We start from the raw sequence: 69,293 nt of genomic DNA, 5'->3' as shown, positions 1-69,293 counted from the left end.
AATTGATTTGAGATCTGGGTATCACCGGTTGAAAATTCAGGATTCAGATATTCTAAAGACGATATTCAGGACTCGCCATGGTCACTATGAATTTCTCATGATGTCTTTTGGGTTAACCAACGCCCCAGCAACATTTATGCACTTGATGAATAGCATATTCCAGCCGTATTTTGATTCATTTGTCATAGTATTTATTGATGATATCCTGGTGTACTCACGTAGCCAGGAGGAGTATTCACAACACTTGAGTATTGTATTACAGAAGCTAAGAGAGGAGAGACTTTATGCCAAATTCTCTAAGTGTGAGTTCTGGCTTAGTTTGGTGGAATTCTTAGGACACATAGTGTCCAGTGAAGGGATTAAGATAGATCTGAAGAAGATAGAGGTAGTTCAGAGTTGGCCCAGGCCATCTTCAGCGACTGAGATTCGGAGTTTTCTCGGCTTGGCAGGTTATTATCGCCGCTTTATGGAGGGCTTCTCGTCTATTGCGGCGCCTATGACTAAATTAACCCAGAAAGGTGCTCTATTCATGTGGTCAGATGAGTGTGAAGAGAACTTTCAGAAGCTCAAGACTGCGTTGACCATAGCTCCAGTTTTAGTTTTGCCTTCATCGTCGGGTTCTTATATTGTATAGTGTGATGCTTCTCGAATTGGTATTAGGTGTGTCTTGATGCAGGAGGGTAGAGTGATTGCTTATGCTTCGCGTCAGTTGAAGCCCCATGAAAAGAACTACCGTGTTCATGATTTAGAATTGGCAGCTATTGTTCATGCACTAAAGATTTGGAGGCATTATCTCTACGGTGTGTCTTGTGAGGTATTTACAGATCATCGGAGTCTCCAGTACTTGTTCAAACAGAAGGATCTAAATTTGAGGCAGCGGAGAAGGTTAGAGTTGCTAAAGGACTATGATATTACTATTCTGTATCATCCCGGAAAGGCCAATATGGCTGCCGATGCCTTGAGTTGAAAGGGAGTGAGTGTGGGTAGCCTTGCATTCATTCTTGTTGGTGAAAGGCCTCTTACAGTTGATGTTCAGGCCTTGGCCAACCTGTTCGTGAGATTAGATATTTCGGAGCCCAGTCGGGTTCTAGCTTGTGTGGTTTCTCGGTCTTCTTTATATGATCGCATCATAGAGCGCCAGTACGATGATCCTCATTTTCTTGTCCTGAAGGACACAATTCAGCACGGTGATGCCAAAAATGTTACGATTGGAGATGATGGGATGTTGAGGATGCAGGGTCAGATTTGTGTGCCTAAAGTTGATGGGCTGCATGAGTTGATTCTTGAGGAGGCCCACAGTTCGCTGTATTCCATTTATCCGGGTGCCGTGAAGATGTATTAGAACTTGATAAAACATTATTGGTGGAGGAGAATAAAGAAGGATATAGTGGGGTTTTTAGCTCGGTGCCTCAACTGTCAGCAGGTAAAGTATGAGTATCAGAGACCGAGTGGATTGATTCAGAGGTTAGAAATTCCGGAGTGGAAGTGGGAGCGTATCACCATGGACTTCGTAGTTGGACTCCCACGGACTTTGAGATAGTTTGATGTTGTTTGGGTGATTGTAGATCGGTTGACAAAGTCCGCGCATTTAATTCCAGTCGGTACTACTTATTCTTCGGAGCAGTTGGCTGAGATTTATGTTCGTGAGATTGTTTGCCTACACGGTGTGCCAGTGTCCATCATTTCAGATCCGGGCACGCAGTTTACAACCCAACTTTGGAGAGTAGTGTGGCGAGGTTTGGGCATGTAAGTTCAGTTGAGTACATCATTTCACCCTCAGACAGACGGACAATCCAAGCACACTATTCAGATATTACAAGATATGCTACGCGCTTGTGTTATAGATTTTGGAGGTTCTTGGGATCAGTTTCTGCCACTTGCAGAGTTTGCCTATAACAATAGTTACTAGTCGAGCATTCAGATGGCTCCGTGTGAGGCTTTATATGGTAGACGGTGTCGGTCTCCGGTGGGTTGGTTTGAGCCGGATGAGGCGAGGCTATTAGTATCAGAGCTATTGGGTACTGATTTGGTTTAGGATGCTTTGAATAAGGTTAAATTAATTCAGGATCAACTTCGCACAGCGCAGTCTAGACAAAAAAGCTATGCCGACCGAAAGGTTCGCGATGTTGCTTACATGGTAGGAGAGAGGGTACTATTCCGAGTTTTGCCTATGAAGGGTGTTATGAGGTTCGGTAAGAAGGGCAAGTTGATTCTGAGGTATATTGGGCCTTTTGAAATACTTAAGAAAATTGGAGAGGTGGCTTATGAACTTGCATTGCCGTCTAGTCTATCGGGTGTTCATCCAGTATTTTATGTATCTATGCTCCGGAAGTATGTCGGAGATTCGTCTCATGTTTTGGATTTCAGTACATTGCAGTTAGATAGTAATTTGACTTATGATGTGGAGCCGGTGGCCATTTTAGACCGGCAGGTTCGAAAGTTGAGATAAAAAAGCATAGCTTCAATGAAAGTACAGTGGAGAGGCCAACCAGTCGGAGAAGCTACTTGGGAGGCTGAGCGGGAGATGCGGAGCAAATATCCACACCTATTTGAGACTCCAGGTATAATTCTAAACCCATTCGAGGACGAATGTTTGTTTAAGAAGGGGAGAATATAATAACCCGGTCAGTCGTTTTGAATATTACAGCCCTATTCCCCCATTTACTGCTCAATTTATGCTTTATAGTTCTTATGTGACTTGCTGTGGTAATTGGTTCGGGTCCGGTGAGGTTTTGGAATGAATTGGAACACTCAGTTCCAAGGTTTAAAGCTTAAGTTGAAATAGTTTACTGGATGTTGCCTTATGTGTAAACAACCCCGGAATAGAGTTTTGATGGTTCCGATAGCTCCGTATGGTGATTTTAGACTTAGGAGCATGTCCGAAAAAATATTTGAAAGTTCGTAGTTAAATTAGGCTTGAAATGGCTAAAATAGAAATTTAAGTTGGAAATTTGACCGGGGAGTTGACTTTTTGATATCGGGGTCAGAATTCGATTCTGAAAATTTGAATAGGTCCGTTATGTAATTTATGACTCGTGTGCAAAATTTGAGGTCAATCGGACTTGATTTGATAGGTTTCGGTATCGAATATAGAAGTTGAAAATTCTTAGTTTTATTAAGCTTGAATTGGGGTATGATTCATGATTTTAGCGTTGTTTGATGTGATTTGAGGTTTCGACTAAACTCGTCTGATGTTTTAGGACTTGTTGGTACATTCGTACGGAATCCCGAGTGGCTCGGGTATGTTTCAAGATGAGTTTTGAGTGAGCCTGGGCATTTCGGCACTCTGATGTTATTCTGGAACGTTTGAAGTGCGGGGGGCACATTTTGGAGTGCTGAGGTAAAGCCTCAGGTGCTGACCGCACAGGAAAAGTGCGGACCGTATAGGAAATGTGCGGACCGCAGAAAGAAGATTTTGCAGATTCGTCGATCCGATTTTGGAAGCTTATATCTTTTAATCTACAAGGAATTTGAAGATGATCCGAAAATGAAAGTTGTAGTTCTTTGAATCTAGCTTTCGAAAAGTTAAACTATTCATCATTTCGACATTTGTACAAAAAGTTATGGTCAATTTACTGAAACATAGTATTGCAGCCACCATTGAAGTGCGACCGCATAATTTGAACTTGCGGCCGCGGGACCTGGGATGTGCGGCCGCACAAAATAAATGTGCGGTCAGCAAAATGAGGGATCAGATTTTTGTACTATATGAACGGGGGTTAGAGTATTATTTCATATTTGGACTTTGGGAGCTCGGTTTGTGGCAAGGTTTCAAGAAATTCATTAGGGTAAGTAATTCTAACTCGGATTTGGTTAATATACATAAATATATCATTGTTTTCATCATTTAATTAGTATTTTGAGATCAAAATTTGAGAAAAATTGTAGAAATTTTATAAAATAAATTTTTGGGATTTGAATATCGATTCAGAGTCGGATTTAAGTGAAACTAGTATGGTTGGACTAATAATTGAATGGGTTGTTGTATTTTGTGAGTTTCGTCGGATTCCGAGATGTGGCGATTTTTGAGTGCAATTTCAAATTTTGTTGGAAAATTAGTATTTTCATATGGGATTAATTACTATAATTTTTATTGACTAAATCGAATTAATTGTGACTAGATTCGAGGCGTTTAGAGGCTGATTTGCGAAGCAAAGGCATAGCAGACTAAAGAATTACACGGTTTGAGGTAAGTAACAGTTCTAAATTTGGTCCCGAGGGTATGAAACCCCGAATTCTGTGATATGTGATTGGTTTTGACGTGACGCACATGCTAGATGACGGGCGTGTGGGCGTGCACCATAGGAATTGTCACTTGATCAATTTCATGGATCTGTGTAGTTGAATAATTTGTTGTTATCAGTGCATTTTTCCACGCATTAGAGAATTCAAACTATAAATCATGTTTAAACCATGTGTTGACATTGTAGGGACCCACAGAGGTCGTGTACATGTTGAATTATCTGCCAAATTATTGTTTATACTCAGTCACAGTTTATTTGCATATCATATCTAAGTCTCTATTTTTCCTTGTTGATACATTGCATCATTTCTGTTTGGGCTGATTTTCATGATTACTAAGAGCCCGAGAGATTGATGACTGAGTGAGGCCGAGGGCCTTATTGTGAGATATTATACTAGCACGTGAGTCGTCCATGCAGCATGTGAGTTATCCGTGTGTATCTAGATATTTATACTATAGCACGTGAGTTGTCCATGCAGCACGTGAGTTGTCCGTGCGGATCCAGATATTATACTAGCATGTGAGTTGTTCGTGCAACATGTGAGTTGTCTATGCGGACTATAGCGCTTGGGCTGAAGGAGCCTCTCTGGAGTCTGTACACACCCCCAGTGAGCGCAGTTACCTACTGAGTGCGAGTGTCGAGCGTAGAGTGATTGTGAGGTTGGAGTGAATGGGAGGACTGAGTGACTGTTGCTATGAGATGATGCATTAATTTTATTATTGTGGTACTTCAGTTGTCATATATCACTGTCTAAGAGATATTATCTTCTGTCTCAATTGAACTTGATATGAAATTACTATTTTGGCCTTAATTGTAGAACTTGAAAGCATGCCTACTTTCTTATATTGGAAGTTACTGTAATTGGACTTAGTTGTGAAGCTCGTCACTACTTTTAGTTTTTTATTTAGTATTTTTACTTTCTGAGTTGGTTGTACTTATACTATACCCTGCACTTCGTGTGCAGATCCAGGTATTCTCGGACATAGTGTGTGTTGATTTCTTCGCAGTTGAATTTTTGGAGATTCCGAGGTAGCTGCCGGTGTTTCCCAGACCTTATCTCTCATTTCTTTCAGTTGATTATACTATTCTATATTTTCTAAACGATGTTTTATCAGTCAGACTATGTTGTCATTTAGATGCTCATGTACTTAGTGTCACGAGAATTTGGGAGTATATTTTATATCAGTATGTGTGGGGTTTTTCTATTAAATCTATACATTATGTTTTCAAACTTAAAGGAAATTATGGATTATTGAGATTGTCATCTTTCCTAATACCACGATAGGCACCATCACGACAAGTTAGGATTTTGGGTCATGACAATTGTCATCAATAAAAGTTATGAAATACTTCTTTGCACTGCGAGATGATATTGACTTCATGTCACAAATATCTGTATGAATTAAGTATAAAGGATTTGAATTCCTTTTAACTGACTTATAAGAATATTTAACATACTTAGATTCCACACATATTTGATATTTTGATTTGTGGCATACAAACTTAGGAAATAGTTCCAAATTAATTATTTTTCGCAAGGTTTTATAATTGACATGTCCCAAACGTACATGCCATAAATTATTTGACTCAAGTAAGTAAGAAGAAGCTGAAATTTTATTATTGTCAACAACCATTACATTCAGCTTGAAATGGCCCTTAGTAAGGTAACCTTTTCCTAAGTACATCTCGTTCTTACTTATACAACTTTGTCTGAAACAAAAATACACTTAAACTCGTTCTTGACGAGAAGTGAAATAGAAACTAAGTTCTTCTGTATTTCAGGAACATGACAAATGTTGTTCAAAGTTACCACTTTGCCCGAGGTCATCTTCAGGAATATCTTTCCATAACCTTTAATTTTAGTTGTTGCAGAATTTCCCATAAAAATGATCTCATCGGATTTAGCGGGCATATGAAGCAAATATTTCTCTAACAGCACAAACATGGTGGGTGGCACCAGAATCAATCCACCACTCCTTAGAATTTTTCACTAAGTTGCATTCAAACAACATAGCGCAGGAGTCATCAATATCATTATTTGTTTCAACCATATTTGCTTGACCCTTATTCTTCTCTTTCTTTGGAGCACGACATTCTGCAGTTTTTTGTCCAACTTTTTCATAGTTGTGGCAGTTTCCCTTGAATTTTTTCTTGTTGGGATAGTTGTTTGGTCCAGAAGACTTCTTCCGCTTCTTCGGATTAGTTGGAGCAGTTTCAACAATATTTGCTCCCATAATTGTTGAGTTCCCACGTGTCTTTTTTTTGCAGCTTTATTGTCCTCTTCGATCCTCAATCGAACCATGAGATCTTCGAGTTTCATCTCATTGCGCTTGTGTTTCAAGTAGTTCTTAAAGTCCGTCCATAAATGAGGCAACTTCTCAATCATTGCTGCAACTTGAAATACCTCATTGATGACCAAACCTTCAATGAAAAATTCGTAATTAATAATAAAATTAATACTTTCAACAAAAGCATTAATTAGGATCATACCTTCAGCAAGGAGATCATGAATTATAACTTGCAACTCTTGAACTTGGGTAATGACAGTCTTATTGTCTACCATCTTATAGTCCAAAAACTTGGTTGCAACAAACTTTTTCAAATCGGCATCCTCGGTTTTATACTTCTTTTCCAACGCATGTCATAGTTCTTTCGAAGTTTCCGCATTACTATAGACGTTGTAAAGATCATTCTCCAGTCCGCTAAGAATGTAATTCTCGTACAAGAAATCTGAGTGCTTCCATGCCTCAGTCACAATAAAACATTCATTATCACGAGTTAATTCCGGCAGAACTGGAATGTCCTCCTTGATGAACTTCTCTAGACTCAAAGTAGTCAAATAGAAGAACATCTTTTGTTGCCAAAGTTTGAAATCAATCTCGAAAAAAATTTCGGGCTTTTTCTCCGGAGTCGGTGGTGGCACAGAACGACTGAAAGTAACAACATTGCTCGTAGAGCCAACCACGGGGGTTCCTGTTTCTGTCATTTTTGTTAATCACAAAACAGAAACAAAATTAATTAACGGTAAAGAATTTAAAATATTCAAACCGAATAACTTTAATAGAATCGATCAAATACCATGGTGAAGATATTATTTCTTCAAACCGAATACAAAACGAGTAGAAAATCACAAAGATTTTAATCTCGTAATGTCAACCAAGGAGTAGAAAATTCAAAAAATTTAGTCTCCAAACTGAGAGTAGAAATCACTAGGATTTAATCTCCCCCAAATAAAATATAAGATGAATACAGAAAAATAAATTTAAGTTCCTTAAGCTTGTTAGTAATCTGTATTAGAAAATATATTCAAAAATTAAAAATAATGTAAAATCAGAAATGTTGAAGAACATAATTAATCTGAGCCCACTGGATTCACAGTGTTTCCTTAAGGAACTTAATCCCCTCCTAGTACCTGAGGTTTAGGATTATTTTCTCCTAGGATAGAACGGATAACCTCACTGGTGTAGCGGTACTTCAAACCCCATTAACCAACGAACTCAAAGAACAGTCTTACTGCTTTCTTTTCTGTTAAAACAATGTTGAAGGAAGAAGGAAAAATCAGAATTTTTGTAAGTAAAATCTGAGGGAGAGTTCATGTATTTATAGCCAAAACGTTGGGTAATACTGAAGAGTTGCAACTCTTCATGTAAGGCTGTAACTCAAAATAGTTTTTTTTATAAAACGGTCATTTACTCAAACCGCCAAATTCAAATTAAAATGGGAAAACAAAGCGGAGGAAAAAAAATTAAATTACCGTTACAAAATGGTCTAATTTGGATTAAATAATATTGAGTTAATAAATAAATTTGGTTCAAAAAATTAATCAATCAATCAAATAATTTGACCGAAGCTGAGCGAGCGACGACGATGACGCGAGGCTTGCCTTCTTCTCAACTCTTTAAGAGATAGAAGAAGTGCAATTGTATATATACCCATCAAAACTCTTTTCCTCCTCCAATATGGGACAATGTCCCTTTGCCAAAGAGGAAAATTTTTTAAAAAAAATTCTTTCATTTCTCATTCACTCTATTTTAAGCTCTAAGAAGCTTAAACCCAACAGTATATTACTAATTAATGTATACAAATTTTATGTTTGTGTATTACTATCAAATTACAAATAAACGTATAAATTTATCATTTATGCATGGAATGCATGTGGCTAAAGGTGATATTCCCTGAAACTTGACCATTTTTCTAATCTAATCCAGAATAAGTATATAAATATGTAAACTACCACAGCTTTTACATTTGTCTGTCTCTAAGCTGCTTTTTATTTTTTATTTTCCCCAATTCCTCATATAGCTTTGTCTTCTATCTTGTGCTTGGTTTGGTTGGAATAAATCAAATATAAATTTGGTCAGAAGTGGATATGATACATTAGTCCCTGATCAAAGATTTTCAGACAAACATTCCATTCTTCTGTTTTGTGGGTCCCTCCTATCTTAATCCAATCATTTATAAAAACATACAGTATATTCCATTTATAATAAACAACAATTGTAAATGGAACTTATCATATTTAGAGCCCGTTTGGATTGGCTTATTTTAAGTGCTTTTAAGCCAAAATAATTTTTAAGCCATTTTGTAGTGTTTGGATAGAGTAAGAAAGTGTTTTTAAGCACTTGTTTTTAAGCTAAAATGATAAAAACAAGCCAAAAGCCAAAAGTTAGAATTCCTAACTTATGGCTTAAAAACTATTTTGGCTTAAAAGTCACTTCAAATAAGCCCATCCAAACGGACTCTTATTTTTTTTGAGTATTGGCAGTTTATTTAGCAACCTGCTTCATTTACTCTAACAGAAATGTGGATTTGATTGAAATAAAACAACTAATTCTGAGGACTTAATTGACATAAGTAAAACTTCAACTTAAACTTGACAAGAACTAACTTTCTTCTTCACTTACCATTCATCCCACCATATTCCATTTTGCCCCATCCGTTGTCTGAAGAAATCATTATTACATTCTTTTAATTTTTTAAAAGTTATGCTTTGATATAGTAAACTAAATTTCCAATTTTTAGCTTTCTATTTTCTTCACTACCACTACAGCATTATCTATTCAAGAATTCAGAAACATAATGAAATATTATCATATAAAAAAGGACGCACAAAACTATTATTATGAATAAATGTTGATTGATGGAAAATAATTAATTGTACTTAATTAGTGCTTACATCAAATTTATCATCGCCAAATAATAAAATGAGAGAAGAATGTATTATAGTCAACCATCAAGGGTTATCGATGAATAGGAACATAAGATCCATCCACCTTAAATCCTTAATCAAAGGTCTTAATTTGAGCTTTGAGAATGAAACAAATTATGATAGAGATTTTTTTTTAAAAATAAATCTTAAGTGGTACGAATTCAAACTAATCGGGAAACAAAGTAAATATGAGACACTGAATAGAAAATCAAAAAATATATATATAATTGTCATCCTTTTTTTTTTTTTTTTTTGTGTGCGCGCGCGTATGGGTCTGAATTGATTACCCACGTATCGATATCAAGAAGGAGAAGAAGCGCACGCGTGCAACATTAGCTTCCACAAATTTCGCCAAAGTCAATTATGTCAAATAATGGTGCCTCATTATTTCCCATTGCATAATTATTGTTCCTCATTATTACTCTTTACAGTATATATTTAGGTATTTGGACCATCTAGTAATTTTATTTCTAGACTCAGTAGACGCATTTTCAATCCACTGAAATAAATACAATTCCAACAAAGTTTATCACTACATTCCAACAAAGTTATTTTAATCCAGTGAAATAAATACATTCCAGCAAATCTGTTATTTTAAGTACACTTATACGATTAAAGAGGGTGAATTGGGTCGTGTCAAATTTGACGTTCATTTATATTTGTTCACGAACGTGATTCTTTAACTTAATTAGTTTAAACACTTAAAACTATAAGTGTGAATAAAGAACACATAAATTTTACGTGAAAAAACACGCGGTTCAAAAGGGGTAAAAAAACTACTCTACAATCTATCCTTGTAGGATTTAACTCCAAACTCCACTAAATAAATTAGCTAAAAATTCAGATTACAACTCTTGTAATCTAAGGTTTAACTCTAAGCTAGCATTTGGATATAGATTTGATTGAAATTTGGAAAAAAAAAATTTGAAGATGAGATGGAAAATACTTTTTGAAAGTCGAAATTGTGTTTGAACATGTATTTTACTTGAAAAGAAATTGAAGTTGTATGAGTAGAAAATTCAAAAAACTTAAAAAACTAGTTTAAATTACTTTTTGAAATTTAAAAAGTTCATCTTCAAAAATTTCCCAAAAACTAATCACCTTTAATAACCAAACAATACCTTTAAAATATTTTTTTTAAAAAGCAAAAAAATAATTATGGCGAAACGGGAGCTAAGTCTTTACCCACAGTGCGTGTTACACACTTTCAAGTCACATTCTAACTTGAGAGATAAATGTTTTCACAAACAAAAGCAACCTAAAGAATCGAAACAATAATTACAAGGACCAATTACTTCAGCCTAATTCTTTACACACTCCAATATGAACAATATTCAAACTCTCAAGAATTAAATTGCTTGAATGCTCTTAAGTCTTAACTATATGCATAATCTCTCAATGTATATAAGTGAGTTTACCTGCAAAACTAAGTACCTACTTATTAGCACATGTACACCATTTCACATTTAAGTTTATTAATTAATTATCAAAACATATCTATAGGCAATAAAACTCTTTCTTATTAATGAAATGAAACTCCAATCTGAGGTTTATATAGTATAGGATAATTTTAGATTGTACTCAAAAGTGAAGGGATAAATTTAAATTTTCTTTATGTATGTTATCATGTGGGATCCATCCAATTCACTTTGGAGCATTTGGAGCTCCAGTAAGGTCAATGACAACTACAAAATAATTTGCTAATAACAAGAATATGGATAACTCTAAAGTACAAGTATACAACAAAGGATAAAATTAGTACTTAACATATTTTGTACCAATATATCATTTCGGGGTCTAATGAAATTCTTTTCATAGTGGGTAGGTAGTAGAGTATACTTCTTTTTCATACAAATGGTATTAGTATTATTCTTGTATTACTACATATTTTCTATTAGCCGAGTTTTCATACCAATAGTATTTTCTATTTCTTAGTTGTCTATTACAACACGCTGCTACTGTTGTTCCGGTTATCTTATTATCTTGTATTTTTTAATTCTTAGACTTCTTTAATCACTACATGTCTCTTTCGCTCCAATATCTCATTATCTTGTTGTTATTAATGTTTGTTGCTATTTGACTCTTTTTCATTTTTTCTTGAGTCAAGAGTCTATCAGGAATAACCTCTCTACTTTCACAAGATAGGGGTAAGGTCTGCGTACATACTATCTTCCTCAAACCATACTTGTGAAATTATAATGGATTTTTTTATTGTTGTTTGGAGTCCAATAGAATTCATGCTTTTGCACATATTCTTCAATCTATGAGAGTACCTTTTCACCTGCAATTTTGTTACTACCCAGCATTTTATAAGTTAGCATAACCGAATATATATATATATATATATATATATATATATATATACACACACACACATTATGTATATTATATATAAAAATTATACAAATTTTATACATTTTTTCGGTTACGAATTTAAATAGTTTACGACCCGGGCTAAAAGTGATAATAACCCCACCATAAATGGGGTGAAATGTACTGGAGGTAAGATTGTCCATTTCAATTGAGTATCCTTTTGTGGCAAGCATGTTCATTTTGTTCATTAAAATTATATGTAGAATCCAGTAAAAAGGAAAAAAATTCTTCATATTATTGTTTTGTCATTTTCTAATTGGCTTGGTATCTTAAATATGGGTAAATGAGATAAATTAAAAAGAGAAAAAGGCTGCACTCTTCATTTCAAAGAAAGACACAAAAATGACAGTACTATATAGAATCCTTTACACAGAGATAGAGAGAGCATAAATCAGTGGAAAAGAATCAAACACAAATAAGATATCATGTTGAATGATAGCCCACTAAATAACAAGAGCCTAAGCCTTCATTTTGGACCCTTAAATGTTTAACCCAAACCTCTTTCACATTAACTAAGTTTTTAAATGTTCAAAATAGCAGTAAACATATCAAGAACATGTGTATTCATCGACTTAACAATATTCAAACCTTTTCCAGATAAGTTCAAGTTATATGCACCGGCATTTACTATCAAATTAAGCTAACTTGGAAATAAAGTAAAAAAACTCTTATAAACAGTTAAATTTACTGATAAGTGTAAAAAGTTTATACAATTGATGTGTATAACTTAAACACTTTTTACATATAGTATCCAATACTAATCAAGAATGGTGTCCCTTAGCCTCTGCATATGCACATTTATACACTAATACATCACTTCCTCTGATCCACTTTATTTGATTTTTTTGCTTTTTTTTTTGTGGTTCATATTATTTGATTTTTTTCAAATATCAAAAAAGAATTAACTTCTTTTTTTCCAAAGTTACCCTTTGAGTAAAGAGCTAGGAGTATTTATTATATTTTCAATGAACAAATTAAAGTTAATATGATTAATTTTATTGTTAATTAATACTAAAAGATAAAGTTTTTAATATGTGTAAAACCAACAAAAAAAAAATTAATTAAAGTCACCGAAAAGACTATATATTTTACATGTAGCACAAAGAAGGTACACACACCTTTTAAGCGTGGTGATCTCAAATCATATGAGTAACTTTCTTGGGCTATGGGCAAAAATATGAAAATATTGTCATTGGGTCATCAACAAGCATCAATTTGTCTTTGATTCTCACAAGAGTTGCTTACACATAGTAAGACACTACTAATTTTTTATTAGGATAAGTAAGACCTATTAATAAATCTCAAAAATCAATAAAACATGATCCTAAATCTTGTAATTTCCAAGACTAAAGATTTCACATTCATGGTTAATGATGTTTGATATTAGCTAGGTTGTGGTTTAGTGGCTTAGTTTAATAACATGGTATTAGGCCTTATTATTACACTATTAGTAGGGATTCTAATCATAGCTTTATAGACTAAGTAATATGATGGCTTTATATATGTAGAGTGAATGAATCCCAAGAAAGAATTTAGAGTTTGGCATGTTACTAAAGCCAGACAAAGGTCACAAAAGAATTCAAAGAGGGTAATTTCTAGGCATACCTTCTTAGGGATTTACAATTATTCCAACAATAGATCTTTGGTTGATTACAAAAAATGATTTTTTTTGGATGCTTAAATTATTATTTACACTGACATACTTTGAAACTAACAAGAAAAAGGGCTTTTGCTACAGTTTCTTTAACATTTAAAATTGCATGAAAATCATCAGCAAGAGATGTTTTTCTTTTGAAACTGTGAAGGGATAGGGGAAAAGCAATGAGAGAAGTATGCTTTTTCTTTTCTTTTCTTATGCTAAAGTGGAGAGACCAATGAGTTATGGATCAAAAGGATGTGTATGAAGGAAAAAAAAGTGTGTTTTACAAAGGAAAGACTCAATTTTTGTTCTTTCCTTTTGGAAAAATTTTCCCTTTTCCAAAGATGAAAAAAATGGTTCTAATAAAGCAAAATGAATGTGTAAACTCACAACTCTATTCTGGTGTTAATTCTTTTTCATTTTCTCCCGTCACTCAAAAAGAGCAGTAATATCACTCAAAATTAAAGTGCTAGTAGTATTACTTTAATTAACGTTCGACATAGTGTTACTAATACAAGTAGGAGGCTCCACTTTCCCTATCGTACGATTCAATGGATATAGAGGATTCATATAAAAAATTCAAATTTAATTTAGGATGGAGGCAAAGTTTGATTTGTGAGTTTCAAAGATGGATGGATTCCATTACTATTGAATTCATTATCACAACTTTATTGGTAGTCATTTCCATATTCTGTTGGAAAAGAAGAAATGGACCCAATAAGTACTTTCCAGGCTGGGTTTTGAATGCACTTTACTTCAGAGTTGAGACAAAACCAAAGCCCACTTTTGATTTTAACTCATTTCAGTGCCCCATTTAAGAATAATTGGGCCAGCTACCTAACTATATTAGCCTCAAAGCTCCTTGCAGATCTTTTTGACCAAAAATATTATATAGAAAAGGAAAAATCAGCACGAATACCATTTTCAAGTTCCTTTAATTAATTTCCAGACTTGAAAATTCTTCCGTCATCAGCAAAAAGTTTTACTGCTGATTTTGCTTCAGTAACTTCTTTTCATAAGGATCAAATTTAAGATGATTTTTCATTTATTGTTTCTAACATGCTATGCTAATGAATAATTGGATCTAAAATTAATGATCTGAGTATCCAAGACATAATTTATTGAAAGTTGAGATCCGGTATTCAGAAATTCTATCTCAAAGCTGAACTCCTTTGGGGTGCGATCTTTCCTTTGAATCTGCATTACGCGAGATGCTTCGTGCACTAAGCTATCCTTTCTTTTTTGTTTTGTGTGAAACAATGTCAGACTAGAATATCTCACGAGCATTAGCTCTCCCAAAAAAAGAGGTGATTCAACGACGCCTTATAATTTGACAACCTTGTTACGACTTCACTCCACTTAGCGGCTCTAACTTTGGCTACCTCTTCTTGCGATTAAGTAACAACTCTTGGTATGGAGTCCACATTTTCCTTTGATTTTAATACTACTTTTAATTTCAAAGTATTTGGTATCTTAAAAAGAGTTGGGTGCCACAATGCACACTCTTAATGCTAGCTCAAGCTGTGCAGTAGGCTGCTTGGTGTATGTGTCAAAATTTTCATAGGTTTTAGGCATATTTGTCACAAGTATAAAAAGGCAGACTTTGTTCTGAAATGAAATGGGTAAACATAATTACTAAAATGCGAATTGAAGAATTAGTTATAATGAATCTTCATTCAACTATTCTTTGATTCCCCCCCTGAGAAGAACAGCTTGTAAAAAAATGAAAAGCAGTGCCTATAGAAATCTTATGATATATTCCTGTGTTTTTAGAACATCAGTTTCCCCCCCCTGAATTAGTTTCTTTTTTAGGTTCATTCTATACCTTTCAGGAAGATCCTTCCATAGTTTCACAGAATGGGCAGTTATTGACCACAACAGGAACATGCTAATTTCCAAGACTGAAGTTAAAAGGAACACAAATTTTCAATAATTATCCAACATATCCACTGTGCTTTCAGTTGTTTCCTGTGGACCTGTGGTACAAAATAAAATATTTCATAAGTAATGTTACTAGCACCTACATTCAAATTAAATTACATTTACAAGTTGAGAGAGGAGGGCTAGATTTCCTTCTTTTTTTTTTTGGCCAAAATATTGCTACCTCCATTTCATTTTATGTAAACTTGTTTAATTAGAAACAGAGTTTAAGAAGAAAAAAAAAAGACATTTTAAAAATTGTAGTCTTTTTTTAAACCAGTAAGAGGTATTTTTATTGATAACCAGCAACATGTATACGCTGGTGAGTATGTACATCATAGCAAGCATGGCGTGTAATGAGCTCAAAATTTCAATCATGGCTTCTACATCATTAAATGAGGCCATGTTGCACTTAAAAAAAAAGTAAGAGGAAATATATCTCAGCTTTACTATGTGAGAAGAAGATTCTTTTTTGCTCTGAAAAATTCGTGCGTTTCTTTCCTTCCAAATAGACCACCAAATGGCTTCGAATTGAATTCCAGGACTTGACAGCAGCTTTCCATAGACCTTTCCTCTGCCAGCAATGCGATAAATCAACTGTAGATTTCGGCGTAGCCAGGAAAGGCCCAAGATGTCAAAGAAGATTCCAAATCTCAGAAGTCAATGTGCAATGAATGAATAAGTGGCCAGTGTCTTCAATCTGATTTTCGCAGAGAGTGCACCTGCTACATATGCTAAAGCCTCAGTTTCACAGATTTTTATGCGTTAAGACAGCATTATCTGTGACGAGCCAAGTGAAACATTCGACTTTAGTAGGGGTTGTACTCCTCCAAATTTGTTTCCAAGGCCAGTCAGCATTTACAGCATTTTTCCTGGAGAGAATTGAGTAGCCTTACTTAATAGAGAACCTCCCATCAGTGTATCCTTCCATAGTAGCAAACTGGCTTGTTTTGTAGGAAGATCTGGATCTTGGGCAGTTGCTGTAGCAGGGAACATAAGTCCTGCAATTCCCAATCATGGATTGAAGCTTATGGTCTTAAACATGCTATGACATTTCTATAGCTATAAAATTATGTTATTAAGGGTAAAATGAAAAGTTTAAAGTTTGTCCAAATATAGAAAGGTGCTATTTTTTTTTTTGGAACAAACTAAACAGGAAAGAGTGCCACAAAAATGGAACAGAGGGAATAACTAGTTTGGGATTTCCAAATAGTAGTACTCTTAAGTTGAGGGAAAAGAAATTTGACCTTTGTCACTATTAGGGGAAAGAATCAAGTCATATTACCTGAGATAACAAGCTAGTGGCAATCCTTCAGCTTTACTAGTTGATGTGGATAGTATTCATCTAACAATCTCAGATTTCATTGGTTGAAAATTGAAATATCCATTTCGGCCTTCCCGTTGGAACCAATATTGGCAGATTTTGCCATTTTGGCAGCACTATGGATTTTCTTTGCTATTAGCACAAGCATTTCAGCTGCCTTGGCTAGTGACTGATTTTCATGCTCCCTTGAAGTCTCTATTCTGGGATGCTGATTTGCAAAATTAGAAAACAACTGCACTGCTCTCTCAGCTGCAACATCCAAATTATTTACTGCCTCTTCACACATACGGATTGTTTCACTGGTTGGTCTATGCATATTGGGACATTCATTTTTTCCAGTCTGCAAAGGCACAGAAAATATTTTAGTGACAACAAGATTAGTGCATGTAGTATTGCCTTAGTAAACTTCCCTAGGATCTTTTGACTGTTGGGACATACATGTTTCTCAGTTAGCTCTGTGGCACATTTTCTATTATGATATTTATTGGCACAAATGAAGAATAAAGGGAGAATAAGAATCTCTTGGAAAATGTTAAAATGAGTCAAACGTTCTATGTGAAGCACAAATTATCCTTTTATTGACTTAAGTAAAAAAGAAAATGTATGGAAAGAAGATGATCACATAAAGTATCTACACTAGAAAAAGTTACAACAATTAGCAGTTTTACTACTATATCCTGAGATACCTTGGAGGATGAGGATTTAGGGTCAGTCATCATGGAATGAGGATTAGTAACTTTGGCTTGTGCCCATTTCGGGAGTCTTGAAATGCTGAATTTAAGTGCCGTCCCTGGTGAACTCCCTTCTCGGCAGAGTACTCTCTGATTTACTTGGAAGAGTTTTGGGGTCATATATATGCCTTCAGGTTGGTGGTAATTAACCTCATGAAATTTGATTTGATCTGAAGTTGCTGGAGCACCAAATTTTTCTGGGGATAACGGACAAGCATTTTCCTTAATTTTCCACAGCATCACAGACGATAAAGAACCAGGGAGTTTCCAAACAAAGATACAACCATCACGACTTACCTGAATTCATCAGAAATCTATATTAAGATTGGGAAGAAGTCACTAAATAAACTAGTGTAAAACAGGAAATATAGAGCAAATCGTTGTAGACTGGGGAAGTTTGCAGCAGCTCTAGAAGGGCTTATTAATTAGAAGAAGTGACAAGAAAACATATGCTTTGCACCAATCACTTATGGAGTCACCCAGAGCAATCAACCATGAAGCAAAAGCTAACTTGGAAATAGAGTCATTAAAATTCGAAAAACCTTTTAAATATGACTTCACCTTAGCAGCAGAAACTAGGGAACAAGGTGATAGACATCTAAATTTTGTCCAAGTTTGGCAGTAAGTTACTTCTCACTATATTGTTTGCCCGGTGGATACCAATTAAAAAACTCCTAATTAGAGAGATCATAATTCAGGTAAGTCAAACATTGGATCGGGAAATATCCATAGGAGGTACTCACAGAAACTAGATGCTTGCAGTCAGGTAAAAAGATGACACCAGTTATAACATCACCATGCCCGACTGCTTGTGCGACCATATTCCCAGACATAATGTCATATAAGCAAAGAATCTTAAACGAGTCGGAGCAAACCAGATAACTGCAGCTAGGGTCCACACATACCTGTAAAAGGTGACGTAGGTCTAACATAATATCAACTAGATAATACCTATTGAATGGGTTTGTCAGTATTTACATACCTTGAGAGGATCCCCAAAACCTCCAATATGCTTAAATGACCTGATTAACTTCCCAGAAGGAATGCTGAATGTGTTAATCTTCTTATCCTAAGACAAAAAACACTCTTTAAGTCTATAATTTGACGTAGTCCGAGTTATTATATGTTATGACATGTTATAGCTAGAAGAAATAACAGCCTTCTTTAATACATTATCTATCTGAATTTACTAATTCAGAAAGAACAAAGGAAGCAAACACTGCGATCTACAATTTACCTGCCCTATTGTGACAGCAATCTCAGTGGAAGCATCGACTGTCATGTCATATACAACTCCCGGTAAGACTCGATGATAGCAAGATATCTTGTATGCTGAATCGATCATAGCAACATCACAGAAAACCAGAGACCTGTCAAGAGAAAGACAAGAATAAAGGGACATGAGATATCATGTAGAAGAAGCTGCATAGAATGATATTGGTCCTAAAAAATGAAGTCGTCCAATGTTCTAACACTAAGTCATTCCTCAAGCACATATTAGAAAATCATGTTAATATATGTTAAGATGCTTATGGGTGTAAGGGAGAAGGGTATGGGTGTCAAGTTGCTTATGCTTCAAAAATATCAATTTCATCCAAGTTTACTAGTTGCTTTCAAAGTCTAACCTATCTGCATTACAACTGAGAATCTTAGTGCCACTGCAAGTGCATTTCACGCAGGTCACAGGAGCAGAATGATCACGAAAACTCCCGATGAGGTCAAAGTTCCTGAAAAGGGAGTTAAACAAGTTAGCTATAAATGACATTTAACTAATTGAACAAACTCAAAAGACCTAGTCAAACCTTTCCGCATCATAGAGATGAATCATGCCATCCTTTCCCCCAGAGACAAGAAAATAATGACTGTGGAGAAACTTATCAGCAGGAGTGTCATTGCTTTGCAAGCTGAAACTCAATGACAGAATTTCGCCGTCATGAGCACCCTATAAGTGTACGGATACTTGGTATAATTTGGTTTACATGGCAATGGAGTATACACTTGGAAAAGGATTATAAACAGGAAACAATACCAAACAGGAAAACTTCACCGGTCATTAGAAGAAGCAAACAACTTTAGTTAACTGCGCAGCCTACAGAAATACAGGTTTACCTGGATGCACATATACTCAGCTGTGTGTAGGTTGAATATATGGAGATTTCCCAGGAAATCACCAGCTCCCAAATACCTTCCATCTGAACTGACAGCCATTGAACGATAACCTGTAGAGGCAAAGCCTGATGCCAGAGATTCACGTTCAAAAACACCAGCCCTCGCTGTTCATATACAAAACCAAGAGTATTAACCACACGAGTGTCATTATATATGAAGCACATTTTAGCAAAGATCAAGTATCAAAAGAGCAACTTTTTGGTATGGTGAGGAAGTATGGCACACCTGAAAGGGAAATCAAAGATTTGTCTTCTGTTGGAAGAGGCAAGCTGTTGTCTGATGAGATAGATTGTAATTCAAGATCCCACAACCTGATGCTGCCATCAGCTGAGCATGTTGCAAAAGAAACTCCACCAGAACAGCCTTTAGCAGCACATGCTTTGGAGGGATCATGCATGTTTTCACATGAGAAATTCTTGATGTCCCATATGCAGGCACTATGTGAAACTAGCACAGAGCACCTGGTGGCCTGGAAAGTATATCATCATGATTTTCAGTCTTACATATGCGACATGGTTCGCAAAGTTGAGTTCAAGCACAAAAATAGATAAGCCATCATGGCTTGCAGTACAAAATGAAAAGAACAAGTCAAAATTGGGAAAGAACTAAGAGCTTTAGAGAAACACCTTGTCAACATCCTGAACATCCCATATGTAAATGCTGCGATCATCATAGAAGACAACTGTAATGGAGAAGTTACCATCAAAATCGGTTAATTAGGAATTAATTCCTTCAACCAAAATAGCTAGTTACTTACCAAGTTTTTGCAATGTTGAAAACTGACAAGCAATTGCGTTAGGCAGACTCTCCAGCTTCTCATATCGATTTTTTCCAATCATTGCATGACAGTCTGCAGCACTTTCTTTACTGCATCTGGTTTCAGCATAGTATAAGCTTCCAGCATATAAAAAAGAGTTTGCAGCAAAGAGTTTAACTTGTCCATTATTGCATGCACAAGCAACCAACTTTCTGGATACTGATAGTCCAAAGGCTTTCTCAACCTGAGTGCAAGTACAAAACAATGATGAGAATACCATTATACTTGAAAAGGTAATACATACCGGTTTATAGCACTTAAATATCAGAAAATTTCAGGAAGTACAGAATTTCTTTTCAATGCTCTTCAATGTAATCAGTACTAATGTGGAAGAAACAACAACACATACCTGTAATTCCACAGAAGTTGCAATAGTCATCTCCGAGTTTAGAAGGCACAAAACCCCTATTAACAAAAGAAGAAAATAAGGAGCTCAAGAACATGCAAAAACATAAAGATAACATATGTATGTTAAACTTGTAACCTGCATCTGTCAGCGCATAAACATGTGAAGCTTCACCCGTGCGAATGTGATCTAGGGGACTACTCTCACCCCACGTGGAAGATGCAACAGCTATGAACGAGCATCCTTTATGATGACCAAGATTAGCTTGCTTTCCAATTGCTCCTGATGCTGTTCTAGCTTTCCTATGAGATCTGGTAGGTAATCCCAATTTCCAGAACTTCAGGTGCCTCTTTCCTGCAGTGATAAACAATCTTCCATCTGATGAGAAGCTAACAGATTCAACTGCAGAACTTGGCGTGAACCCCTTGCATTTTGTAATTAATGTCTGACTCTGGAAATCCCAGAGGCAAATATATCCATCATGAGGATATCCAACAGAAGCGAGGTGTTGGCCTGCAGTTATTAACACAATCAAGAAAAGTGAGAAATAAGAATAAGACACTGAGGCTCATCTCCCCTTCCATGTATCTCAAACAAAAACTGGTTGCTTAGGCAAAGTGCAATGACTAATTATAACAAACCATCAGGTGAAAAGGCAATGCACGCTACGCCGTGTTGATGAGCCTTCAATTCGCATGTCAGAGCCAAACTTGCTGCTTCCCATATCACTACTGCAGGGTGAGGCCCTGACTGAAGCATTGCCCCATTAGTTAGTGCCAAAACTGACTTAAAAAAAAACTAGTCATCAGTTGAACAGAACAGTCTATGTGAACATGTGTGTGTGTATGTAGCTTTTCCTGTCATAATACATATACATGTAGCTTTTACTACCAAAAAGAAAGAAAAAAAGAAAGACAGTTATAAGAGCATATAGTTTATAAGTTTGAGCAAGACAGCTAATTTTATCCATACTGCAGCTTTAACAAGCCATAGAAAGCAGAAGAGACATGCTGTTGAAGTTGAAAAGACAAACAATCTGGAGACACTAGAAAGGTGAATGTAGCCTGTCCAACTCTTTCACCTCTTTAAAATGACTCTAATTTGATGATAGGAGTGCATTAATTGACAAACACTTTGCCATGAGCCTCACTTTGATAGTAATAGCTCATTAATGGACAAACACATTGCTATGAACCTATGACTACCTAAGATGGGGCAACATTCCCAACAAACAGCAGAGGGACCGGGCCCTATCCTCAAGGGAGCTCTGCAGGGTGAATTGCTGCTGCCAAGGCTAAAGCCGCACTATTAGTGCGTACAAACCTAAGGATGCTAGACCAAGCTAGCACAATTGCAAGAGAAACACAATAATCTAGCATTGTGTCAATAAGGTGGTTCTGCTTCTCGAAGAGTCGGAATAAGCCCATGACATGGCATCCCTACAAAACTAGGAAAAGGACCTTCTAAGTTCTAAGCCTCAATTCCCATGCATTTGAACTATATAACAAGGAGATGGACCCACTTTAAACCTTCTACACCTCATTGCGATCTATTTTGGTGCCAACTGCCATGAAGTTAATCCTTATGCCATATTACTCCAGGCTCTAGAAACCAAGCCTGCGAGGAATTATACAAGGGGATTCGAAAAGACACTACAATGTCATATCTAGAATTTGAACCTGCAATAAAAAGAAATTTTTGAACCCCCTTTGCCGCTACACTGGAATTTTCTTTATGTCATGGACATTCAACATATTATATGTAAGAGAAAAAATTATTTTTTTTCTCTAATTGACTAGTATAATTTTTCGACTAAGGGGATTCAATTAAACCCCCTTTACTACTTAGCTTGGCCCCTGGGACTATGGCACTAGCTTACCATTGTGAAGTCTCTTAAAGGAACATCGTTTGACTTTCCCATGACTAGTACAGTATACTTTCCTTAACCAGGTCCAGCTACCTCATTCTAATCTTCAGACTACAAAATGTAGTACAAAAGCACAAATCAAGAAATCCTCCAAATTTTCCATGTTTAGAAGAAAATGTAGTACAATGAGATCAGATGTTAGGCCCAATACGGAATCCAAAGTCTATGGCCCAGATATAGTTTACCAGCTTTATCCCGTTTCATAAACTACGATAATTAAGTTGATGTTAGTCCACATTGAATAAAAATTCCAAGCAGGTATACCTCTCCAGCAGCGATAAAACGTCCGTCACCTGAAATGGCAACACAGCTCAACGGCTTCGGCAATCGATCAGACACTACCAAATGCGACTGAGTGCACAAATCTACGTCATAAACCACAGCAACACAGCCCGCAATATACACACATTTCGAATTAGAAACTCCAGAAGCCGCAGCCAGTCCATTTGCATTCGCAGTTGTGAAACCGACTATTTCCTCTAACATCAGCTGCCAAAAATCGAAGAAATTGTAATAATGATCGAATTTGGAAGTACGCACAATGTGATAATTATTGTTACCTTTGGAGTTTCGGGTTTTTTCTCCTTGCGACTACGTTTCATCTTCTTCGATTTTGAAAACCCTAGCGATGATGATCAATAGAGGCACGCTAAGGTGATTAAGGAGAGTGAGAGGGGGGCGGGAAATTAGTTCAAATATAAAAAGAGATTTTGTTTCGGTGTACGTCACGTTTGATTTTGGGAAGACAGTATCAAAAGTAATACAGTATTCATGTACCCAGCAGTGTTTAATATTGTTGTACGGAGTATTATTCTGCATTAATATCATAAACTTCAATTTTTTTAAAATTTATATCATTATTCAAATTTAAATTTAAACTTATATATTCTCTTACTTAACTAAATATTTAATATCTCAAAAATAATTCGAAACATGATTTTGTGCATATTGACTCATCGTTATAATTCGAAAGAGATTCAGCATTACCATGATTTATAATTGATCTATAATTTCAAAATTAATCGAGATTTAATTACTTTTTCAGGAAAAATTTAATCTAGACCAAAATACTCTTTGTTAAAATCTAAAAAACAATTAACATAATATATTGGGGTTCAAATTTTTTTACATATGAAATTCCAGCATAATGTGCTAAAATTCATAATATGCTGGAGTTTTATACGCAGGAATCCATAATTCAACATATTATGCTGAATTATTTTCGTGTTTCAACTAAAGGCATTTTTGTTCAAAATTTATTTTTGCATTAAATAGTGACTGTTTTTTAATTACTTTACAAATACTAATTATTTTTTTAATTACGAGTCCGGAAATAGGTCATCACATGCTATTTTGACTTATAAATCCAACAAGAGCCCATAACAGAATTGCATGTATTGTTTTATGGGAGTTTTTCCTATATATACTATGATAGGAATTTGTTAATTTTTTTTCTCTAGGTTTTGTGATTTTCAAAAAGTATCTAGGTTTTTCTTACAAATTGTATACATTCCCCCCTTAAAAAACTCTCATTCCATGATTAATACCTTCAATTAAGGGATTCAATTATATCCTTTCCTCTTTTCACACTTTTTCTCATTTCATGCGTCCTAATTTTTTTAATACGCAGATCTTCTCTTCTCTCTCTTCAATAGTTGCACATCTTCAATAAGAAGCTAGTAATTTTGCTTCAGTTGTTGAATGATTTTGATTGGAATCTTCAAATACCGGATACAATGCCATACTACGTATTCTATGTTCTTATTATCCATATAATGTTAGAAAAGTGATACTCAATCTAACAAATCCAATAATACAGAACTGATTTTCATAATAGACACCAAAAAGATACTTTTTCTTTATAATTAGAAATCTATACACACGACATAGAATGTCATGAGATGACAAAAAAAAAATCAGTTGCTAAAAGTTTCTTTAACAATTCAAAAATTGTTAAACTCTAGCAAAATTATTACTAATAGGATAATGACTCATACACAATCCAAATGTGAAATTGGTCACAAACTTACAATTGCTCATCGCTATATACAATTATCATACATTTGTAATACAATTTCTGTAACAATTATGATACAATCGTGATACAATTCTGATCTTCATCTTCTTCAAGTTTCAATCACAACTCTAAACTTAAATTCTGATACAATATTATAATATAATTATATTAGTATTGTATTAGGTATTAATTTAGACATTGATATATAAGATACAAGTTAAATACAACTATGCTATGTGTAACGACTCGGCCGCTCGTTTCGAGGGTTATAGCCCCGTTTTTCTTATTTCTACTTTTTTTTATGTTATTCAGCTATATTATGTTATATCGGGTTAGTTGGTTTGGGTCCGGAAGGAACTCGGAGTGAAATGAGACACTTAGTCTCATAATTGAAATTTTTTTAAGTTAGAAAAGTGGACCAGATATGGACCTATGTGTAAACGACCTTGGATTTGAATTTTGATGATTCCAATAGCTCCGTATGGTAATTTTGGGCTTAGGAGCATGTCCGAAATATTATTTGAAAGTCAGTATAGAAATTAGGCTTGAAATGCCGAAAGTTTAATTTTTGAGAAGTTTGACCACGGGGTTGACTTTTTGATATCGGGGTCGGAATCTGATTCTGGAAATTGAAATAGCTCTGTTATGTCATTTATGACTTGTGTGCCAAATTTAAAGTCATTCCGGATTTATTTAACATGTTATTGCACAGGATTTGTAAATTGAAAAGTTTGAAAACTCAAAAGATCGAATCAAGGTGTGAATTGTAATTCTAGCGTCGTTTGACGTGATATGAGACCCCGAGTAAGTCTGTATGATGTTTTTAGGACTTGTTGGTATATTTGGTTGAGATTCCGAGGGTCTCGGGTGGTCAACGAAATTTAATTTTGGCATTTCAAGAACGTTCAACGTCGTTATTTCGAGAATAAGTGGTATAACATTAAGCAAATGTGTTCCAAATTAATATTTTATTGAATAATTAGATCCGTATTGAAATTTCGGAGCCATACCAAAAAGAATCGTCGAATTCGGACATCGTATGCGAGAGTTATGCCCATTTCCGTATCGAAAAAGATTTTCCGTCGCCGCGAGCGCCCAGGGTAGCGTGGAGCGCTAGCCCTGGCACTGGGATATTTAAGAGTACTGAAAATTGCGCCACATGCAGTGCCCCACGCTACCTGTGACGCTCGAAAATGTCAGAGGCTCTATAAACGGGTCTTTTGGCCTTTTTGACATAAAAATAATTGGGGAGCTCGGTTTGGGCGATTTTCAGAGGCGAACTTCACAAATTGGACTGGGGTAAGTGATCTTAACTTGATTTGGTACGTTATTCATGAATCTAACATTATTTCCAGCACTTAATTCATGATTTGGGGGATTAAAATAGAAATGTTTCAAAAATTGATTTGAGGGTTTGAAGGCCGAATCGGAGTCGGAATTTAGAAAATTTTATATGGTTGGACTCGTGATTGAATGGGCGTTCATATTTTATAACTTTTTTTGGGTTCCGAGATGTGGGCCCATTGTTGATTTTTGAGTTAATTTCGGATTTATTTGTGAAATTTGGCATTTTCATATGGAATTGATTCCTACAGCTCGTGTTGATTGTATCGAATTATTTTGACTAAGATTCGAGGCGTTTGGAGGCCGAATCGTGAGGAAAAGGCTTATTGGAATAAAGAATGCTCGGATTGAGGTAAGTAACGATTGTAAATCTAGTCCTGAGGGTATGAAACCCCGGATTTCGTATCATTCTATTATTTTAAAGTGACGCACATGCTAGGTGACGGGCGTGTGGGCGTGCACTGTTGGAGATTTGTGACTTGGTCCGTCCTGTAGCAACTGTAAAGTTGCATACTTTGTTGAAACCATTGATACTTATATGTTTTAGAAAGATTTTCTGTAAATTGGGCTGAATGTCATGTTTGGGCCTTGTGCCAATGCTGTTTGGACCATTAGGGGCTGTTTCTTACCATCCTCTCACTGTTTTTGGATTGAAAATTTTATACTCATTCATAGTTACATTTGTTTACCGCATAACTCAGTTTTATGACTCTATTTTGATGCATATAAATATTTTGGGCCGAATGCCCTGTTTTACTGAAATTCCCGAGTGGCTTGATTTGTGAGGATGAGTGTGGATCGGGGCTGCCCGCCTGCAGCATACTTATGACTAAGTGAGGTCGAGGGCCTGATTTATGAGGATGAGTGTGGATCGAGGCTGCCCGCCTACAACATACTTTATTATTATCGCACGTGAGTTGTCCGTGCAGATTATAGCGCTTGGGCTGAATGAGCCCCTCTGGAGTCTGTACACACCCCCAGTGAGCGCAGGTACCTACTGAGTGCGAGTGCCGAGTGCTGAGTGACTGGGAGGCATGAGTGATTATGAGGTATGCCCGAGTGGCAAGAGTGATTGTGAGGTATGCCCGAGTGGCACGAGTGATTGTGAGGTACGCCCGAGTGGCACGAGTGACTGTGAGGTTTGCCCGAGGGGCTGTATATGAGTGATGTTTTGCCCGCGGGGCTGTTTATGATTTCATCATTTTTCCTCACTTTTGCATTGAGCCTTCGTTTGAAAAACTGTTGGAAAAATATCTTTAAATGATTTTTACTGGAACTGGGTTTAAACGAGATGTTTGATTCAAATCTTGATTTTAAAAGCATGTGGTATTTTACTGAGATTTTCTGTTATGAACGTTATATGCTTTATTGCTCGCCACTACTGCTCAGTCTTTATTTATTGTTGTTACTTACTGAGTTGGCGTACTCACGTTACTCCCTGCTCTTTGTGTGCAGATTCAGGTATAGCTGGACACGGTAGCGGTTATTGAGTGTTCTGGTTGCAGATTTTCTTGGAGATAGCAAGGTAGCTGTTTGGCGATTGCAGCCCCTGCTCTTCTCCCTCTTATCTTCCTCTAATTGTATTTAGCTATTTTCTAGGCTGAGTTAGCCTTGATATTGTTAGACAGATTGTAGCAGATGCTCATGACTAGTGACATCCAGATGTCGGGCTTTTCTTTTCCGCACTTCTGTTTTTCTTTGATTTGAACTCTTTAAATAGAGGTTTTATGTTAAATAACATTGAAATTATCTTCAAAATGAAAATATCAGTTTGTTTTGGAAATAAGTCGGCTTGCCTAGTTCCACGATATGCGCCATCACGACAGGGGTTAGTTTTGGGTCGTGACAGATTGGTATCAAAGCCTAGGTTACATAGGTCTCACGAGTCATGAGCGGGTTTAGTAGAGTCTTGCGGATCGGTACGGAGACATCTGTACTTATCTTCGAGAGGCTGTAGAACCTTTAGGAAACTCCACATTCTTGAATTCTTGTTGTGTGAATCTGTTGATTCTAGTAACTAAACATCTGTTGTTTCATTCTCTCACATATGGTGAGGACTCATACTACCGGTCAGGAGGGCCAGCCACTAGTACCACCAGCCAGGGCCGCGAGAGGCCGAGGCCGCGGTAGAGGCCGTGGTAGGGGTAGAGGTGCAACCCGTACAGTAGTTAGGGCAGTACCTATAGATCCACCGGTTGTCCCAGATCAGGACCAAGTTCCAGTTGTTGATGCACCAGCTCAGGCACCACCTGTGCCTATTGTGATTCCAGGCCATCCGGAGGCCCTAGCTCAGATTCTGACAGCGTGTACTGTCCTTGCTCAGGCGGTCTCTATTTCAACGGCCGCAAGCACTTCTCAGGCCAGGGGAGGCACTCAGACTCCCGTCACTCGCACACCCGAGCAGGTTATTCAGGGACTTCAGACACCAGAGGCACCACCAGCCCAGCCGGTTGCTGTTGCTCAGGATTATGTGGTTCCTGCTATGCCTGAGGATGATCAGCGCAGGTTGGAGAGGTTTGGGAGACTTCAGCCACCACCTTTCAGTGGCACAGAGAGAGAGGATGCTCAGGACTTTTTGGACAGGTGTCAGAGGATACTCCGTACTGCTGGTATTTTGGAGACTTGTGGGGTCTCATTCACTACCTTTCAGTTTTCTGGGGCTGCACTCAGATGGTGGGAGACTTACGAGAGGTGTCGGCCTGTTGGCGCAGCACCCCTTACTTGGAAGCAGTTCTCCGTGGTCTTTTTGGAGAAGTTCATCCCTCGATCCCGCAGAGAGGAGTTGAGTAGACAGTTTGAGCGGCTCCGTTAGGGTGATATGTCTGTGATGCAGTATGAGATGCGGTTCTCTGAGTTGGCCCGTTATGCTATCTGGTTGGTTCCCACGGACAGAGAGAGGATCATGAGGTTTATTGATGGTCTCACTTATCAGCTACAACTGCTCATGACTAGAGAGAGGGTTTCAGGTGCTACTTTTGATGAGGTTGTCGACATTGCTTGGCAGATTGAGATGGTTCGCGGTCAGGAGAGGGTTGAGAGGGAGGCCAAGAGGCCTCGTGGTCAGGGTGGATTCAGCGGTGCTTCTTTTGGGGGTCAGTTCCAGCACAGTAGAGGTCGCCATTTCAGACAGGCTCAGTCAGCTCGGCCATTTCATCGGGGTGCATCATCTGGCCATGGTTCTCACAGTTCTCACCACAGCCACTCATCACTTAATGCCCTTCCAGTTCAGAGTTCGCCCCGTGCTCCACCTGTTCAGGGCTCTTCCATGCCAGGTTCTTCTACCAGTCATCCCGGTGCTAGGGGTTCCCTTAAGTTTCCGCCGCCAGCACCAGGGAGTTATTTTGAGTGTGGGGAGCTTGGGCATATATGGAGGCAGTGTCCTCGTCGTCATAGAGGTCCATCTCAGCAGAGGAGTCAGCCTCCGACTACAGCACCATCTACCTCACCACCCGCCCAGTCAGCTCGGGGTGGAGGTCAGTCAGCTAGGGGTCGCCCTAGAGGGGGAGGCAGATCAGGGGGTGGTCAGGCCCGTTTCTATGCTCTCCCGGCCAGACCAGATGCTATTGCTTTAGATGCTGTGATTACAGGTATTATCTCAGTTTGTCACAGAGATGCTTCGGTATTATTTGACCCTGGTTCCACGTATTCATATGTTCCCTCGTATTTTGCCTATTTTTTGGATATGCCCTGTGAGTCTTTAGTTTCATCTGTTCATGTATCTACTCCTGTGGGTAATACTATTATTATAGACCGCGTGTATCGGTCATGTGTGGTGACTATTGGTGGTTTGGAGACCCGAGTAGATCTATTGTTGCTCAGTATGGTTGACTTTGATATGATATTGGGTATGGATTGGTTATCTCCATGTCATATTGTTCTAGATTGTCACGCTAAGACAGTGACGTTGGCTATGCCGGGAATTTCGAAGGTTGAGTGGAGTGGTTCTATAGATTATGTACCAAGTAGGGTGATTTTATATTTGAAGGCTCAGCGCATGGTTGAGAAGGGTTGCCTATCTTATTTGGCTTTTGTGAGGGATGTTAGTGCAGATACTCCTATCATTGATTCTGTTCCGGTGGTACGTAATTTTTCGGATGTATTTCCTGCAGACCTACCGGGCATGCCGCCTGACAGGGATATTGACTTTGGTATTGATTTGGGCCGGGCACTCAGCCCATTTCTATTCCACCGTATCGTATGGCACCGGCGGAGTTGAAGGAATTGAAAGAACAGCTTCAGGAACTCCTCGATAAGGGGTTTATTCGGCCTATTGTGTCACCTTGGGGTGCACCCGTTCTATTTGTGAAGAAAAATGATGGTTCCATGAGAATGTGTATTGATTACAGGTAGTTGAACAAGGTCACAGTCAAGAACAAGTATCCTTTGCCTCGTATTGATGATTTATTCGACCAGCTTCAGGGAGCGAGGGTGTTCTCCAAGATCGATTTGAGGTCCGATTATCACCAGCTGAAGATTCGGGATTCAGATATTCTTAAAACAGCTTTCAGGACCCGATATGGCCATTATGAGTTCTTGGTGATGTCTTTTGGGCTGACCAATGCCCCAGCAACGTTCATGCATTTGATGAACAGTGTATTCCAGCCCTATTTGGACTCATTCGTCGTTGTATTCATTGATAATATCCTGGTGTACTCTAGTAGCCAGGAGGAGCACGCTCAGCATTTGAAGATTACATTACAGAGATTGAGGGAGGAGAAGCTTTATGCAAAGTTCTCCAAATGTGAGTTTTGGCTCAGTTCAGTAGCATTGTTGGGGCACGTAGTGTCCAACGAGGGTATTCAGGTGGATCTGAAGAAGATAGAGGCGGTGCAGAGTTGGCCTAGACCGTCCTCAACCACGGAGATTAGGAGCTTTCTTGGTTTGGCGGGTTATTACCGTCGCTTTGTGGAGGAATTTTTATCTATTGCATCGCCCTTGACCAAATTGACCCAAAAGGGTGCTCCATTCAGGTGGTCGGATGAATGTGAGGAGAGCTTTCAGAAGCTCAAGACTGCTTTGACCACAGCTCCAGTGTTAGTTCTGCCATCAGCTTCAGGTTCTTACACCGTGTATTGTGATGCCTCGAGGATATGCATTGGTTGTGTTTTGATGCAGGAGGGTAGGGTGATTGCCTATGCCTAGCGCCAGTTGAAGACCTATAAGAAGAACTATCATGTACATGATCTTGAGTTAGCAGCCATTGTTCACGCCTTGAAGATTTGGCGTCATTATTTATATGGGGTTCATTATGAGATCTATACAGATCACCGGAGTCTGCAGTATCTGTTAAAGCAGAAGGATCTTAATTTGCGTCAGCGGAGATGGTTGGAACTTCTTAAGGACTATGATATCACTATTTTGTACCATCCGGGGAAGGCCAATGTTGTGGCTGATGCTTTGAGTCACCGGGCAGTGAGTTTGGGGAGTTTAGCATATCTTCCAGCAGCAGAGACACCTTTGGCATTGGATGTTCAGGCCTTAGCGGGCCAGCTTGTCAGATTGGATATTTCGGAGCCTAGTCGGGTATTGGCTTATGTGGTCTCCAGGTCTTCTCTTTATGACCATATCAGGGAGCGTCAGTATGATGACCCTCACTTGCTCGTTCTTCAGGACAGGGTTCGGAGAGGTGATGCTAGGGATGTGACTATTGGTGATAACGGGGTGCTGAGAATGCAGGGCCGGATATGTGTGCCTAATATAGATGGGCTTCGAGAGCTGATTATTGAGGAGGCCCACAACTCACGGTATTCCATCCATCTGGGTGCCGCTAAGATGTACCAGGATTTGAGGCAGCACTATTAGTGGAGGAGGATGAAAAAGGATATAGTTGGGTTTGTGGCTCGGTGTCTCAACTGTCAGCAGGTTAAGTATGAGCATCAGAGACCGGGTGGCTTGCTTCAGAGATTAGAGATCCCAAAGTGGAAGTGGGAGCGGATCACCATGGACTTTGTAGTTGGTCTCCCACAGATTTCGAGGAAGTTCGATTCTATTTTGGTTATTGTGGATCGGCTGACCAAGTCCGCGCACTTCATTCCAGTTGGTACTATTTACTCTTCAGAGCGGTTGGCTGAGATTTACATCTGAGAGATCGTTCGCCTGCATGGTGTCCCAGTTTTCATCATTTCAGATAGAGGCACTCAGTTCACATCGCAGTTTTGGAGGGCCGTGCAGCGAGAGTTGGGTACTCAGGTTGAGCTAAGTACGACTTTTCACCCTCAGACGGACGGGCAGTCCGAGCGCACTATTCAAATATTGGAGGACATGTTGCGTGCTTGCGTCATTAACTTTGGGGGTTCATGGGACCAGTTTCTACCACTCACGGAGTTTGCATATAATAACAGTTATCAGTCGAGTATTCAGATGGCTCCGTACGAGGCTTTGTATGGAAGGAGGTGTAGATCTCCAGTTGGATGGTTTGAGCTGGGTGAGGCTAGGCTCTTAGGTACAGACTTGGTTCAGGACATATTAGATAAGGTGAAATTAATTCAGGAGCGGCTTCGCACGGCGCAGTCTAGGCAGAAGAGCTACACGGATAGGAAGGTCCGTGATGTGTCTTTTATGGTTGGGGAGAAGGTTTTGCTGAAGGTATCATCCATGAAGGGTGTTATGAGGTTTGGAAAAAGGGGCAAGTTGAGCCCCCGGTTCATTGGGCCTTTTAAGGTGCTTCAGAGGATTGGGGAGGTGGCTTATAAGCTTGCCTTGCCACCTAGCTTGTCGAGTGTGCATCCAGTGTTTCATGTTTCCATGCTCCGGAAGTATATTGGAGATCCGTCCCATGTTTTGGATTTCATCACGGTTCAGTTGGAGGGTGATATGACTTATGATGTGGAGCCGATGGCTATTTTGGATCGGCAGGTTCGAAGGTTGAGGTCAAAGGATATAACTTCAGTAAAGGTGCAATGGAGAGGTCAGCCTGTGGAGGAGGCCACCCGGGAGACCGAGCGGGATATGCGGAGCAGATATCCACGCCTATTCAAGACTCCAGGTATGTTTCTAGACCCGTTCGAGGACGAACGAATGTTTAAGAGGGGGAGGATGTAACGACTCGGCCGGTCGTTTCGAGGGTTATAGCCCCGTTTTTCTCATTTCTACTTCTTTTTGTGTTATTCAACTATATTATGTTATATCGGGTTAGTTGGTTCGGGTCCGGAAGGAACTCGGAGTGAAATGAGACACTTAGTCTCATAATTGAAATTTTTTTAAGTTAGAAAAGTGGACCAGATATGAACCTATGTGTAAACGACCTTGGATTTGAATTTTGATGATTCCAATAGCTCCGTATGGTGATTTTGGGTTTAGGAGCGTGTCCGGAATATTATTTGGAAGTAAGTATAGGAATTAGGCTTGAAATGCCGAAAGTTTAATTTTTGAGAAGTTTGACCACGGGGTTGACTTTTTGATATCGGGGTCGGAATCTGATTCTGAAAATTGAAATAGTTCCGTTATGTCATTTATGACTTGTGTGCCAAATTTAAAGTCATTCCGGATTCATTTAACATGTTATGGCACAGGATTTGTAAATTGAAAAGTTTGGAAACTCAAAAGATCGAATCAAGGTGTGAATTGTAATTCTAGCGTCGTTTGACGTGATATGAGACCCCGAGTAAGTCTGTATGATGTTTTTAGGACTTGTTGGTATATTTGGTTGAGATTCCGAGGGTCTCGGGTGGTCAACGAAATTTAATTTTGGCATTTCAAGAACGTTCGACGTCGTTACTTCGAGAATAAGTGGTATAACATTAAGCAAATGTGTTCCAAATTAATATTTGATTGAATAATTAGATCCGTATTGAAATTTCGGAGCCATACCAAAAAGAATCGTCGAATTCGGACATCGTATGCGAGAGTTATGCCCATTTCCATATCGGAAAAGATTTTCCGTTCCCGCGAGCGCCCAGGGTAGCGTGGGGCGCTAGCCCTGGCGCTGGGATATTTAAGGGTACTGGAAATTGCGCCACATGCAGTGCCCCACGCTACCTGTGACGCTCGAAAATGTCAGAGGCTCTATAAACGGGTCTTTTGGCCTTTTTGACATAAAAATAATTGGGGAGCTCGGTTTGGGCGATTTTCAGAGGCGAACTTCACAAATTGGACTGGGGTAAGTAATCTTAACTTGATTTGGTACGTTATTCATGAATCTAACATTATTTCCAGCACTTAATTCATGATTTGGGGGATTAAAATAGAAATGTTTCAAAAATTGATTTGAGGGTTTGAAGGCCGAATCGGAGTCGGAATTTAGAAAATTTTATATGGTTGGACTCGTGGTTGAATGGGCGTTCATATTTTATAACTTTTGTTGGGTTCCGAGACGTGGGCGCATTGTTGATTTTTGAGTTAATTTTAGATTTATTTGTGAAATTTGGCATTTTCATATGGAATTGATTCCTACAGCTCGTGTTGATTGTATCGAATTATTTTGACTAAGATTCGAGGCGTTTGGAGGGAGAATCGCGAGGAAAAGGCTTATTGGAATAAAGAATTGCTCGGATTAAGGTAAGTAATGATTGTCAATCTAGTCCTGAGGGTATGAAACCCCGGATTTCGTATCATTCTATTATTTTGAAGTGATGCACATACTAGGTGGCGGGCGTGTGGGCGTGCACTGTTGGGGATTTGTGACTTGGTCCGTCCTGTAGCAACTGTAAAGTTGCATACTTTGTTGAAACCATTGATACTTATATGTTTTAGAAAGATTTTCTGTAAATTGGGCTGAATGTCATGTTTGGGCCTTGTGCCAATGCTGTTTGGACCATTAGGGGCTGTTTTTTACCATCCTCTCACTGTTTTTGGATTGAAAATTTTATACTCAGTCATGGTTATACTTGTTTACCGCATAACTTAGTTTTATGACTCTATTTTGATGCATATAAATGTTTTGGGCCGAATGCCCTGTTTTACTGAAATGCCCGAGTGGCTTGATTTGTGAGGATGAGTGTGGATCGGGGCTGCCCGCTTGCAGCATACTTGTGACTGAGTGAGGCCGAGGGCCTGATTGGTGAGGATGAGTGTGGATCGGGGCTGCCCGCCTACAACATACTTTATTATTATCGCACGTGAGTTGTCCGTGCAGATTATAGCGCTTGGGCTGAAGGAGCCCCTCTGGAGTCTGTACACACCCCCAGTGAGCGCAGGTACCTACTGAGTGCGAGTGCCGAGTGCTGAGTGACTGAGTGACTAGGAGGCATGAGTGATTGTGAGGTATGCCCGAGTGGCAAGAGTGATTGTGAAGTATGCCCGAGTGGCAAGAGTGATTGTGAGGTATGCCCGAGTGGCACGAGTGACTGTGAGGTTTGCCCGAGGGGCTATATATGAGTGATGTTTTGCCCGATGGGTTGTTTATGATTTCATCATTTTTTCTCACTTTTGCATTGAGCCTTCGTTTGAAAAACTGTTGGAAAAATATCTTTAAATGATTTTTACTGGAACTGGGTTTAAACGAGATGTTTGATTCAAATCCTGATTTTAAAAGCATGTGGTATTTTACTGAGATTTTCTGATATGAACGTTATATGCTTTATTGCTCGCCACTACTGCTCAGTCTTTATTTATTGTTGTTACTTACTGAGTTGGCGTACTCACGTTACTCCCTACACCTTGTGTGCAGATTCAGGTATAGCTGGACACGGTAGCGGTTATTGAGTGTTCTGGTTGCAGATTTTTTTGGAGATAGCAAGGTAGCTGTTTGGCGATCGCAGCCCCTGCTCTTCTCCCTCTTATCTTTCTCTAGTTGTATTTAGCTATTTTCCAGGCTGAGTTAGCCCTGATATTATTAGAAAGATTGTAGCAGATGCTCATGACTAGTGACACCCCGATGTCGGGCTTTTCTTTTCCGCACTTCTGTTTTTCTTTGATTTGAACTCTTTAAATGGAGGTTTTATGTTAAATAACCTTGAAATTATCTTCAAAATGAAAATATCGGTTTGTTTTGGAAATAAATCGGCTTGCCTAGTTCCACGATAGGCGCCTAGTTTTGGGTCGTGACAGATACAATTGTGATACAATTAGAAATAATTATGATACAATTATCATACAATCGTAATACAATTCAGAAACTTTTCTTCTTCGAGTTTCAATATGAAAGTTTACCTAAAAATAAATCTAAACTTAACCAATCTCCCTCAAAATTGAGATATAAACTCCAAGTTATATTCTCAATCGTTTGAAAGAGCACCCAATCCAAACAAATCACAAATTCATAGAACCCAAATATTGAATTCAAAGTTTCGAAACTTTTTAATGGTTGTCAATAGAGAACTCTTAGCTACTGCAATTTTAGAGATAATGTCGATGAATTTGTGTGAAGAGGATGAGAACAAATCACAAATTCGTAAAACCCAAATGTTGAATTCAAAGCTTCGAAACTTTTTAATGGTTGTCAATGGAGTACTCTTTGCTACTGCAATTTTAGAGATAATGTCGATGAATTTGTGTGAAGAGGATGAGATTTGGATTAATTTGTATGAAAGAGAGAAATATTTCAAAATATTTTTGAAAATGGGATGAAAGCATTATTTAGGGTCTTTGTATAACTCATATACATGAGAGTGAGAGGGAGGGGGCTGACGTGGGGGAGAGGAGAGAGAGAAGGGATGTATCAGTTATCCTAGTTTTAAGGATGCTCTCTTTATTAAGGTTTTGTATATAAATAGTAAATATAGATAGAGAATATAATTTGTAAGGAACCTAAAGAAAAGTGGTAAATAAGTTTCTATTATAGTATAACTAGGTAAATTTTCCTTGTTTTATGGTTTCTTTTCCTCTAGATTTTTAACAAGAGTATAAATAAGAAAAAAGAGTTTTCATAATTTAATTTGATCATAAATAATGGCTAACAGAAATTTGGATCCATCATGAAAGCTTCCTATAGGTTTCTATTTACAATCCCCATTTCCCACCATGAATCAGTAGTCGACCTCTTCTTGGTCACAAGATCTTTCATAAACTTGGCATAACCAGGTATTTGTTTCAAAGCTTCTACTAATGGCACATTAATAGAGAGACTTTTCATCATTTGAATGAACTTCTTGAATTGATTCTCACCATTTTTCTTGGCAAGTCATGGAGGATAGGGAAGTGGAGGCTTAGGCAATGATGCCTTAGCTTTTTGCACTGCCGGTTCCAGGATGTCAATGATTTGCTCCCTAGACGGGTTCACCTCCTCTTGAGTCTTTTCCACACTATTATGTCCATCTTTTGGTTGTGAGGCCCACCTAGAGGGAGGCGCTAAGGGAAGGGCGTAGCGTTAAATCTGCCTCGCCTTCAGAGGTTTTCTATCCTTCTGTTGAGCACCAATTGGAAATTCAATCTGACTTCTAAAATGGAAGTGAGCACATGTGAGAGGACCCCACTTTCCTGCATTCCTCTCTCCACGAGCAGAACACCAGAGATGCACAACACGTGGGCCTTGTCGTCTTTCTACACGTAGTTATCAATATTTTTTTTTTAACATGAAGGCGAGAGCTAACTATTCTCCCTTTTGTAAAAGCGAATTCAAGATCTTAAAATTATGGGTATACCACTATATCTGACATAATGTTAATTGATGTGAAAAAAATGAATGGTTTGTGCCTTATTATTAAATTCGCACATTATCCAAAGAGATAAGCTATACACTTGATTAATCTAAAGTTATATTTTATTTCACTAAAATTGTTAGTTAAGATATGTAAAATTATTGAATAATCTTGTCTCAAACGATTAAACCTACTCAATTTTTATAGTCGAAGCCCAACATAAAGAGAAAAACCATAATGCTAAATTTAGAGGCGGATTTAGGATTTGAATGTGGCGGGTGCCACAATTTTCTTTAATATACACTTTGGAACAACTAATATATAGTTTGTTCGGAACATTTGTCCGGTTCATTTTTTTAGTTTATTCAGGCAATTTAATAAGCACTTTATTTGCAAATATAAAAATTACATCAATTTTCCAGACCCTACTTATGAAACTTCAATGGGTATATATGTTATTATTGTTGTTAGAAAATTACATCTCAGACATTAAGAAGTAAATATAATTGGCATTTTAAATAAGGAATCACACCTTTATTACACGTAAAATTAATATTTTCACTAGGGAACTACATATTTTGTTGTATGCTAAAAATAAATTTGTACAATTAAAATAACATCTTCAACAAGGGAATTTCACCAATAAGAATAAGAAAAATAAAAAAAATCTTCAATAGATAAATTATATGTAATGACCCGTCCGATCGTTTTGAGTATTACAACCTTATTTTCCCATTTACTACTCAATTTATGCTTTATAATTGTTTTATAACTTACCAATTTAATTGGTTTGGGTCCGGTGAGATTTTGGAATGAATTAGAACACTTATTTTCAAGGTTTAAAGCTTTAGTTAAAATAGTGACCGGATATCGACTTATGTGTAAACGACCCCGAAATGGAGTTTTGATGATTCCAATAGCTCCGTATGGTGATTTTGGACTTAGGAGCGTATCCGAAAAATTATTTGGAAGTCCGTTGTGGAATTTGGCTTGAAAGCGAAAATTGAATTTTCGGAAAGTTTGACCGGGGAGTTGACTTTTTGATATCGGGGTCAGAATTCAGTTCTGAAATTTTTCATAGCTCCGTTATGTCATTTATGACTTGTGTGCAAAATTTAAAGTCATTCCAGATTGATTTGATATGCTTCGGCACAAGATATAGAATTTGAAAGTTCAAAGTTCATAGATTTTGATTTGAGGTGCGATTCGTCGTTTTGATGTTGTTTGATGTGATTTGAGGCCTCGAGTAGGTCCGTGTTATGTTATAGGACTTGTTGGTATATTTGGTTGAGGTCCCGGGGGCATCAGGTGAGTTTTAGATGGTTTAACGGATCAAATTTGGACTTAGAACAAAGGTGGAAATTTGCTACCTACTGATGCAATCGCACCTGCGGAGTTTGGCTCGCAGGTGCGAGCCCGCAGAAACGAGCTTGGCAAGCGCAGAAGCGACAAGGGCTGGTGAGGCAGAGTGCGCATGTGCGAGCATTTTACCACACCTGCGAGGCCGCAGGTGCAAAAGGAAACGCGCAGAAGCGGAGGGAGCATTGTGGGCGATCGCAGAAGCGGACATTTTGTCGCACCTGCGAGACCATAGATGCGGCTAATCTGGTCGCAGGTGCGACAGGCTCTGAACATAATAAAATTGGAGGAGTTCCGAGTTTTGCCATTTTTGGACCTTCAAGCACGGGTTTTGGGGCGATTTTAAGAGAGAATTCAAGGGAAACTTGAGATAAGTCACTTGTGATCATTTCTACTTCATAGTATTGAATTATCATCGAATAATCCGACTAGATTACGTGTTTTTGAGGTGTAAATCGGGGATTTGAACCTAGAGATTTGAAAATAAGATTTGAGGGTATGGAGGTCGAGTTGAGGTCGAATTTTGGTAAAATTTATGTGGTTAGACTCGTGGTTGAATGGGCTTTCAGATTTTGTAATTTTTGTCGGATTCCGAGACGTGGGCCCCACGGGCAATTTTTGAGTGTAATTTCGGATTTTGTGGAAAAATTAATATTTTGATATGGAATTAATTCCTATAATTTGTGTTGACTGAACCAAATTAATTGTGACTAGATTCGAGCCGTTCGAAAGTTAATACATGCAGAATGGAATTTCTGGAGCATTGTTTAGCTTGTTCGACATTGGATTCGGCTTGTTCGAAGTAAGTAACTCTTCTAATCTTGGATGTTGAGGGTATGAACCCTGAATATACGTATTATGTGAATTTGTTTGGAGGTGAGCACATGCTAGGTGACGGGCGTGTGGGCGTGCACCATAGAAATTGTGACGTAATTGTTCTATGGAATTTTGTAGTCAAATAATCTTGGCATTTTTCATGCAGTTTTATGTGTTAAAGAAATTGAGCCGAGAATCATATTAAAAATTATGTTGAGGCTATGTGCCAGTATTATTGGGACCCACAGAGGTCATATTGCTGTGAATTATTTATTTTAAATTAAAAATTCATACTCAGTCATATTTATTTCATTACATATCATATCTCAGTCTCTGTTGTCATTTATTGATACATCATATCATTATTTTTGGGCTATTTTCATGATATTGTGAGCCCATGAGAGAGAGACTGAAGAGATTGATGACTGAGGGAGGCCGAGGGCCTGACTGTGAGGATATTTTTGGGATCGGGCTGCACGCCGCAGCAGGCCATGTTGGCTTTATATACATTATTATCATTATGTGGATCGGGGCTGGCCGCTTGCAGCATGCCTTATAGGCTTTATATAGCACGTGAGTTGTCCGTACAACACGTGAGTTGTCCGTGCGAATCCAGATATTTATACTATAGCACGTGAATTGTCCGTGCAGCACGTGAGTTGTCCATGCGGTTTATAGCGCTTGGGCTGAAGGAGCCCCTCCGGAGTCTGTATACTCCCCCAGTGAGCGCATGTACTTACTGAGTGCAGAGGCGGACCCAAGATTTGAGCGCGACGGGGGCACCACTAACCTTAAATACGCCAATAATTAACGATAAAATTATGTGTGCAGTTCTTTAAGAAATTAATAAGTATGACAACTTATCCGCAATATATAAACAACCAAAAATTTTTAAAGAAAGAAAAAGCATTAAGCAAAGAGTGAAAGATTACTTTGCAAAATAGATGCTACAGGAAGCAATGTTGATAGAAGCGGTATCGCCCAACACAACTTCGTTAATTTTTCTTATTATATTTATATAAGTAATATGCAAAAATAAGCATTGTTATCAATGCTTTGATATAAAACATTTTGACAAAACTGGTTTTTAAAATGTAAAAGAAAACAAAAGAAGAAAGAACAAAATGCTAATTTTGCTGGAATTAGGTCTCGAACACAAGACCGAAAGGTGAGGAAAGGTGGGAAGGTGGTGAAACTAGTAGTTCAACCACTGCTGCCGTCCAACTTTTATTTTTCGGGGGCCCAAGTAAATTATTTAAGGGGTCCTATATGGATATACAGTACACACAAAATTTATATATACATGATTTTTACCGAGCCTAACGGGTTTTGGTGACCCCGCACACTCCACTGTAGGTCCGTCTCTAACTGAGTGCGAGTACCGAGTGTCGAGTGTCGAGTGCCGAGTGATTGGGAGGATTGAGTGAGTTGATACTCTGAGAGTATGCATATGGTCTTTATCACTGATTTGCATCATACTGACATGCACACATGAAATACAAGTATAGAGATGTATTTTTCTCATGCTGTACGGTCTCACGTTATTCATGACTTCTCACACATGCTGGCCTATGGGCATAATAATGCATTTTTCACTGGCTATCTGGAAAGAAAATGAAACATCTTATTTGTTGTGGAAAGAATTTTTGGAAAAATTACTGTTTTCAACTTACTCATATTTTTGGCAATTTCGGTAAATGATTTGGGTTTTTCACTGATGTACTTGAAAGGCATAACTATTTTCAGAAATCATGATTCAACTGAGCATTTTATATCTTGGTTACTCCTTTTATTACTTGCTTTATGTTGTTATGAATTGTTGTTGCTTATGGGAGTTGGACTCTGACCTTGGTACAAGCTCGTCACTACTTTCAACCTAAGGTTAAGTTTGTTACTTATTGAGTACATGGGGTCGGTTGTACCCATACTACACTTCTGCACCTTGCGTGCAGATATTGGATGTTGATGTTGCTGTACTCGACGGGAGATGGAATTGAAGACATACCTGCGTTCCGGTTGTAGTTGCCTCTTGTTCATGGTAGCCTTAGATTTATAAGAATCTGTTTATGTATATTTCGAACAGATGATGTATTTATTTCATACTATTTTTGTAAATTCTAATCTTAAAAGCTCATGATTTGTACTACCAGTTCTTGGGAAAATGTGTTAGTTTTATCTATTTTCTTTTAATTAATCGCCTTATTAATTTCATTGGAATTGGATAGTTGGTAATTGGCTTACCTAGCGGGTTGGGTTATGTGTCATCACGACTAGTTGGATTTTGGGTCGTGACATTATACCACATAGGTAAATGTAGAATTAGATAAACTGCAAGATCCAAAAAATTAAAACCATAAATCTCATATTTTTCTAGGCAATGCTTGCGAAATAATCATCATAACTTAATATTAAAGAGATTTAAATTGTAATTAACAAAAATAGAATATCAAAAAAAATTATGTTATAATAAATAAAAAAGTAATTATAAAAATTAAATTTGATCTCAATCCAAAATTCCTATCAAGAGCCAAGTTTTCTAATTTTGAAAGGAAAAAAACTAAAAGATTCGAGATTATAAGAAATGCTTATTTTATGGAATTTTTAAATTTTGGAGGTTCTTTTTTGAGTGTTCTTGCTAAAGATCACTGATAAAATAACAGAATAGAGGGAAAAAATATAAAAAATAATAAACGACAAATAGAAAATTGGGAGGTAAGCCAAAAAGGAAAATAATTGGGATAAAGAAAATAAAAAGCACAACGAAAAGGAAAAGTTAGACAAGGTTCAAGATAAATTCGAACTTGGATTTTACACACGAGAAAAACTTTCAAAAAGGTCTACCAGCCATGACATCTTTGTTTAGTTTGCGACTAGGGGTGACAGGATCAAATATTTAACTTAGTTTAAGAAAAACTTTATATAAATATATGATAATTTTACCAACCTAGCGGGTGCCATACCACCCACCCTTAAGGGCGGATCTGCTCCTGATGCTAGTGACAAACTATTGTGTAAGTTGAAACTTGTGCAAATTTTAATGCAAAAATACACGAAAATATTTTAAAAAAAATCTTAGAGCATATGACTAATTCTTTAAATGTGAATTGCTTACCAAGAAAAGAAAACCTTATTTCATAGTTAAAAAAATGGAATAAAAACCACTTTATTTAAATGTGGTTGGAATAAAAATATGACTAAGCAATAGTTTGATTGAAATAAAAATATAATTAAGTATATTTCATGGTGTAACTTAGATCTTATAATCACATAAACTATGTATACTGGTTCAAAATAGAGATAAAATTCAAGTTAAACTAATCAACAGCTAATTTCTGGTTCCTTGATTTGTTATATATCGTGAAATATTGAAAAATTAATTGGGCTGGATAAAGTCAAATAGAGAAAGAGAAAAGAAAAAATGAAAAAAAAAGTGCAAAAGAGCAACAAAAAAAGAAGAGGAGCTAAAAGGAAATACAGCATATCCATGTATAATCTCGAACCGAGACACCAAACGTCGAACTTTGACCATGGGTTCACGTTCCATTACATAGCAAAATCTTCTACATTTTATATAGGAAGTCCATTCTAACATTAAAAAAGATAGGTTCACGTGCCCCATTTATCTTAATGTGGATCTGCCACTGCCGCCTTAATTTTTTCTTCATAAACATCCTTAAAACAAAGGTATGTTGAGGTTTGCAATTATTTTTAATGTTACTATATTACTTGTTAGAATAGCTTAGTTGAATCTTCAATGTGGTAGTATTATCCTTATTCTTCCATTTGTTTAAGGTACCACCTTTCCTTTTCTTCTCTTTCAGCAGCCTCGCAGGCCAACTGAAGACCGGATAAAGCAGTTCAAGCCTGCTTCAGATCTATCCAAGACCAGCTAGCCGATGGTTACTTCCAATTCAAGTGCCACTTATCTTAACACAACTCGCGCACTTGAACTATCTCAAGTCACGGTTACTTACACGTTTTATTTCGAACACATAATATAAATACTTATTAAAGATAATTGAAATCTTTCTCAAAATAAAATGAAGAATAATGACAGTATCATTTGGGAAATTCATCGAAGTCGCAACAAAGCAGTATTCAAGAAAATTACTTTTTTGGGGCTTAAAACAGAATTATCACGTTTGTTATACAATAAAGTATCTAAAAAAAAGGTGATAGAAGCATGAGATAATCCATACGCCTCTAATTATTTGATGCTTAGGCTTTAATGGGAGTGGTGAGCACATACGTCTACGAATTTGTTCCTTTGTATTTATATTTTTCTTTTCAATAATTCATTTTTCTGGCATTTCCTTTTAGGGCATAGTTGTTGTTTAATTTGTACTACATTTCTCTCTCTAAAGTTTTCTCATTCTTAGCTTGACGAGTTCTTTTGTGCATATCAATTATTTTAACGAGTGGTTCGAACAAACCATGTTATTCAATAAATTGATGTGACTCACATGTGTAATGTCTATATATACAATAGTCCCATACTAACTAATTAGTAAGTAATGCAGTTCAACAATCAACAACTCCTTTTAATTGTCTTAATATAAATCTAAATAGTTCGTACTTACAAAGGTATACTTGAACTTTATTAGGCATATAACGTATACATTCTTTTTGTTTATAAATTATAATTAAGGACGATAAAAACTGATTTTTCAGTTTGGTGACTTGATGAGGTCTCTAATATTGAAGGTCATTTGGGATTTGGCCACTATCTTTAGTTTATAAACATATTTATCTTTATGCAAAAATATATTCACCATTTAGTTTAAGATTAAGAGAGACAGTTAGCCAGTAATAAGACATGTATTTACTTTTAAGCCACTGTTTAAAATATATTTAGTCTTTAGCTACTGCTTTAATAAACTTTTACCCGCCCGGACGAAAATACTCATCTGCTCATAAAGTTCAGGACTAAGTGTCCTTAACTTATGAGCTTGTTACTGTAAGTTCAGCACTAGTTGTCCTTAATTTATGATCTTGTAAGTCTAAGTTTAGGACTACCTGTCCTTAACTTTTGAACTTGTAACTTGCTTCCGAAAATATTTCCTTAACTTTTGAACTTGAAACTCGAAGTTCAGGACTACCCGTCCTTAATTTCTGTGCTTGTAACTCTAAGTTAAGGACCAAGTGTCCTTAATTTTTGAACTTCCAACTCTAAGTTCAGGACCAAGTGTCCTTAAATTATGAGCTTGTTATTGTAAGTTCAGGACTAGTTGTCCTTAATTTATGAGCTTGTAAGTCTAAGTTAAGAACTATCTGTCCTTAGTTTTTGAGCTTGTAACTCTAAGTGTAGGACTACCTATCCTTAACTTTTGAACTTGTAACTCTAAATTCAGGACTAGACTGTGACTTGAGTGTAAAACAACTTCCTTTGATATCTAATTCAGAAGATTATAAAGCAAATTATATACACTAAAAAATCAAGATTTGGTCAAATATCCACCAAGAGAAAATATGTCGTTCTTAATATGCCTTCTTAATCTTTTGTTAAATATTATGGTAGCATACCGTGTTGATGTGTTAATTCGTAACATCTCCTTTTCCAATCCAAGCTTGGGGAATCTATAAGTGCTTGACTGCAGAGTATTTATGTAGACTTGTTGAACCCTCTTGCCGAGCTGGAGAAGAGATAGAAGAAAGGGTAACACCGTCTTTTCATATTAATTTTAATAGATTAGTGGCTATTTTTGCTCAATATTAAAAATGCTGGATAAAAAGTAAATATCACTTTAAAAAGTGGCTAGCCATGCAATTTGAAGCCAATAAGGCCGCAAAGTTCAATTTAGTTAGTCCCTAGAGAGTACCTGAACAACAATTTTAGGTCATTTATGGGCTTTTTTTATTTTTAGCCCGCGCCAGAAATTATTTATATTTGGTAGTCGAAAAAGTATATAGAATTTGTATAATTTTTGTATATAACATACAAAATGTATATATATATAAAATATTTTTCGGCTATTATTTTAAAAACGGCTATATAATGTCATTTTCCCTATAATAAATCTAGTTACATTTGTTAAGTAAACCGGCAAGTTGGTATGATTAACTAGCCCAAAATAGAGACAAGAAGTACAAAAAATCCGAAATAGTCTAAACATTATATTCTTATTCGTTTCTTTAAACTTTGGTTTGTGAAAGTATAAACATGTTCATTTGTTGACTCATTAAACACCTTTAATTGTTCGTTTCTAAAATTATAATAAAATCTAAATGAATAAATTTTGTCGCCTGACTTGAGTTTACTAAATTACACTCTTGATAGGTTGATCCAAGGGATAATTTTAGTTTTAGTGCTGACACTCATTTATTTACACTAGCTTTAAGTGTACGTGCGTTGCACGTATGTATAGTGTCAATTATATATATATATATATATATATATATATATATATATATATATATATATATATATATATATATATTGACGTTAAAATAAATGTAACATTTGTTTAAATGATGAAAATTATGTTATTACAGTTACGCAATAACTGAATTCAATATATTCTGAATATGCAAGATGATGAATTAGTTAAATTATATGTACAATATTTGTAATTATACATATTGAAGACAATAAATTGCGTCGAGAAAATAAAATCAAGACCGAAAAACATTGCAACAATCGTAGAATTTGATTTCAAGTAATATGAATGTACAATCTCTATGATTCCTCTGATTCTACTTTTTCAATATAAATTCAAGGGCCTTTGAGCTTGATCTTGAACCTATATTTGTTGTCATGAACGATGATCTTGAATTCAATTAGCACGAACTTTGATTTGAACTCGTACTCCTTGAATCTTGATTTTTATTTTTCGTTCTTGAGCTTGAACTTGATTTGTTGAACTTGAACTTGATTGCTTGAAGCTTGAAACTTGTGTGGAGGAATTTGCAGCGTTTGATCTACGAGTTCTTTCTTGTTTCTTGTTATAACTTCTGGTCATTTTTCTGGGTTATGAAGACCCCTATTTATAGTTGTGGGAGGGAAGAGTTATGATAAGAACAAACTCTTTTCGACCAATCAAATTGAAGTGTGACAAGACCGCATTTGATTGGCCAGAACATGTCACTTGCACACATGGCGCGATTTCATTAGCCTTTAATGTGGTTTGGCATGCTTTGTCATTTTGACACGTGGCATGATCTTATCGGCTCTTTCGCTTGACTTGGCGTGCCACGTCATATGACACCAAACTGGGCCTCTAGAAAGATGATATCTTGAGCTTAATAAAGTGGGCTCATCACTTTAACCCAATTAAATGGGCTAGCCCAATGGATTAAGACTTATTTATTTAACCCATATATATTGGACTTGAGTAATTCATCCAATTATATTAACCCATAATATTTATTTGAACTAATATATTTAATATATAATTCAAATTATTTTATTAAATTTTAATTCAATAAAATTTAAATGCTTACAAATTCCCTCTACTTCAAGACTCGTTGAGGTCAGTGGCGGACTCAGAATTTTATACAAGTGGGTTCAGTAAAAGATGACGGTGGCTATTCATATAAGTAGTATCGGGTAAGACATGTAGGGTTTGATCACTTTTTTTGTTCTTAAATAATTTAAACAAATATACTTTCATGTTTTATCAAAATTTAAGAAAGAAATCACCAAAATTCACGTTGTAGATAGATTAATTTTTGAAGTAGGTAAAACTGTAGAATAATTTTATTGATTTCAAGAAAAAAATAAAGTGAAAGAGAAAAGAGACAAAAGAAAGAGGCACCACAAGTGAGATTCGATCACTGCACTTTCCACACATTTTGAACCCTCTTTGCCACCTCAACAGACAACACACTTGAAGTAAAACGTTACATAGCTTGAACCCATGACCCGATTAGTAATTTGTTTCTCAAATATAAAGCTTTCAGAGTTAATATATTCAAGAATCTTTCATTTCCCTTAGAAAGATTTACGTACTTTGCATAGTCCATAAAGTTTTAATTTTAAGCTTCAGGCAAGTTTACTTACATAAACCATTTAAACTTAATTGTCTCTTACTCTTTATAATAGCTCATGCAAGTCAAAACAAACACTCTGCATTACGATTCTTAAACAAGAAAAGACGCCAAATTAACATAACTTTCCATGACGACATTTTGCTTTTTGAATTCTATTTGGAGTAGGACAGTGCTTGATCACCTTACAAGGAAATTACTTTGTCCTACATCGACAAATAAGTATGTGACCCCACCTTTTGATAACTATATAAGCTCGCACTCTCGTCTTTGATTCTACACAACACATCGTCCTTAAGCTTATTCGAGTCCGCCGGTGAATTTTTTTCCTTCTTCGTTTTTATCTTTTTTTTTTGTCTTTTTTTTTTTTTTTGTCTTTTTTTTAGGCCAAACAAGAAGGATAAATTCATGACGGCATATAGATGATCAAATCCACGACAACATACAAGAGGATAAATCCCTCGCAATATATAGGCGGACAAATTCACATTGTCATATAGACAGATAAATCTCCATCACCATATAGATGGACAAATCTCCATCACCATATAGACGGACAAATTCACATTAACATATAGACGGATAAATCCATACCAACATATAGACGGACAAATCCCCATCAGCATATAGACGGACAAATCCCCATCAGCATATAGACGGACAAATCCACATCAGAATATAGACGGACAAATCCCCATCAGCATATAGACGGACAAATCTCCATCAGCATATAGACGGACAAATCCATATCACTATATAGATGGCCAGATCCACATCACTATATATATATATATATACAGATAAATCCATATCAGCATATAGGCGAACAAATCCATATCACCATATAGACGGACAAATCCATGACGGTATATGAAAAGGGGCTTAAACGCCCACCTTAAGATTGGAAAATTAAAGTTCCTTTTAAGGACAAACCTACGAAGAGGTCAAATTAAGGTGCAAAGGGACTTCAACGTCCACCTTAGGATTGAAAAATTATAGTTCCTTTTAAGGACAAACCCGCGAAGAGGCCAACTTAAGGTGCAAAGGGACTCAAATGTCCACCTTAAGATTGGAAAATTAGAAAGCTTCAACTCGAAGACTTGGTGGACTTGACGACATCGACTTGAACACTTGGCAAACTTTGAAGATTTGACGGACTTTGCAGACTTCAACTTGAAGAGTGGTGGACTTTTAAACTTCAACTTGAAAATTTAGCAGACTTGAAGACTTCAACTTGAAGATTTGGAGGGCTTAAATAATTCAGCTTGAAGATCGGCGAATTTGAGGATTTCAACTTGAAGACCAACGGACTTGAAGACTTCAACTTGGAGACTTGGAGGACTTGAATATTTCAACTTGAAGACCAGCGAATTTGAGGACTTCAACTTGAAGACTGACAACTTCAACTTGAAGACTTGGAGGACTTGAATATTTCAACTTGAAGAGCGGCGAACTTGAAGACCGGCAGACTTAAAAATTTGGTGAATATGAAGACATAGTGAATCTCTGGGCTTCAATGCAAATATTTAGTAGCCTCCTAAAAGAGTATAATCATTCCATTGAAGATACCAATTTACCATAGCGGCTTGACCCCTTTAAATCAAATGGGGTCCAAAGTTCAATAGAAGAATGATGTCTCAGCTCGATTCGCAAGTGCTGATTGAATGGATTACATTCTATCATACTTCATTCGAGCAACGATTGGGGCACTATGTATCTTTTGAACTCATGCGACTGAACTTAGAATGAAACTCTAAGCTGCCTACATACCTTGGTGAAGAGGATCAAGTCATGCCGTAGTTTAGAATGAGTGATTTTTTAATATTTTTTTATGTCATAAATTTTGATAATTTCCTGTTGTTGTTCCATGGGTACTCCTCCAAAGAATATTGAGCTTTTGCTTGCATTGACTCTAAGACCAAAAGCTAGGGAGAAGTTGTTGAAATATGTATAGAGCAACTGGACTGAGATAATGTCGCCCTGCAAAATAAAAGAATGTCATCTGCAAATTCATGCTGAACTATTTTCATTTTTTCACATTTCGGATGGTAGTTGAAGTTAGGGATTTGCTGTAGAGATCTCAGGGCTCTAGTCAGATAATCTATGCACAGTACAAACAGGAAGGGTGGCCGGGGATCTCCTTGTCTTAGCCCTTTCCTTGCATCAAAAGCTTGAGCAGGTCTCCCATTTATCATGATAGCATAAGATACTGTCTTGATGCATTGCATTATCCATGTAATAAATTCCCCAGGAAATTCCATACCTACCAGGATTTGTCCAATGAATGCCCATTCCAAGGAGTCGTAGGCTTTTTGCATATCTATTTTCATCATACATTTAGGTAAAAGCCTCTTCCTGCCATAGCCCTTTACTAGTTCATGCCCCATTATGATATTGTCTGTGATTACTCTCTTTGGAACAAATACAGATTGGCAATTATCAATAAGATCACCCATGACTTTTTGAAGCCTCATGGTTAGAATCTTGGATATGATTTTATACAAGGTAGTGCAGTAAGATATGGGTCTGTATTCTTTAATTGCTATGGGATTTTTGACTTTTGGTATCAATGTCACTGAAGTAACATTAATAGGCATCCACATCTCCTTTGTTGCAAAGAACTGCTTCACTGTCTCAGTCACTTTTGGTCCAACTACTGGCCATGCTTTCTTAAACAAATATGCATTAAGTCCATCAATACCAGGAGCTTTTAAGTCATCAATATTCTTTAGAGTTGTATAAACCTCTTCACTTGTTATTGGTTGGATCAGTTGCATCTATTTATCTCTTCTTAATATAGCCCCTTCTTGCACGATTCTGGGATCAATAGCATGTAACTTATCCGCAACTGTGCCCAACAAACTCTTATAAAAATCAGTAATTTCCTTATCAATGTCTTCATCTATGTGCAAGAGAACACCTTGAGCAGAAGTGAGATTCCTGATGTAGGTTTGGCCACATATATTCTTCATATTTGTAAAGAAGTAGGCAGAGTTAGAGTCCCATAAAATTAGCCATTGCACTCTAGACTTTTGTTTATACCTCATTTTTCAAGCTGTTTCCTCAATTGCTTCTCCTCATCTATTAGAGAGTTTTGGACAATGTGGGTATCCATTCTCTTTTGCACTTCAGTCAGCTGATTCCTTTTTCCCTCTACGATTTTATCAATCCCCAGATATTACTTGTTGTTAAATGATTTCAGCTGATGTTGTACCATTTTAAAATTTTCCCATAGACTTCTCATAGAAACTTGGCCACCTGACCCCAAACATGCATTAAGGATAGGAACTTCTCGTCTTCTGCTAGGCAATTGAAGAATCTGAAAGGTCTTTCCCTCCTCATACCTTATGTCTCTAGTGTAATCTGTAGGGGCTATAGTCAGAGAAATAAGGTTCCATCACTATTACTCTTGTTGTAGGCCATTGAATATTCCAGTCACCATTAACCAGTGCTTTATCAATTCTATTATACGCATGGTTATTAGTCCATGATATTGTCTACCAACACTTTACAGTCCTGTCAATCCCATATCCCAGAGTAGGTCTCTGAGATCCCTTACTTTTGCTTCTTGTACTGGAGTCCCATTAATTCTATCATCATCGTGTAGAATAATGTTGAGGTCTCTCATGATCATCCATGTACCCTGCTACCTCCCCTTAATATCCCTAATATTTTTCCATAGACCTTTTCTATCATTTATTGTATGTAGATCATATACTGCTGTAAAGTTAAAACTCATAGTTATCGAGTGGACTCTAACAACCCCATGTATACATTGAGCATTCATATCTATCATGGAGAAACCAATCTTACTAGGGTCCCATAACACCCAAATTCTCCCCTTAGTAGTACTAGTACCATTCGAGCACCAACTCCATCCAGGTGCAATTTTCCTAATTGTAGATGCTACTTATCTTCATTCATTCTATGTTCTATAATAGCTAGAAGTACCACTTTCTTTTCCTTTATAAACCCTTTTAGCTCCTGTTGCTTATAAGCTTTATTTAGACCTCTAACATCCCAAGTGACCACACTCATATTAGTGGTAGTTTGGATTATTTTCTCCCCCTTTGCTACTTTGGCCCGGTCTTCATTTGGGAAAGAAAGTTGTGTCATCCTAGCACCTGTGGCATTCAACAGTGGGTTGAAACCATCCCTAGTATCAATGTTTCCTTCTGCTATAGCTGTTGGGCGACCAAATTTAGCAGCTGATTTGCCTATGACCCATGTCTATCCCTCTATTGACTTTAGCATATCTGGTCCCTGGCTTGGGACCATAGGCTGTGGCCCTATTTGCTTACTATTTTGTCTTTGTAACCTAGTTCCCCCGCAACTGATTTCTCCATACTCTCCCACAGACTTTTATATACCATATTGCTCAGTTGTGGCATTTATTTCTAGGGCCTTATTGACATTAATTTGAGTAGCTTCCTTGCTTTTAAGTGATTCAGCATTCTTGGTCTGCCATACTTGTTTGGGCTTGGTATTCCTTCCCTGTACAGGTTTTGGCTGAGCTTTCATTTCCTGTCCCTTCTGGCAATTGTGGCAAATACGTAGACAAGTTGCACAATACTCAGGCTCCCAGTCATATTCAATTACTTGTTCAAAAACGTTTCCCTTGGGATACTTTGCCTTTATACTCTTCGGCAGTGGCTGTGTGACATCCATTTCAATGAGTACACGAGCATATGATATTCGAGCTATTGTACTTGTGCATTCATCAGCAAATGGAGGATTCCCCAACCCACTATCAATTTGACTAAGTGTCTTCTTCCCCCAGCAGTTAATTGGGAGATTTGGCAATCTTATCCAAACTGGAACAACTCGTAGGACCTCATCATAGAAATTTTACTCTAGGCTCCAAGCTTTCACAATCATAGGCCTATTGTTAATAGTATACGGTCCAGAAAATAGTACCTCATTTTTCTTTGCAGCATTGTCAAATCGAATTACAAAGTAGTCATCGTTGTGGTAGTAGATCTGCGGCTTGGCTTCAAACTTCCACTGGCTCGCAAAGTGTCTTTCTAGAGCTCCGATTGGTGGCGAATAGCCAATCACATATAGCACAATTTCATGCTCCCACTTCACATTCTCCTCCTCAGTTTCTTCTTGGTCAAGCTCTACAACCTTCTTCCCATTCTGAATTGTCGGTGCAATGAAGTTAAGAGCCATTCCTTTGGATGCCACCTTGTTTGTTGTAACAATATTTGACCAAGTTTACAGCCCAGTCATAGGGCCTGCTGTAATGACCCGACTTGTCATCTTGAATATTTACGCTCCTTTTAACTATTTGAAGTCTTGAATAGCTTCATATGATGTATTATGACGTGTGTGAATCATCGATTTTATTTTCAGGTGTTTCAAATATGTTTGGAAGAATGAATTTCATGTTGGAAGCCTTAAGTTAAAAGAGTTGATCAAATTTGACCTTTTAGTATCGACCTCGGATCAGAGTTTTAATGATTCCGTTAGATCTGGATGGTGATTTGCCCGGAATTTAATTTGGATATTTCTAGAATGTTTCGACGTCGTTTCTTCAAGTATAAATGGTACAACATTAATAAAATGAGCTCCAAATTCAGTTTTTATTGAAGCATTAGATCCGTATTGAAATTATGGAACCATAACAAAAAGAATCGTTGAATTCGGACATCGTATGAGAGAGTTATGCCCATTTTTGTGTCAGAAAAGATTGCTATTTTCTGGGACAGAAGCAAGTCGCAAGTATCAAATGCGATTTATAGGTCTCAAGTGTCAAATACGACTTGCCTGGACAGATTTTAAAACGGGGGTTTCAGCCATTTTTAACATATTTGGAGCTAGGGAGCTCGGATTGAAGCGACTTTTGAGGCGATTTTCACCATATGAATTGGGGTTAAGTGATTCTAACTAGGTTTTGATAAAATTACACGAATCTATTGTTATTTTTACCAACAAAGTAGTGTTTTTGGTTAAAAATGGTAGGACATTTCATAGATTTTAATTGAGGATTTGAAGGCCGAGTTATGGTCGAATTTGAATAATTTTGGTATGGTTGGACTCGTGGTTGAATGGGGTTCGAATTTTATAATTTTTGTCAAATTTCGAGACGTGGGCCCCATTATCGATTATTGGGTAGACTTTTGGATAAAATGGGAAAATTTAGTATTTTCATATGGAATTGATTCCTATAATTTGTGTTGACTGTATCAAATTAATTATGACTAGATTCGAGGCGTTCGGAGGCCGATTCGCGAGGCAAGGGCATATTGGAATAGAGAATTGCACGGTTTGAGGTAAGTAATATTTCTAAACTTAGAGCTGATGGTATGAACCCTGAATATACGTGTTATGTAATTTGTTTGGAGATGACGCACATGCTAGGTGACGGGCGTGTGGGCGTGCACCGTAGAAATTATGACGTAATTAATTTCGTGAAATTGTGTAGTTAAATAATCTTGGCATTTTCCATGTACTTTCACGTGTTAGAGAAATTGAGCTGAGAATCATGTTAAAAATCATGCTGAGACTATATGCCGATATTATTGATACCCACATAGGTCGTATTGCTGTTGAATTGTATTTTTAAATTGTAATTTCATACTTAGTCATATTCATTCATTTCATATCATCTCTCAGTCTCTGTTGCTATTTATTGATTCATCATATCACCATTTTGGGTTAGTTTTATGACTTTGTGAGCCCGAGAGACTGGATAAATTGGTAACTGAGTGAGGCCGAGGGTCTGATTGTGAGGATATTTATGGGATAGGGTTGCACGCCGCAGAAAGCCTTATAGGCTTTATTGATATGGGATCGGGCTGCACGCCGCAGCATGCCTAAATGGCTTATTATAGCGCTTGGGATGAAGGAGCCCCTCCGGAGTCTGCACCCCCCCACAGTGAGCGCAAATGACATTATATTTGGGATGAATTTCCTAGAGCATGCAGTTGCCTTATTTATTTATGTTTAGGATGGACTTCCCAGGGCATTGGGTTGCCTTATTTAGTTATTTATATTTGGGATGGAGTTCCCAGGGCTGGATTGGCCTTGTACAATACTGAGTTGTTACAACCCATATTCGTGTATGTTAGATCACGCTGTAAGTTAGTCGACGTAAATCCGAGAAGAGATTATCTTTGAAATGATAAAAAGGTAATCTTATTGGTCTTAAACGATACAAGGGTGTATAAGAGTGGTTAACAAGCATTAGAAGTTAAACGAATCAAGGATGTTGTAACCCGTATTTTCGGGTAAAACTAGAGGTGATTAATATTTTCAAGAGGTCATATTTTAAGGTATTTGAATCATATAATATCTGTATCATAAGTCTTGAAGTCAAGCGAGTTATGAAACAAAAGTCGACAAAAGTTGTCGCAACTTACGTTCATATTTTTACTTAAACTTTAGGTCAAATGTTACTAAGCTTTTATCCCAATTTAATTGGAATTACGAGGTGATCTACACACAAAATTGAATATCTATGATTCTAATTTCCAACGCATTAAACCGTTTGTCAATACGATCTCGGAGTAGAGAGATATTCGCGTTTTCGCGAGACTGCGCCAAGCAACTCTCTACGGGCCCCACATAGGCGGTTGAGATATATGGATATGTATAACACACCTCAACCCAGTTTTAAGCCATTCTTTTTAGTATATTCAGACCTTAGAATCCTAAAAACACTCTCTCAAGGTTCTCCTATGATCTAAGACCAAAACAAAGGGCAAATAACACAAATCAAGTGTCGGGAATCCCGTGGCGCTAGTAAGTTTCTTGTTCTTCTTGTTGTTGCTGATTTTTGTGTTGTTCCAGCTCGTGTGAGAGGTTGTTTTAAGTGGTTTATGTTCTGTAAAATACTCCCTCAAGTTTTTAAAATCAACCCTAGGTTATTTCAAGTCTTCTAAAGTGATTCTAGTGTCGAAAATCCCTAATTGATTGCTAGTTTCGCTTCCTTGTTCTTGTGGAAGCATTGGAGGGATATTTCGTGGTCAATTAAGGTCAAATTGGAGTTGTTCTTTCTGTTTAAAGGTAAAGAACCTCTTACCCTACATGTATTTAAGATTATCCAAGTTACGGCTAGGTCGTTGAAGCTAGAACTTGTGAGATATATATCGAAAGGCTTGTTAGTAATGTTGTTGGTTGGTGGACTATTTTGTGAGGCTCAATATGATTATTATTTATGTTGTTTGGGCTGTTTGGTGTTTGTTTTAACTTATGGGAAGTCATCTAAAAAAGGGAGGTGTTGTCCGTTTCATCGTAAAATAGGTTGCGGTCGATACATAATAGTTACGACGCTTAAACGATAAAGATAGTGTCATTTCTCTTATTGTAGACTAAGGAGTCGTTACATTTGCATATCTTGAGGTTGGGAAGTATATACAAGGTATGTTAGGCTATCCCTTTCCTTCTTTTTCACGACTCCGATTGTACATAATATAATGGACGAGCTTCCAAAGATACTCCACTCTTAGAAGCTAGCAGTACTTACATTGTTTCCCTTCTTATGGAACGATTGATGTTGATGTTACTTCTCTTATTCTTATGTTATCAATGTTGTTGGTACTTCCTGATTCTTATAAGATTCTTGATAAAGAGTTAATCCTAATAATGTGTACGGATGATACCGACCTTACATCACTCCGAAAGGTTCAAAATGAGTCCTAATAATGAGTCCAGCACGCATCATATATATATGTATCTATTTTACTCTACCGAGCCGCGCTATAGTCGGCCAGGTACGTCACTATTGTGAAACCACTGATCAGTTGGGTTTTACCGAGCTCCACGTGGCCGGGTACGATTCTACCGAGCCTTATGATAGTCGGGTACATTTTTACCGAGCCTATTACGGCCGGGTATGATATGATGATGATGATGCCCACAGAGGTATATATATATATATATATATATATATATATATATATATATATATATATATATATATATATATATATATATATATATATATATATATATATATATATATATATATATATATATATATATATATATATATATATATATATATATATATATATATATATATATATATATATATACCCATATGTTACATGTTGTATATTCTCTATCCCTGTTTATATTACTGTTCTTACTTATGCTTTCCTGCCTTACATACACAGTACTTTATTCGTACTGACATCCTTTTTATTTGTGGACGCTGCATGTCGTGCTGCATGTCCTAATAGATAGGTAGGCGAATCTCCCCCACCATAGTAGGCTACCCAGTTCAGCGGTTATTGGCGAGATCCCTTCTCTGGACTTGCCGTGATCTTGGTATGCATTTTTGTTATAGACATTATGGGTATGTCGGGGCCCTGTTCCGGGAATGTTGTAGCAGTTATGTTCCTTTAGAGGCTCATAGACAAGTGTCGACTCATGTATAGTTTGGATTGCCTTGTCGATTGATTTTTGCTGTATAGTCTCTCATGGCAGCTTGTCAGATCGTACCTTATACATAGCTTCATGACAACCTTGTCGGCCCATGTTATATATGTTCATGCCATTATCTATCATTGTTGGTTGTTTAGTATTCATGTCTACCATTTATATTGATATCGTCGGCCCTTATAGATAACAAGAAAGGTTAGATAAAATGTGCGTTGGTTCTCGGCAGGTATGGCCCGAGTGCCAATCATGGCCCTCCAGTTTGGGTCGTGACAAACTTGGTATCAGAGCAAGTCTGTCCTAGGGGTTGTCTATGAGCTGTGTCTAGTAGAGTCTTTATTATGGATGTGTAGCGCACCACATTTATAATGAGGAGGCTACATGACATTTAGGGTTGTTACCATCTTCTTGAATCTAGATCGTGCGTAGAGTTGAGTCGTAAGTGTTCGTCTCTAATATTCATCTTGTTTTCCTTTAGCGATGCCTTCGACTAAGGAGAAAGCGATTAGTAGACGACTTGATATAGCTGCGGGCCAAAGTGAGGCTCAGAGTGAGATGCCATCTCATAACTCATCTACTCCATCTCCTCCAGAGGATATTAGGAGGCACACAACACCTCTAGTTCCACCGTATGGCACTATAGACCAGGATATGCGGAGTGCGGTGCAGTTGTTGACTAGCTTGGTAGCTGCTCAGGCTCAGAGGTAGAATACCGGTGCTACTGATAAACTGGTTAGTGCGAGAGTTCATGATTTTATTAATCTAGACCCTACGGTGTTTACCGGATCAGACCCCAAGGAGGACCCACATACTTTTATTGATCAGGTTCATCGTACACTGTGGGTTATGCATGCTAGTGATGCAGAGGCAATAGAGTTGGCTTCTTATCGATTACGGGATTTAGCGGTTTTTGGGTATGATAGTTGGGAGAGATCCAGGGGTCCGAATGCTCTTCCAGTTGAGTGGAAGGAATTTTCTGAGGCCTTTCTTCGTCACTACTTGCCAGTTGAGATACGACGAGCTAGAGCTGATAAGTTCTTGAACCTTCGATAGGGTAATATTAGTGTGCGAGAGTATAATATGCAGTTTGATTCTTTAGCAAGGTATGCTCCCCATATGGTGGCCGAGATGGGAGATATGGTGCACTTGTTTATGAACGGGTTGGGACCACATCTGATAAATGAGTGCATGACAGCCTCCTTGGTAGAGGGCATGCATATTTCCCATATTCAGGCTTATGCCCAGACATTAGAGGATCGTATGCGCCAGCAAAGGGCAGATAGGGAGCAAGATAGGGGCCAACATAAGAGGGCGAGGTTTGCAGGGTATTCTGATGACTTTAGAGGTAGTATCAGGCCCCAATCATCGAGGAGTTCGGCGCCACCTGTAGCTAGTGCTCCTTCACAATTTCAGAGGCCTCGGTATGATCAATTTACCTATTCTGGTTCAGGTCAGAGTTTGCGGGCATCAGGCTCACAATATCATAGGGATACTAGTCAGACGAGACCCCCAACACCTTGTTGTGATCAGTGCGGCAAGGCCCACTTTGGACTGTGCTGTCGAGGTTCCGATGCATGCTATTCTTTCGGACAGCCTGGCCATATGATGCGGGATTGTCCTAATAGAGGAGGTGGTGGTATGACTTAGCCGACTGGATCTGAATCTGGTTCTTCCTCATCAGTTCGACCTCCAGCACAGGGTTTTCAGCAGTCGATAGGTCGTGGTAGAAGTAGAGGTGTAGTGCCGAGTTCGAGTGGTACTCAAAATCGAACCTATGCTCTAGTAGGTCGACATGATCTCGAGTTATCTCTGGATGTTGTTACAGGTATATTTTATGTGTTTTCTTATGATGTATATGCGTTGATTGATCCGAGATCTACATTATCATATGTTATACCCTTTGTGGCTAATAGGTTTGGCGTTGAACCTGAATTGATAAGTAAACCACTTGTGGTATCTACTCCGATAGGAGATTTTGTGATTTTTAGAAGGGTATATAGAGGTTGCACAGTGATGATTTGTAGTCGTCAAACCTCGGCAAATTTATTTGAGTTAGAAATGGTTGATTTCGATGTGATAATGGGAATGGACTGGTTGGCCTAATGCTATGCAAATGTTGATTGTCCTACGAAGATGGTTAGGTTTTAGTTTCCTAGTGAACCTGTCATCGAATGGAAGGGGAACATTGCTACGCCGAAAGGTAGGTTTATTTTCTATCTTAAGGCAAGAAAGATGATCTCAAAATGTTATATTTATCATCTCGTTCACATTAAGGATGCGGAGGTGAAGCCACCTACTCTACAATTAATCCCCGTGGTCAATGAATTTCCAAATGTTTTTCCAGATGAACTCCCAGGCCTTCTTCCTGAAAGGGAGATTGAGTTTAGCATTGATGTGTTGCCTGACACTCAACCGATCTCTATCCCTCCATACATGATGGCCCCAACAGAGTTGCGAGAGTTGAAGGTACAATTGAAGGATTTGTTGGATAAGGGCGTCATTAGGACAGGCACTTCACCTTGGGGTGCGCTAGTCTTGTTCTTGCGGAAGAAAGACGAGTTGTTAAGGATATGTATCGATTATCGACAATTGAATAAGTTTCCTATAAAGAACAAGTATCAACTTCCAAGGATTGACGGCCTATTTGACCAACTCTAGGGTGCCAAGTATTTCTCCAAGATTGACTTACGTTCAGGGTATCATCAGGTGAGGGTTAAAGAGAAGGATATTCCAAAGACGGCCTTCCAAACAATATATAGGAATTTTGAGTTCTTGATGATGTCGTTCGGGCTAACAAATGCCCCAACAGCTTTTATAGATCTCATGAATAGTATATTCAGGCCCTATCTTGATGTGTTCATGATCGTATTCATTGATGACATTCTGGTGTATTCTCGTTCGGAGGCGAAACATGTTGGCCACTTACAGATAGTATTACAGACCCTTCAGGATCGTAAGTTATATGCTAAGCTCTCTAAATGTGAATTCTGGATAAACTCAGTAGCATTCCTTGGCCATGTGATATCTAATGAGGGTATTAGTGTCGACACCCGGAAGATCGATTTAGTGAATAATTGGCCGAGACATATAACACCGTCAGAAGTCCGCAGCTTCTTGAGGCTAGCAGGATATTATAGGCGATTTATAGAAGGGTTTTCCTCTATATCAACACCATTGACTAAGTTAACATTGAAAGCTACCAAGTTCCAGTGGTCTTACGCTTGTGAACGTAGTTTTCAGGAGCTAAAGAATCGATTGACATCCGCGCCAGTGCCCATTCTCCCAGAAGGAACAAAAGGTTATGTGGTATATTGTGATGCCTCAGGTATAGGTTTGGGGTGCTTATTGATGCAACGTGGGAAGGTGAATGCTTATGCATCAAGACAATTGAAGAAGCATGAAAAGAATTACTCGACTCATGATTTGGAATTGGCTGCAGTAATATATGCTTTGAAGATATGGCGGCACTACTTATACGATATCCATGTTGACATCTACATAGATCACAAGAGTTTACAATACATCGTCAAACAGAAAGAGTTGAATTTGAGGTAGCGTAGGTGGCTTGAATTACTGAAAGATTATGATGTCGAGATATTGTACCATCCCGGTAAAGCCAATGTTATGGCAGACGCTCTCAGTCGTAAGTCAATGGGAAGCTTAGTACATATTGAGGCAGATAAACATGGGTTGACTAAAGAGTTTCATCAACTAGCCAATATGGGAATCAGATTGTTAGACTCTGATGACGAAAGTGTTACTGTACAGAATACATCAGAATCATCTTTGGTAGCCAAGGTAAAAGCACGACAATATGAAGATCCTACCTTAGTACGATTGAGAGAGAGAATTCAGCAGTGTAAAATTACTGCTTTCAAGATCGGAGCAGATGGGGCACTAAGATACCAGGGCCGATTCTGTGTGCCTAATATGGCAGGGTTGCGAGAGAAGATTATGATTGAGATTCATCAGTCCCTTTGTTCTATCCATCCCGGCTTGACAAAGATGTATCATAACGTTAAGGAGCAGTATTGGTGGGATAACATGAAGAAGTCTATTGCAGAATTTATAGCCCAGTGTCCTAATTGTCAAGAAGTAAAGATCGAGCATCAGAAACCCGGTGGATTGATTCAGAATATAGAGATTTCGACCTGGAAATGGGAGGGGATTAATATAGACTTCATTATTGAATCTTATCATAAGTTATATTCCATCTGGGTGATAGTTGATTGACTTACAAAATGTGCCCATTTTCTGCCAATTAAGATAACTTACACGGCTGAAGATTATGCGAAGTTGTATATTAAGGATATTATTAGGCTTCATGGTGTGCCAATATCTATTATATCAGACCGAAGAGCTCAATTTACGGCTAACTTTTGGAGGTCTTTTCAGAAGGGTTTATGCATACAAGTGAATCTTAGCACTACATTCCATCCGCAGACTGATGGACAGGCTGAACGTACCATTCAGACACTTGAAGATATGCTACGAGCATGTGTTCCAGATTTCAAGGGGAATTGGGATGACAATCTGGCACTCATAGAATTCGCCTAAAATAATAGCTACCATTCCAATATTAAAATGGCCCCGTACGAGGCACTGTACAGGAGGATATGTAGATCACCAGTTGGATGGTTCGAAGTCGGTGAGACAGAATTATATGGGCCAGATTTTATTCACCAAGCCTTTGAGAAGGTGAAAGTGACACAAGAGCGACTGAGGACGGCACAAAGCAGGCAAAAGTCTTATTCCGATGTCCGACGTCGTGATCTGGAATTTGAGGTTGGTGATTGGGTTTTCCTGAGGATCTCACCAATGAAGGGTGTTATGCATTTTGGGAAGAAGGGTAAGCTGAGTCTGCGGTATATCAGGCCATATAAAATTCTTCAATGAATTGGACAGGTTGCTTATGAGTTAGAATTGCCATCTGAATTGGAATTTGTTCACCCGGTATTCCATGTATCTATATTGAGGAAATGTATTGGAGACCTTTCTCGGGTCGTCCCTATCAAAGATGTACAAGTTACAGAGGATCTATCATATGAAGAAGTGTCAGTGGCTATATTAGATCGATAAGTTCGCAGGCTGAGAACAAAGGATGTAGCTTCCGTCAAAGTATTGTGGAGGAACAAGAATACAGAAGAAATGACATGGGAAGTAGAAGAGGAGATGGAGTCTAAATACCCTTATCTATTCCAGATTGAAGATAATAAGGATGCCGGGGGAACGCATGACGCATTAGAAAGTGAAACGGCTCTATGAGGTAAGCAATAGCTTGAGAATACTCTTTCTTAATACAAAATGGTGATATGTAGATAATGTACATATCCATAATGCTTTGTATAGCCTTATAAGGCCATAGGTTGGGTTTAACTGCTTACAAGTTTGTCTAGTGTCCACTTTATAGGGGAAATTCATCCTAAAATTTCCGTTGGAATCCACGATGAGTTAGACTCCCAATAAACCCTTACATTCGAGGACGAATGCTCCTAAGGGGGGGAGGGTGTTACAACCCATATTCGCGTATGTTAGATCACGCCGTAAGTTAGTCGACATAAATCTGAGAAGAGATTATCTTTGAGATGATAAGAAGTTAATCCTATTGGTCTTAAACGATACAAGGGTGTATAAGAGTGGTTAACAAGCATTAGAAGTTAAACGAATCAAGGATGTTGTAACCCATATTTTCGGGTAAAACTAGAGGTGATTAATATTCTCAAGAGGTCGAATTTTAAGGTATTTAAATCATATAATATCCATATCATAAGTCTTGAAGTCAAGCGAGTTATGAAACAAATGTCGACAAAAGTTGTCGCAACTTACGTTCATAATTTTACTTAAACTTTAGGTCAAATGTTACTAAGCTTTTCTCCCAATTTAATTGTAACTATGGGGTGATCTATCCACAAAATTTAAGATATATGAGTCTAGTTTCCAACGCAATAAACCGTTTGTCAATACAATCTCGGAGTAGAGAGATATTCGCATTTTTGCTAGACTGCGCTAAGCAGCTCTCTACGGGGCCCACATAGGCGGTTGAGACATATGGATATATATAACACGCTTCAACCCCATTTTAAGTCATTATTTTTCAGTATATTCAGATCTTAGAACCCTAAAAACACTCTCTCAAGTTTCTCTCATGATCCAAGACCAAAACAAAGGGCAAACAACACAAATCAAGTGACGGAAATCCCGTGGCGCTAGTAAATTTCTTGTTCTTCTTCTTGTTGCTGATTTTTTGTTGTTCCAGCTCGTGTGGGAGGTTATTTTAAGTGGTTTATGTTCTGTAAAATACTACCTCATGTTTTTAATATCAACCCTAGGTTATTTAAAGTCTTCTAAAGTGATTCTAGTATCAAAAAACTCTAATTGATTGCTAGTTCCGCTTCCTTGTTCTTGTGGCAGCATTGGAGGGATATTTTGTGGTCAATTAAGGTCAAATTGGAGTTGTTCTTTCTGTTTAAAGGTAAAGAACCTCTTACCCTACATGTATTTAAGATTATCCAAGTTACGGCTAAGTCGTTGAAGCTAGAACTTGTGAGATATATATCGAAAGGCTTGTTAGTAATATTGTTGGTTGGTGGACTATTTTGTGAGGCTCAATATGATTATTATTGATATTGTTTGGGCTGTTTGGTGGTTGTTTTAGCTTTTGGTAATTCATATAAATAGGGGAGGTACTGTCCGTTTCATCGTAAAATAGGCTGCGACCGATACATAATAGTTACGACGCTTAAATGATAACGATAATGTCATTTTTCTTATTGTAGACTAAGGAGTCGTGACATTTGCATAGCTTGAGGTTGGGAAGTATATACAAGGTATGTGAGGCTATCCCTTTCCTTCTTTTGTATGACTCCGATTGTACATAATATAATGAACGAGCTTCCAAAGATACTCCACTCTTAGAAGCTAGCAATACTTACATTGTTTCCCTTCTTATGGAACGATTGATGTTGATGTTACTTCTCTTATTCTTATGTTATAAATGTTGTTGGTACTTCCTGATTCTTATAAGATTCTTGATGAAGAGTTAATCCTAATAACGTGTATGGAGGATACCGACCCTAGGTTACTCCGAAAGGTTCAAAATGTAATTTCAATGAGTCCAACACACATCATATATATGTATCTATTTTACTCTATCGAGACGCGCTATAGTCGGATGGGTACGACACCTATTGTGTAACTACTGGTATGGCACCTATTGTGCAACCACTGATCAGTTGGGTTTTACCGAGCTCCACGTGGCCGGGTACGATTCTACCGAGCCCTATGATGGCCGGGTACGTTTTACCGAGCCTATTATGGTCGGGTACGATATGATGATGGTGATGCCCACAAAGGCGTATGTTTTAAAAGTTTATGTATATATATGTATGTATCATGTATTTCATGTCAGTAGCCCTCAGAGGTACCCAGATGTCACAGGTTGTATATTCTCTATCCCTGTTTACAGTACTGTTCTTACTTATGCTTTCTTGCCTCACATACTCAGTACTTTATTCGCACTGACGTCCTTTTTATTTGTGGACGCTGCATGTCGTGCTGCAGGTCCTGATAGACAGGTAGACGTAGCTCCCCCACCATAGTAGGCTGCCCAGTTCAGTGGTTATTGGCAAGATCCCTTCTCCAGACTTGCCGTGGTCTTGGTATGCATTTTTGTTGTAGACATTATGGGTATGTCGGTGCCATGTTTCGGCAATGTTGCAGCACTTATGTTCCCTTAGACATAGACAGGTGTCGACTCATGTATATTTTGGATTTCCTTGTCGACTGATTTTTGTTGTATAGTCTCTCATGGCAGCTTGTCAGCTCGTACCTCATACATAGCTTCATGACAGCCTTCTCGGCCCATGTTATATATGTTCATGTCATTATCTGTCATTGTTGGTTGTTTAGGATTCATGTCTACCATTTATATTGATCTCGTCAGCCCTTATAGATAACAAGAAAGGTTAGATAAAATGTACGTTGGTGCTCGGCAAGTATGGCCTGAGTGCCAGTCATGGCCCTCCAGTTTGGGTCGTGACATGAGTGACTGAATGTCAATTATTATGTATATATATTTGGGATGGATCTTCCCTGGGCCGGATTGGCCATATACAGTACTGAGTGACTGTATGCAAGTTGTCATTTATATTTGGGCTGGATTTGCCCTGTACAGTGCCGAGTGACTGAGTGTGCTGAATATTGAGCGTGATGAGTGGAAATGCGAGATAGTGAGATTGAGTACTCTGAGAGTGTGAATATATGAGTTCATCACTGTGTTGCATTGCATTAGACATGCATACCTAATATGTAGGCATATAGAAGTATTTTTTCTCATGCCATTTGATAATGAAATTTCTTATCCGTCGTTAAAGTTTTTGAGAAAAATCAAAGATTTAAGACTTACTCATATTTTTATTGATTTTCGGCAAAGGATTTGAGTTTTACTGTTATACTTGAAAAGAAAATATTTATTTTCCGAAATTGTATACGAGCAGAGCATTCTATTATTGAGTTATTACTTGTGCTGCTTTAATTTGTATTGTTATAAGATGTTATTGGTTATTGGAGTGGACTCTGACCTTGGTACAAGCTCGTCACTACTTTCAACCTAATGTTAGGTTTGTTACTTATTGAGTACATAGGGTCGGTTGTACTCATACTACACTTCTGCACCTTGCATGCAAATTTCTGATACTGATGTAGCTGCGTACGGTGGAGCTGGATCTGAAGATGTACCTACGTTCCAGTCATTACTGCCTCTTATTCATGGTAGTTTTAGAAATTTTAATCTGTTCATGTATATTTCAGACATATGACGTATTTTATTTCACACTAGCTTTGTAAATTCTAATCTTAGAAGCTCATGATTTGTACTACTTGTCCTTGGGGAGTGTATTAGAGTCAGTTGGATATCTTTAAAAATCGGATTATTATTATTTGGCTTACCTAGCAGGTGAGGTTAGGTGCCATCACGACTAGTTGGATTTTGGGTCGTGACAAGTTGGTATCAGAACTCTAGGTTCAAAGGTTCTACAAGTCATGAGTAAGTGTTTAGTAGAGTCTTGCGGATCGGTATGATGACGTCTATACTTATCTTCGAGAGGCTACAGGGCATTTAGGATAAACTTTCCATCTTTCTTTCCTTATCATGCTGAATTGATTCAGCTTGAAACATAACTCTTTGAATTCCCTCCACGTATTTGTATGCGCATGTGAGCGCTCGATATCAGCCGTGCATTATTGGTTTGTGATTCCAGGGATGATATGCGAGATGTGATTTCTATGTTTTGGTGATGGGCCAGTCTGGAGGACTTGAGGCCAGGTTTAGACCGCAGCTTAAACTCGATAGTTTCAGTTGTGAGAACTTGTACATTCAGACTCATATGTCTGGTAGTGTCCCTATAAGTAGAATTTGTGGCTCGATGGGAGGTGGAATGACTAAATGATGAGTATGATGCAATTGCGAGATGTGTTCAGATGGTATGAATGTGACGAGAAGAGCTTCTCGAGATTTAAAAAGGGCCATTGGGTGCTTGATTCCGTCTTGATTTGATGTATAGTCTCGAGTTATGAGTGTGTTGAAGGATCTTTTGCGTTGTTAAATTGTGGGATAAATTAAATTCTCATGTCTTGTTAATGAGTTAGGACCCAGAAAGATTAAGTGATTGCGTGGTAATTGTGGCTGCGAAAAGGTATAGCAAGATGCCAATTTGAGGCTAAGCAGGTGGGTTATCTCCTGCGGAGTACTCTAGGTAGGTGTGTTCCTTATAATGTTGAGTGTAGAGTTTCTTTTCTACCAGCGGGGTGTATGTGTTGAGATTTGAATTTAAATCTGGTTGAGAAAGTTGACTTGACTGTCAAGAGAATGAATGCGAGCTTAGCGGATGATTGAGGTATTTAATGGTTGGTGTTGTATGAGCTTGAGAAGAATTTTTGTTGAACTGACTGCGGTATTATGGCAGTAATAGAGTATGGGTATTGTGAGTTATCGAGTGTTTTAATCTATGGCTTTGACCCAAGTGGGGGAGCCTGCTATTGACAATTCAATTTCATGGTTATATGCTAAATTTTAGTTTTGGTCTGAGCCATACTTGTGGATTAGTTATGACTTGCAGAGGTTGAGATCAAGGATGACTCGAGTAAGAAAATTCCTGAATACGGGTTATATTGCACTTTATGAGTATATGAAAATCATAGGGATGAGTGAGTTGGTATTTGTGAAAGATGTAGTTCCCATAGAGTATAAATTTGATTGGTGGTGTTAAGGCAGAGATTACCTCTTTAAGTGTTGTTGTGTTAATGAGGCACGTGTCTTTCGGCCCGTTTGGGCGGTGCAATATAGATTTGAGCAGAGTGGATGACTTTCGAAAGGGTTCTAATGGATTCAAAATGTATGTGTGTTAATTGAAAATTTTTCGGAATTTGTATATCGCCATAATCAGTTATTTACACTGGATGGTCTCGTGACTTGCGGTAATTCTGTATGACTATGGATTCTACATTCAGTATAAAAAGGGTAAAAAGAATAATTTTAAATTCACATAAAGTCTTTTCAGAGAGGGTGTCTCGGTTATGGTACTTTTGTGGTGCTTAAAAGGGAATACAACAGCTTATGGGCCTTAGGGCGGTGTAGTTTATGCTAGGATCTCTGGTGGTGAGCTTTGAGTAAGGATCATGGTGTTCTAACAAGGAGAAGTGTCAACTTGAGGGTAATTCAGAAGAAACTCGGAGAAAATAGGACAAATGGGTAATAAGATGGATCAGTATGGTAATGGTATGCTCAGTTCTTTTGGTTCTGATGATGAGGTGAGGCTTTACGGGTGTTTTGTGGCAATACTCTCGGATTTGACAACCTATGTGAATTGGTCGAGTTAGAGGAATTAAGTTCTGATAGCTTGGTTATGTGCAAATGGGTTTCGAAGAGTTCTCGATGGTTTCTATCACAGTTTGAGATGGATATGTCCTACCGACCTGAGGAACATGTTGTGTATTGTGATTTCCTCATGTAAGGGAGCAAATGGAAGGTTTCTAACTAACCGGGGTATGTATTTTGCTTGTGACTCATAGTGTTAATGAGGTTCTCGTGTTTTCATAGGATGGCCTAATAGAGGCGTTGCATGGAGTGAGATTGGGATTTACATGTGCAAGTATACGATTCAGTTTCAAAAGGAAGGTCATGAGTTTATGGAGCACAGACAATTTCAGATATTGGCCCTCGTGGTATTACCTGAGAAGAGTGTACATTCAAAAGGGCACAGTGTGTTTTGACTTACGGATATTTCGTTGGTATTGCGGTATTCACCTGGTTGATCGACTACTGATATTTAGATTTTTGCAATGTGGCACAGGAGAATTATAAAAGTATTCCTCGTGGGATGACGTGCATGAAAGATGTGTTAGTCATTCTAGTGCTAGAGTTGGGATCAGTTACGTTGATTCATGTGTTTGATGAATTTGGAGCCTTGGAGTTCTCAGAAGCATATTGTTTCGGGTTGCGGCCTTTTTGAGGTAAGTATCTTGTTTAAACTCGGTTGAGGCACTAGTTGCATGAATTATTTGTGATAGCTACGCGCTATGAGTGCGCATAGGTGTGGGGTTTGAGCCCATGTGTGAGCACCGGGGCAGTTATTCATGCTCGGAAAATGCTTAGGCTATGATATGCCTAGAGTTGACAGTTAAGCGTAAAGTTATAATGTTATCGTATTCGTACCTTTGTTGAGGACTATCTGGACTATACTTGAGGGTATGAAGAGGCTAATTCCCTGAATAAACTTGGTAGTTACTATTTCTGCGTTAACTTGCCGATTTGAGTTGTGATAGCACACTTTTCACATGCCTACATGTATACTTGTTTGATTGCTCCTGTATGATATGCTTGGACAGGAGGCATGTGACCATGCCATGCAAATTATGTTATTGGCACGTGAGTTGTCCGTGCGGATCCATATACTGATATTATTGGCACATGAGTTGTTCGTGCGGCTGATGTTAATATGAGTTATAGTAGAGCGGGTTACCGTCATCTTTTTTGTGTGTCTCGGTTCTACTATGTATGACGAGCTCATAGCATTGCGGTTGTGGTGGTGCTAGTTAAACTTGCAAAACGGTTCTCTTCTTTGAGATATTTTCCATTTTTGGGTGCATGAATTGTGCAGTTTGTGGCTTGAGT

The 69,293-nt window shown here is 37.8% G+C and overlaps 1 protein-coding gene across 3 annotated transcripts; it reads right to left on the bottom strand.

Moving 5' to 3' along the window:
* Positions 1–15,651: 15,651 nt before the first annotated feature.
* Positions 15,652–23,441, bottom strand: LOC107789020 (uncharacterized). Of its 3 annotated transcripts, XR_012699539.1 has the most exons (17): positions 23,260–23,441; positions 22,964–23,188; positions 21,414–21,522; positions 20,911–21,285; positions 20,776–20,831; positions 20,367–20,610; positions 20,236–20,291; positions 19,835–20,078; positions 19,550–19,713; positions 19,243–19,382; positions 19,066–19,167; positions 18,678–18,810; positions 18,423–18,509; positions 18,184–18,345; positions 17,396–17,737; positions 16,671–17,049; positions 15,652–16,386 (listed from the first exon to the last, which is right to left on the bottom strand). XR_012699539.1 is itself a non-coding variant. In XM_075231841.1 (16 exons), the coding sequence occupies exons 1-16, from the start codon at positions 23,299–23,301 to the stop codon at positions 16,747–16,749; spliced, it is 2,784 nt and encodes a 927-aa protein (XP_075087942.1). In that variant the 5' UTR covers positions 23,302–23,441; the 3' UTR covers positions 15,652–16,746. The 3 variants fall into 3 exon arrangements, 1 of the variants encoding a protein (XP_075087942.1); XR_012699540.1 differs by lacking the exon at positions 18,184–18,345; XM_075231841.1 differs by having other exon boundaries at positions 15,652–17,049.
* Positions 23,442–69,293: the final 45,852 nt, after the last annotated feature.

This window comes from Nicotiana tabacum, chromosome 2 (assembly GCF_000715075.1).
Source record: "Nicotiana tabacum cultivar K326 chromosome 2, ASM71507v2, whole genome shotgun sequence".
NCBI classification, from domain to species: domain Eukaryota; kingdom Viridiplantae; phylum Streptophyta; class Magnoliopsida; order Solanales; family Solanaceae; genus Nicotiana; species Nicotiana tabacum.
Note: the sequence above shows the minus strand (reverse complement) of the source record. Positions and strands in the feature narration are given on the sequence as shown.

What these genes read in the sequence shown, in the direction of transcription:
- LOC107789020 (XM_075231841.1), bottom strand. Translation starts at nt 23,301, where the DNA reads ATGAAACGTAGTCGCAAGGAGAAAAAACCCGAAACTCCAAAG. An exon ending in TTATGCGCTGACAGATGCAG is followed by an intron (nt 20,832 to 20,910) that starts GTTACAAGTTTA and finishes TTTTGTTAATAG; the next exon opens with GGGTTTTGTGCCTTCTAAAC. An exon ending in TTCAACATTGCAAAAACTTG is followed by an intron (nt 20,292 to 20,366) that starts GTAAGTAACTAG and finishes TCTCCATTACAG; the next exon opens with TTGTCTTCTATGATGATCGC.